General features: G+C 37.5%; 5 protein-coding genes and 1 long non-coding RNA gene across 9 annotated transcripts; 4 read left to right on the top strand and 2 right to left on the bottom strand.

Moving 5' to 3' along the window:
* Positions 1 to 2059: 2059 nt before the first annotated feature.
* On the bottom strand, positions 2060 to 10285 carry LOC110892787. The gene is made up of 17 exons (XM_035981260.1): positions 10229 to 10285; positions 10046 to 10141; positions 9921 to 9977; positions 9629 to 9838; positions 9443 to 9526; positions 8307 to 8379; positions 8178 to 8210; positions 7971 to 8066; positions 7635 to 7838; positions 7383 to 7523; positions 7107 to 7256; positions 6689 to 6936; positions 6537 to 6617; positions 6179 to 6444; positions 5128 to 6068; positions 3843 to 5057; positions 2060 to 3723 (listed from the first exon to the last, which is right to left on the bottom strand). The coding sequence occupies exons 1-17, from the start codon at positions 10283 to 10285 to the stop codon at positions 2060 to 2062; spliced, it is 5616 nt and encodes a 1871-aa protein (XP_035837153.1).
* A 7894-nt stretch (positions 10286 to 18179) lies between these two features.
* On the top strand, positions 18180 to 23688 carry LOC118484884. Of its 3 annotated transcripts, XR_004874839.1 has the most exons (6): positions 18180 to 18551; positions 19542 to 19637; positions 22051 to 22155; positions 22864 to 23031; positions 23112 to 23194; positions 23497 to 23688. It is a non-coding gene; the product is annotated as an uncharacterized LOC118484884 (long non-coding RNA). The 3 variants fall into 3 exon arrangements; XR_004874838.1 differs by lacking the exon at positions 22864 to 23031 and having other exon boundaries at positions 23032 to 23194; XR_004874837.1 differs by having other exon boundaries at positions 22864 to 23194.
* Positions 23689 to 35489: 11801 nt separating this feature from the next.
* On the top strand, positions 35490 to 41981 carry LOC110894786 (alkaline/neutral invertase E, chloroplastic). Of its 2 annotated transcripts, XM_022142015.2 has the most exons (8): positions 35509 to 35579; positions 35681 to 35736; positions 37104 to 37775; positions 38526 to 38691; positions 38903 to 39114; positions 40197 to 40690; positions 40795 to 40843; positions 41321 to 41981. In XM_022142015.2, exons 3-8 carry the CDS (start codon positions 37155 to 37157, stop codon positions 41645 to 41647), a joined length of 1869 nt encoding a protein of 622 aa, XP_021997707.1. In that variant the 5' UTR covers positions 35509 to 35579; positions 35681 to 35736; positions 37104 to 37154; the 3' UTR covers positions 41648 to 41981. The 2 variants fall into 2 exon arrangements, with proteins under 2 accessions (XP_035836849.1, XP_021997707.1); XM_035980956.1 differs by having other exon boundaries at positions 35490 to 35736.
* A 605-nt stretch (positions 41982 to 42586) lies between these two features.
* On the top strand, positions 42587 to 43324 carry LOC110892786. The gene has a single exon (XM_022139934.1). The coding sequence runs from the start codon at positions 42587 to 42589 to the stop codon at positions 43322 to 43324; it is 738 nt and encodes a 245-aa protein (XP_021995626.1).
* An 8-nt stretch (positions 43325 to 43332) lies between these two features.
* On the top strand, positions 43333 to 46226 carry LOC110892785 (uncharacterized mitochondrial protein AtMg00810-like). Its single transcript, XM_022139932.1, has 4 exons — positions 43333 to 43449; positions 45175 to 45357; positions 45423 to 45918; positions 45988 to 46226. Exons 1-4 carry the CDS (start codon positions 43333 to 43335, stop codon positions 46224 to 46226), a joined length of 1035 nt encoding a protein of 344 aa, XP_021995624.1.
* Positions 46227 to 46940: 714 nt separating this feature from the next.
* Positions 46941 to 49235, bottom strand: LOC110894785 (copper transport protein ATX1). The gene is made up of 3 exons (XM_022142014.2): positions 49026 to 49235; positions 48177 to 48252; positions 46941 to 47216 (listed from the first exon to the last, which is right to left on the bottom strand). Exons 1-3 carry the CDS (start codon positions 49032 to 49034, stop codon positions 47071 to 47073), a joined length of 231 nt encoding a protein of 76 aa, XP_021997706.1. The 5' UTR covers positions 49035 to 49235; the 3' UTR covers positions 46941 to 47070.
* Between the last annotated feature and the right edge of the window lie 22854 nt (positions 49236 to 72089).

The following is a 72089-nucleotide window of genomic DNA, read 5'->3' as shown; positions in this document are numbered from 1 at the left end:
TCACATTCAAATCAGGGTCAATCTTGAAATGGTATATATGAAATGCGTTTGCAGAAAGGACCTCAAAAAAAATAAAATCTGTCTTTTCAATTCCAAGATCCGAAAAAACGTTTGACCATCCATCAGTGATAAAGCATCCGTTAGTCGTCGCTTTGATGTAAACATGCCAGAGTTGAGAACCTGTACTCAACCTGACATGCCCAACAGGAAAGCCAAAGTTTCGAACGGCATCATTGTAAAAAGCAGGCAACGGCTGTAATATTTAAGAAAAATAAGTTGTCGGAAAAAAAACAGTAATACGAATAAATTTAAATAAAAATTTTACCAGAGATGACGGTGAAGCATCATAAATAATCTTCACAAACGCTGGAGCCATGACTGTATAAACAATACAATAACAAAGCGAGCAAGTAAAAGCAACTTACATTATAAAAAGCAATTTCAAACATGTTTACATTCATAATTTCAAGCTATTACAATTTCAATCTTTTCATGTAAACTTGACTTCTAGTAAGTGCATATGTATCAAACAGTAATAATTTAAAGCTGTTACAATTTCAAGCTATCATCTAAACTTGAGTCCTAGTAAGTGCATATGTAGCAAACATTAATAATTTCAAGCGATTACAGGTTGAATCCATCATGTAAACTTGAGTTGTAGTAAGTGCATATGGAACAAACAATAATAAAGAACAATTTTAAAGTTGTAGACTACTCAATCAGTATGAAACAGAATCATTAAACATAATCTAACATCTGCAGCTCTAATTTGCATATAATAGTTACATAAAAACAGAATCATCATTAAACATATTAAAAAAATGCCCTACAGTTTTTTACTCACTAATTCGCAGTTCTTAATGAACATAAAGTAAACCTAAAACAAAAAAGAGGATCAGAAAAATAAAAATTGTTACAGATAAGAAACTTAAGAAAACAGAATCATTAAACATAATCTAACATCTGCAGCTCTAATTTGCATATAATAGTTACATAAAAACAGAATCATCATTAAACATATTAAAAAAAAAAGCCCTGCAGTTTTTTACTCACAAATTCGCAGTTCTTAATGAACATAAAGTAAACCTAAAACAAAAAAGAGGATTAGAAAAATAAAAATTGTTACAGATAAGAAACTTAAGAAAACATTCATATGTTTACTAACTATATTCATTGCAAATCGATACAAAATCGGCTATTCAATCAATAACATACTCACAAAAACCCCTAAATTTTGCTACAGATTAAAGAACAGATAAACATGCATACATATTCAACAATCGTACCTTAAAATAAACCTTCACAATTCGATTGACTGCCAATTCGTCGTGAAGAAAAAGATATTGATTGATAAATCGATTAACGACCGAATCGATGTGAAAAAACTTGAAGAACAGGTATGGATTTATACATCTAGGGTTTAAACATCTAGGGTTCATATTTTGGGTGATGATTGTAAAGAGATATGAAAAATCGGATATATGGTAGACAGATTTGATAACCTTTGAGAGAAAGATGGAAACTTCAATTTTCCTTATGACAATGAAAAAGAAAACAGGGACGAAAACAAACGCCGCTGAATGCATCTCGTTGCCTTTCATTGCCGCTCAAAATTGGAAAAACATAAATTAATTAATATATTGAATTATTTTTTAAATGTACTATGTTTTAGTACAAAAATAAAAACAACAACACTTACAATCGTTAATAACGGCATTCATGGAAGGTTATAATGCAACGGAATATTAAACATTTACACATTGACCCCTTAATAAAATCCAATAGTTACACATACATAGTAAGTCTAAGTGGAATATAATACGTAAAATAATAAGATACTTTAAAGTTATAATTTAACATGCGTATATCAATTATATCATTAGTATTTCAAAAATATTTTACAAATGCTTTAAACAAAAAATAATGTACGTTAAATAAAATATGTTGATTTATAATTACAACTTTATAAAAAGGAATGAATATCTATAATAATATAAAGTATTAAAGTTATAATTAAATTACAAAATTTACAACTTGAAAGTATACTTTCAAAATTCAACTATAACTTTCCAAATATTTCTTTGTAAACAACATTTTTAGTTTTATTCGTTGGACTTCCATCTTTGTCAGATATTAAAAGCTTCACGCCATTTCTTGTCTTTACTCTCGACAACGCAACATAAAGCTGACCATGTGAGAAAACGGGGTCTCTTAGGTACAGACCAACTCTGGAAAGAGACTGCCCTTGACTTTTGTTAATAGTCATGGCAAAACAGACGGTTATGGGAAACTGCCTTCGTTGAAATTTGAAAGGTATTTTCTTGTCTGAAGGTATCATGCTAATTCTGGGAATGTAAGTTCTTGAACCAACATTACCTCCAGATAGTATCTCAGCCTCGATAACACGTTTTCCAAGACGCGTGATCTGAAGACGTGTACCATTGCATAACCCATTCTGCTGATCAATGTTCCTCAAAAGCATGACTGGGACACCCAACTTTAACACCAATCTATGATTGGGTAAGCCAGAAACTATCAAACTATTTAACACATCAGGATTATACAGATCTTGGTGTAATGGATCATTAATTTCCTCAGTTGGGCATAGAGTATCTGAGCTAAGATACTCTACTTCTTCACCGGGAAATAATGCAAGCAAACGATCATTGATACCATGTACAACCTCATTTTTTGGAGCAAGTATGGCTCTTTCAGAAAAGTATTCACGATCTTTAAAACGGTTAAGAACTGATGGATACACAAAGTCAATCAAGCTTTGAATTGGATCAGTTGAATCGGTGATTAAAAGATCCTTTGGTATTTCTATAGTTGAATCGCCATCGTTACCATCACCAATATTGCCTTCACCAATTTCAAGAAGCCATTTGGCAAAATCGTTTATCTCATCAATGTTTGAACTACTGCTTCCAACTGATAAACGCATGTTACGGGTCAATTTTAAAACCTTGCAAGTGGACCAAATGTAAGATGAACATAAAGAGGCGTGTACAATGTCTTGCCTTGTGCCGTTTTGTACAACCGGTAAGATTTGCCTAAAGTCACCACCGAAAACAATAGTCTTTCCACCAAAGGGAAGTTCAGAATTACGTGAATCGGAGACACTCAAAACATCTTTCAACGTACGATCAAGAGCTTCAAAAGCATGTTTGTGTACCATCGGTGCTTCGTCCCAAAGAATCAACTTCGCTTCGTCTATAAGATTAGCGATTTCAGAATTAGGTTTGATATGACAAACGGAATCTTCAGTAAGATTAATCGGAATATGAAATCTTGAATGGGCGGTACGACCTCGTGACAACAACAGCGATGCAATCCCGCTTGAAGCAACATTAACAACAATATGCCCATTGCATCTTATGGAAGCAGCTAAAGTTTTCCAAAGAAATGTCTTACCCGTACCACCGTAACCGTACACAAAAAAAACACCACCTTTCCCACGTCCAACAGCACTCATAATCTCGTTATACACTGCTCTTTGGTCATCATTTAAAGAATTATGAAGCTTATTGAATTCAGCGCTAACTTCGTCCTTATCCCAAGAAAGCTCCTCATTTATTAGACGATTAGCCTCATATAATGTAGAATCTTCATCTGGAACAGGCATCGGTGAGAATCTATGCAAGCTGGATCCATTACGGATAAGATAGTTTTGAATTTTAGACAACGTAATATTCTTTAAACGCTCGTCACAGACAGCAAAACCTACAACAAAAACTTAAATTAATATACTTAATAACATACTTTATACAACTAAGGAAAAGTAAATAAAAAAATAAATTTATGTGTTAAAAAAATAGTAGAAACTTATAAAAAAGTTGTACCACTTAACCCAGAATCCTTCCGCATATTGTGTAAAATGTCCTCCGACAAAAACTCCCACGTCTTTTCCCAAACAATTTCTGGTCTTGATAGAGTATTAGACAAAAGGAGTGTACCGAACAATGAACGAAGATAATGACCATTTCCTGTAAAACTGGCCTCTTTAATACACTCAATGTATTCGTTGTCATCGTCTAATAGGCCACGCGCATAACATGCATCCCTAAAAGTAGGATAAACAACACCATCATAGGTTCTAATTTCTTCAAAAGATCGTGGACCCTTGACTTTGGTTAGAAGAATTCTAAGGTAATAAGCTTCACCAAGGGAAGGAGAAACTGAATAAAGTCTTCCAACAACAACATAATTTTTTCGCGGCTGCCAGCAACGATCCTTTAACTTCCAAACATACTTTGATGGAAACTCAACATACGTAAGTTTCGTTGTTTCAGGTTTTTTGTTCATGTTCATCCACTCCAAAAAAATAGATGAATTTACCTGAGGTTTGTTTAGCACATTTTCAATATCATCTTCACCACTGAAAACTACATTCTGCTGGCCTGGAAGATGAAATGGTAACCTCATAACAGATGGATACCGATAGTGAACTTCACATGCAAATATTCTCCAACTTGCTTCACATGCAGAAACATATCTTGCCTCGTAATATTCTTTTATTTCATCTTTCGGTATCTCCTCATCAATCCCTCTGTCTGAATCTATAACAACAACAGTGGCCCTATCTGGTCCTTTATTAATGTATTTAAATAAATACTTAATTGAACCTGCCTGATTGCACCACTCCACATTGATGTGCGCCTGATATCTTCTAAGAAGCCTTTTGTTGTATGGAACGACGCTCCTGTTGTCCAATGTCACACCCTTCTTAACAACCGTGTGACCATCGTCCCTTCGCCTATAAAGCGGAAATCCATCTGAATCAACAGATGTAGCCTCCAAAAACTTCTTTGGAAAATTCTTAGAACAACGGTTTCCTACCATGCATGGACATTTCAAGTTAGCATGTCCACATGGACCATGAATCATGAAATCACAGACCAGAGAATATAATTCAGGGTCTTCATTTTTATCAGGAATCTCAGCTGAGATAAAAGGATCAATATGTTCAACAGTTGGAACCTTATGATCAGCTTTCATAAAAACACATAGATGAGCATGTGGCAGACCACGCTTTTGAAATTCTACGGTGTAAACAACTGTCAAAAATAAATAAAATGTTAACAAATACAAATAACATAGATGAAAAAAATAATTAATTCCACGTACCAGCATTAATATCGCCAAGAAATTTTTTTTCCTTAAGGTCTTTTATCAATGAATCAAGCTTCATCTTAAACAATCTACAAAGAATGTCGGGTCTGTCTTCAGGCTTAACTGATGTGTCACCAATAAACCTTACCATCTCTGGCCATTTCGGATTACAGGTGATAGTTATGAAAAAATCAGGATACCCATACTTCCTACATAAAGCCATAGCATCAAGGTAATTTTGCATCATATATCGAGCTCCACCAGTAAACGAAGACGGTAATATCACAGGTTTTCCAGTATGAGACAGATCAGTCTGGCCACCTTGTTGAACACTTCTTAGGCTGTTAAAGGATTCGCATCGTAATTTGGTTTGCTGAAATCTTATGTAGTTTAGCCGCTCGCTTTCAATCATTGTGTATGCATCGACTATAAACTGCTGATACAACCTCCTCGCATTAAGGATTAGAGAGAATTTGTTGTCCCTATCCTGCATCCTATAAGCAAAGAACTCTCTCATTGTGCAATTTGGACGTGTCTTCTTTGTGTTCGGACCAAAATCTCTATGAGGAATGTTAATCCTATATCCATCATCACCATAAGGAAAAAGAATTGGATATTGTAAAGCAAGGTATGAAGGATGTAACTCGCTAATACGTTTAAGAACTCCTGACTGCTCTTCGACAATAATATCACGTTGTTCCACACTTTGATTTTCATCGCCAACAATTAAAGCAGCAATTTCGGATGATGTAGGTAAATTGTAAGTCCTGCCATCTTTATCTCTTTGATAAATCAACCGAAGCCTAAGAGAAACATTGGGTTTCTCATGAAGATGGTTTCTAACCATGCGATATGTTTTTACCAACATATTTTTTGAATCTAACATGTCAGTTAGATACTTTATGAATTTATCGTCAAGCTCTTTTGATCTGGAAGATGACTGAGTTGTTGAGTCCCTGGTATAAAAATTAAAGATAATTAATAATATGTATAAAATACAATAAAAATAATTAATTATAGAAAAAAATTGGATTAAGAACAAAGGTGGTGATCAAAAGTAACATACCCAAATAAGGTCTTCCTATTGGACAGTTCATTTTCAGTATCGTAAATATAAAGTTGAGAAAACTTTGGTTGGTCACCGGGTTTAGGAAGAAGGCTACCCATACTATGCGCATTCTGACCGCTAATTCTATAAACAAAAGGAGCATTACCTTTGTTTATCTTAGTATCCACTTTTCCTCCCATAGAAGTAAAGGAAAACATTGAATTGTAACGTCGAATATTCTTTAAGAAAAACTTGCTATCTGAATCTAAAGATCGAAAAAGCATCTGGTAATATGGGTCAGATTCTTTATAATCAGGTAAGTCAACTTTACCATAAGCACAACATAAGGCATATGTTCGCTTTTGAAGTGTCATACGACCCTTTCCAGCTTCAGTTTGCCACAACTTTGCATAGCATAACCCACAATAAACAGATTGGTCGCCATGGTCAAGGTAATCTGCACAATTAAATTCCAAATTTAAGGCTTAAGAATGTAAAAATACAATATTAAGATTTAATATTGATTACCTTTAGAGGTGCCTTTCCGGAGGTCTTTATCTCTTGTTGAACAACATTTTCATCATCAGAATCAAGATCAGCCATTCGTATGGGTTCTATTTCGATTGGTGTATGCGTCAACTTACGCCTTCCAGAAGACATCCTTTTAACAGAAGACAAATCCGCCTTCATAGCTGTAGGAGTTCGTTTACTCACAATCCGCGGAGTAATAGAATAACATTCTGTCAGTGGTAAAGTAGATGACGTTGCAACAGTGTCTGTTGTAACAAATAAAACATTATTAAACAAAAGGTATATTTATGTAGACAATAAATGTTTTCTGAAAAATGTATAATTTATAAACATACCGGGAGAAATACGGTTCAAAGAAGACATAGCATTAGTAAACTGTGACGGATTACGATTTCTGAATGTATATTTGTAATACACGAAGATGGTGTTACGTTTTCTTTGTTTGCGGTGTTCGAACTTCGAATAAACTTAGAAGAATTTTGCAATACTACATTGGTCTTTCCATTCAAAGTTAAAACCGACCCAGATGTAGAAGTAACCATTCTTGAACAAATGCTACCAGTTACTAAAAAAAATATAACAAATTTCATATTACAAATAAACATTAAAAAAATAATATTATCATATATCAGAGTTATAAAGATAATAGAAAAACATATATAATTAAAACCCTTCTTTTTTGTTTACAAACCTGGTAGTATGTTAGATATATTTGACAACGGTGTACGATTGGGAGTTGTATAAGGGTGTAACACATCTTTTCCGTTCTTCTTAATAGTAGTAGGTGTTATACTGGAAGTTTGGCCGTTTAGGGAAGTATTTAAACGATTTCCTAAAAAAATAAACACATTAGTGTAAGTAAACTAATAATAAAAACAGTTTCGTAAGATGTAAAACAATATTGATGTACTAATAACATGGTCTTAAGTAAAAGAATAGTTACTTAAAGGAATAACTGGTGAACAATCTGTAGGCAATCTTCTGTTTGAAGAATTAGGTGTTATGTTTTCTTTGTTCTTTAAATTAATCCGTGTTCCTGATGAAGATGTTGAATCCACTTTCGATGGAATAAAATTTGGATTAAACTTTGATCTCTTACTATCAAGATATAGTTTTCTTAACCTACGCCTTCTTTTTGCCTCGGCAACTGCAGTGAGCATAATGGTTAAAGCAATAAAATATGAAATAACATAATCAAATTAGTAAAGCCTATAATAATAGTTATAAAACCATTAAGAAATTTAGCAAAAATAAACAGTAATAATAAAAAATAAGTAACCTTTGAGAAAATAAGGATGAACTTGTGTAGTACATCTTGATCTCTTATTATCAAGATATTGTTTTCTTAATTTTCTTCTATGCCTGGCCTCGTGAGCTACAATTAAAACATAATTAAAGAGGAAAAGAAAGAAGTAATAAAAACAAAATAGAGATTAAGTTTAACAATGTAATAGTAAATTTCGAATTAAATAAAATACTAAATTACCTTTCATAACGTAAGCTAACCAACGTGTATAATCTGAAAGATATTGGAAACATATCAAAATAATTAATATATTGAATTAATTTTAAATGTACTATGTTTTAGTACAAAAATAAAAACAACAACACTTACAATCGTTAATAACGGCATTCATGGAAGGTTCGGAAGAAGATGAATATTGATGTTTAAACCTATTATCCATTTTCTAAACAGCAAAAGAAATGTAAAATGAAACATTATAACTTACTGCTGGAATTTAAGATATCAAAGTTTTATATTTAAAAATATTTACTAATAACAAAAATATATAATATGTAGCAAACATCAAAATAGGTGTAAATGATATATCAACAAATTAGGATACATATGCATAATAGTTGAACATTCACAAACTTACTGGATGTATAAAAGTGTGATGAAAAAAGAAGTAGATGTTGAGATTAATCTGAATGACTGATGAAAGAACGTTGAAGCTGAAATGAAGAAATGACTATTTTTTTTTTTTGGTTTTATAGAGATAATCTATTTTTGGAATTCTATAATAGTAATCAATGTAAATTACATAAAATGGAAATGATTACCTTAAATATAGACATAATCAAAAATATAGAAATTTGTTTAATTACCTTAAATGATTTCCTTAAATGATTAACAAATTTCCGAAATATTTGAATAAAACAATCATATAAAGGTATAAATACTACCAGTTAAAGTAAACACATCTTTGCAATAATGATTTTAATCTACATCATATGAGTAGATTACTAAAATAAGTAATGTAATTAAATAAAAAACATGAACAAACATTATTTAAAACCAAACTAAAAAACAGTCAAATAAATATGTCATATTGCTTAAGCAAACCATATAAAGTTTATAAACCACAACCATAATAACAATTCAAAACGGGTTGCTAACTTTCTTACAAAATAGACTTGTTTTAAGTACTAACTGTCCAAAGGAGAACATATCTAACATCTGACTTCCAAAACATTATGAAGCTACTATTAAGTAATAACCAACATGTTGCCAAAACATCTAAAGTCCAAACTAACGACCACAATTGCAAACAGTCACGCACGGCCTCTTTTCTTTGTAGTCTTGTGAACAACTTTGGTCAACATCAAAAGCTGAGAAGACTTCACATATTTAAAGAAAAGAGTAGCGCCAATGGGTATTTGATTTCATTTCAAGAATCTCGACCACTTGGAAAAACCATACCTGTAAACATCACCATCCTTTTCCGCTAAAGTCTTGATGTTTGTTACCTCACATCTAAGGTTTTTTACAGAAACTTCATGCAGGTTGTCAACAGAAAGACACAAATGATCCGAAACAGCACACGGTAAACGCTGAATACATAATAAAAAAGAAAAATTTTAAATTAATCTGTAACATATAATTATTAGCAATATATGAAATAACAAAAAATTTAATAACTTTCAAACACATACCAATCGATTTTCTGCTACTTTCGTGAATTCAATGAATGAAACTGTTTGCATCGTTTTCAAATTAGAACGTTTACGGCAAACAGGTACGCTTTTAGCAGCCGTGACCTTATCAACAACAGCTTCTTTTTTGTTTCCAAACTTTGAACGGGTACGATGAGCAATTACAGACTCATGTGACTGAATGATAACTGCCTTACATTTCTTAGGGGCCTAATAAGTCAAAAAAAAATAAAATTAGTTTGTCTTTTAAGATAACATTTTCAAAGAAAAAAATGCATATATGATACTATACCTTCATCTTTCGCGGCAAAACAGATTGACGAACATCAACTGTATTGTTCGTAATGGCCTATACAGGTAAATAAATACATAAGTGACTAACTATTTGGAATAAATAAGACTTTCAGCAGAACTCACATCAGAAACAACTGTGGAGCACAGACGCGGTTCATAAACCATAACATTTTTTGGTATCAAAAAGCTGTCGAGATCCATGTCACTCATGCTTTTGTCCTGAAAAAAGCAAAACATAAATTTCAAAATAATATAAACAAATTCAGTCAAATTAACAAATAATAGTTTAAGTAAGACAAGTACAACCTTTAAAGATATATCTTCATTAACATTAACAACAGTTTTCGCCTTCGGGTCACTCATGCTTTTGTCCTGAAAAAAGCAAAACATAAATTTCAAAATAATATAAACAAATTCAGTCAAATTAACAAATAATAGTTTAAGTAAGACAAATACAACCTTTAAAGATATATCTTCATTAACAACAGTTTTCGCCTTCGGGTCATCCTACAAAAGATATAACATTAACATTCGTAAACGAATAAATAAAGGGAAAATAATTATAAAAATTTAAAAAAAATTACAATTTGTTAAATTAACACAAACCTTCATAGTTGAATCTACATCACAAACAACACTTGATTTGCCTTTGCCTTCAGTTTTTGAATCCCAATTCTCTTTGAACTACATATCAAAATAATTTTTTGTTTAACAAAATAGTAACAATTATTATTTAAAAAATAAATGAAACATGTAACCAAAAGTACCTTCTTCTTAAGGTCTTCCATTTCAAGTAGAGATGAGAAAAAGGTATCAAACTTGGCATCGTCTTGATCCTATATAATTAAGAATGAAGAAAATAAGTGTGAAAATACGTCATAAAAATATTTATAAAATCAGTTAATTAATTTCCTTATAATATACAGAATTACATTGAACATATCTTCAAAACTTGCCAAATGAGCTTTTACATCTTCACTTTCCACAACAACACCTTCTTCAATGTAAGTTCCAGCATCAATACACTCCTCCTTATGTGCGGACTAAATATAAAATTAACAAATAACAATGTGTTAAATGAATTATGTAATTCTAAGATCTACTTCATAAGTAAACAATACTGTACTTTTATAATTCTAACCTCGAAAGCAAATTCATCACAATCGTCAACATAGATTGGGTCGTCCAAAACTACTAACTCAACCCTGTTGTTCTGAATTTGAGTACCGGTTTGATGATTAAATACTGAAAGCTCGAAGATTTTATTTCCATGCAGTGAGAAAACAAAGGTAGATCTCCTGTCTAAGGCAAGTTCGTTTATCATCTCCGAACATCCATGAGTAAAAACACAGCTGTCAGTTAATCCGTCCATGTTAACGTTCCAAAACCTATCTCCTAAATACAGAGTTGATTGACCACCTTTGAACGTCTTTCCATAAAATTGCCTCCAAAACTCATCTGCCATTACCTGCATATGATGTGATAATTAGTATTAAAAATTACATTAAATACCAGTATACAGACATAACAAATTATTCAACATACAAATATTATAAGATACTACTTACAATAACATCTTCGTGAGGGTTGATCTTGGATATGAACATGTTTTTATGAACACATGATTTAAAGACCATTAAAAAAATGAGGTTGGTCCATAAGTCTGAAACATAAGATAGTCATCTTTTCTAACAGAAGTATCCCTAACCAATTTGGTGAATCCATCAGCAAGAACAGGGCCAACATCAGTTTTTTTTACTCTTACAAACCATATATTGTCACCATCAACAATCTTAACTAAATCTTTGTAAGGTGGGTGGTCTCCCCAAACCATTGATGCAAAGTCATTAGGTATTTCCTATGAGTTTAAAAAAGCGAATAAATTATCAGTTTACATAATATATATAATTATAAAACATTAGAATAACAATAAACGTACCAAAAAAATCGGGAAATCTTCATCTATTAACTTTAGAAATGAAGGAGTGTTATGCAAGGGGTCGATACCTGAATTAATATATTAACGTTTATTAAAAACTAAAAAAGGCAATGTATTTATAAGAAAACAATGAATATTACCAACAATAATAAGTAGACGTTTTGAAAAAATTTAAAAACAATTTATTTTTAGAAACACATTCAATAATAAGTAGACTTTTTAAAATATAAAAAAATAAAGACAACATCTTTTCAAAAACATTGGATTAGTATTAACACAAACAAATATACAACAGCAAAAAAGTTCCAAAAAATAAAGAAAAATAAACAAAAAAAACTGTATTTTTTACAAAAAGAATTATCATCAACATTAAAAAGTAAGATCTGCCGAAAGGGTTATCACCAAAAAGAAACATAAGATCTAAAAGACAATAAACAGTAAATTTACCTACTATTGTTGACAGATTCATCATCTAAAAGGATCACCGGCTATAGGATTATCTGCAATTATGTATAAAAAAGTAACAACAATAAACATTAGCGTCTGGCAAATGGGTTTTGCATAATTCAAAATTGATATAAACTATAAACATATAAAGAATACATTTAACTTCGATTGTTGAAATATTGGTCAGTTTTAAGTATTATCGTCTTCAGTATTTTGATAATGGGATTTAGGGTTTCTAAGCATCAAGAAGGAACATAAAAAATACAAAAAAAAAACGAAAATAAATCAAAAAAATCCGAATACACATAAAACAATAAGCAAGTATCAAAGTTTCATTACATACCTGATGATTGTGTAGAACAATCTACAAAAAAAATTATAAAACATAAATGATTAACATCTGCCGGTTTAGATTTAAAGATAAAAAAACTGGATATATGATCTTATAACATAAATAAAGAGTATTAAGATTAATCAAGTAGATTTACCGATGAATTTTGAACAGATTCGACACCAAAGATGTAAATCGGATATGGATTTAGAAGAGAGGAGCACCGTTCGCAAACAAAGTGAAGAAAGAAAAATTAGGGTTCAATAATTGATAAGAAGTTTATATAAGATCCATATTGTATGTCGGTTTGTTCGGGAAAGAATGAATCCGACCCAACTATTAATCGGATCCCGCGTGTAATGAATGGTTTATGAAGAAGTATAGATTTTCCCACCCAAAATGAAGGTTCACTAAACAAATGGTTGCCACGTCATCAAAATGGCTTCACCATTCAAGGACAAATAGCCCAAATCATCTCCTTTATTAATATATATAGATAGATATAGATAGATGTATAGGAGAAAAAAAGACTTCGGTATCCTTTCAAAGTGATTATTATAATAATTATTATTATTATTATTTATTTTGCTATTTAGAAAAATAAAAATAACTATTTAAGTATTTAACCATACCAAATGATTAAATTGATAAATAATTTTATAATGTTATACACATTTTTATTTATTTATTTTTAATGATGAAGGATCATATCCATCTTATTATTAACACCATAATAATATTTTTCCATAACCTCGTAATGGAGTAGGATCAAATACAAACTACATTTCGCATACAAATCGTAAGAACCATTTAAAAAGTGTCACGTGACATCAAACCCATTATAGAGAAATGATAAAATAATATCCTAAATAATATCAATTATATTGAATTCCCTATAAATATTCTAACACGCAATTAATTCTTTATTTAGATCTTCTTTTTGTTTTCAATGTGCTGATTAAGAAAAGTGCTGATATCATCCAAATGTGTGCTAAAATCAGTTATCTTGATTAATTTTTATGTGCTAATATAATTCAAAAGTGCTACTTTTATGTATGTATTGTTTGGTATGTGCTAATTTAACTTTTTTTAAGTGCTAGGATCTGTTCTTACGGTTTGTAGGATAAATATGGTTTGTACCGGAACCAACCCCACCTCGTAATAACTAGACGTGCAATGTTAAAATTTTAGATCTTTTTAAAAAAAAAAAAAAAAAAACAAACACGTTACCTAAAGTGTTTCGTGCCCTTTGTTCACGTGGAATAACTGTCACTTTCGTATCCTAACGAAAGTTACCTATGCCAAAATACCACCTTATCTAATGGATCATGCTATTTACACACGGAGAAAATTATTTTCACACCCCAAAGCGCCGCGCTATGGCCAAAGCTGGGCGCTTTGGTGTAAAGTCAACCGACAAGGACTGACCGCGTCAGACCTTGTCTGTTGCTTTACATCAAAGCGCCCCGCTATGGCTAAAGAGGGGCGCTTTGAGGTTTTTTTTTTTTTTTTTTTTTTTTTTACATTTTTAAATTTTCGGGCAAAACGCCCCTCTTAGGTCAAAGCGCAGCGCTATGGGTCTTTTTTAAATTTTTTAAAATTGTTTTTAATTCACAAACGCGTCGATAATAGTCTAAATTTTACGCTTTTTCCATTATACATTATTTTTTAATATATATGGACTATACTGCAAGTTCCGGATCAAATCGGTTACGTGTGATGTCGTATTCCATTATATCGTATCATTTCGTTTTGAAAGCACAAGTACTCCTATGAGTAGTGTTATGTGTATTAGCCGCCTACCGTACATGTACATGACGTATTTTTTCATTAATTGTAGTATTATGATGTATATTGTCATTTGGGTCATACAAGTGCGTATTGAATCTGATTGGGTCGTGTCAGTGACATTCGGCTTTTAACGTGATGTGACGCATATATTGAACAAACACAAACGTACTCTTGGATTGTAAAAGAATTAACGTGATTATTATTAAACACATTTAACATACATCTTGAACAATATTTAATCCGTCTAACTAGCGCATCATAATGTCCTATGTTTTCCAGTGAAGTCCCATCTCAATATTTAATTTGTTGAGGCATCTCACTGTAAAACGTCAAAGAAGTGATCTCTTACATTTCAATGAACAGTAATTTATTGAAATTTGTTATAGACTCTTTAACACTCAACAAAAAGTGACTGACTTGACATGGTGAAAGAGACTATACAAAAATCTAAAATAAGACATCTCCTTTCACGAATTCCAACTATAATAAGCTCATCCAATTATTTTTAACCTTGGTTTTTTAAAACTTATTTTAACTTTTCCTGAAATATTATCTTTTCCCACATTATAAGCTCATCCAATTATTTTTTAAAACAATTTAATGACTTTTCCGACCTAATAAGCTCATCCAAACACATTTTTAGAATTGCTTTTGGATAAGTTATAACTAAATAAGTTGTTTTGCCAAAAAGTATTTTTTAAGTTAAATAAGTAATCACAAACACCCTCTATGAAAAAAAAATAAAATAAAATAAAAAGTGAGACTATAATACACAAACAAACAATTTTGTTTGGGCGGGAATTAATTGAACAGTGGAAAGGTACTCTAGTCTTTCCCTGCAACACTGCAAGGCTGTACCGTGTTGTCCTATTTACACTCAATACATGAATTGTTAATAAGAAAAGTAAAAAAAGGACAGTAAATGATGTTGATCTAACATACACATTTACATTAACTTGTATCTTATGCGTTGAGAGTTGTACAATGCTTTGGCTTTAGATATTTTAGTTTTGTACAAACAAGCCCTCCACACATAAACCAAGACTTCATCTATTAAATTAAAATACGCCCAAAATGTAAAAAAAAAAAAAAAAAAAAAAAACCCAAAGCGCCGAGCTTAGGCCAAAGCGGGGCGCTTTGATGTAAAAAAAAAAAAAAAAAAAACCAAAGCGCCCCGCTATGGCCAAAACGGGGCGCTTTGGTGTAAAGTTAACAGACAAGGACTGAACCTGTCAGACCTTGTCTGTTGACTTTACACCAAAGCGCCCAGCTTTGGCCATAGCGGGACGCTTTGGAGTGTTTAAATAGACTAAGAGCGTGTGTGAATAGACCCCACCTATCTAATATCTATATTGGCTTATTAATTTTAAACTTTACACGTAACTTTTTATGAGATTTTAATCATCAATCTTATCCATATGTTTATCATCATTGGAGTTTTAGCCTATCGTCAATTCATTTAAAACAAATATTTTGTTATATGTTTATACTAGGTTAAAACTCTGTGTATTACACGGGTTAAATAATGTAACTTTATATGATAAATAATAATAAAACAATTTATCTTTAAAAATCTTGTGTTATTACACGGATTGAATAAATGATTTTGTATATTAAATAATAAAAAATTGTATCTTTAAGAACCCTGTGTATTGTACCGGTAAAATCTATACTATATAATAAAAGAAACCACTTTCAAGACACTTGTCATTCATAGAGGGCATCAATAATTTTATTTTCCCACCTAATACACATTAATTAATATTAAACAAATATGATTTGATGGATAAATAACTAAGAAACGATTTAAATATCCTAACCTATAATTTACGAATTTAACTTTGATTTATGGATAAGTATTATATTGGATTTTTATATTGTAAATCGAAAGTCATTTTAAATTTCGTAAGTTTTACTTTTTGTTTTGGTATCAAATTATATTTTTGTGATAATTAAAGTTTTGTGAAGAATATCACAAATTATTATTTAATATTCAATATTTAGAATTCTTCCTCACTTCATTCTACATACTAGGTATGATATTTTGCTCTTCATATGTTATGTATATTATCTATACATATTACATAGAAAACATCTATGTTTTTAGACAAATTTACCATATCAAATAAGTAATAATTTATTCCCCTTTGATCAAATGAGTAAACTCTTAACACACATAATTTTTTCATCTCCACTTCATTCTACATACTAGGTAGTAGGTATGATATTTTGCTCTTCATGTGCTATGCGTGTTATCTATACATATTACATAGAAAACATCCTTTCTTTTTAGACAAGTTTACTATGTCATATAAGTAATAATTTATTCTCCTTTAATCAAATGAGAAAACTCTTAACATAATTATTATTACTCTATATTACATATACATAGAACATATTATGAACATATTTTTTTCTTATTTCACATTGTGATTGTGATTCAGCCCGTGTATTACACGGGACAATAACCTAGTAATTTTATATACCAAATAATATAAAAAATTTAACTTTAAAAACCGTATTATACGGATTGAATAAATGTAACTTTATATACCAAATAATAAAAAAAGTTACATCTTTTAAAAAACTCAGTGTATTGCACGGATTGAATAAATGTAATTTATATAGTAAATAATAAATAAAGTTATATCTTTAAAAACTTTGTGTATTACCTGAGTTGAATAAATTTAATTTTATATAGCAAAGAACAAAAAAGTTATGACCAAAAAAACATTGTTTTATATATTTATAAATGTATATTTACATCGTTTATGTTTTTTACGTTTTGCTTTGCTTATCTAAGTATTCATTTATAAATGTACTAATCTATTTTTCTATGTTATTATATATTCTTCACCTAGTATATATTTAAAGATCTATCCTTCTATTCTTATATATATTTAGAGACTACTATTAAGCCCCTGCGTTGCAGCGGTTGTTGTAAACTATGTCAAGCAGTATAAATGTTATACCACTGTCAGCGACCATCAACACCGGAAAAGCTAGTAAAAACAAATTAAATAAAAACGAAAAATTAACGCCGAGCGAAAAAACAGACGTAAAATCTTTGAATCACAAACGCTCGTTGTAGATAAATTAAACCGAAACGTAAAACATAGAAAAAAATAACTAAGTCAATCCAGGACCCGCGTGTTGATCGAACTTGTTAAACGGAGAAAAATAGATGTGATGCGACGGGTCAGTCAAACAGGAAAAAATATACGAAAAAAATGTTGAATCCCACACGCACGTTGCGGTGCATTAACTCACAAAACTTAGAACGAAACGAAAAACTTGGGAAAGATGATAAGTATGGTGGACCAAAATTGAAAATAAAAAAGAGTTGGAATTAAATTGCAAAAGATGAAAAACTTTGGGTTAAAAATAAAAAAAAGGTCTAAATTACAAAATTGAAGTTATTTATTAATCTTAGATAAAAATAAGGATAAAAATAAATGATTTATCTATATATTAGTTTTTAATATTAATATTAAAAGAAATTTGCTAAATAATTAAAAATAAAATATATAAGATTGAAGGAGAGAATGTCATGTGGCATTATTTGGAGTCATCTATTATATATAGTAAACGAATATAATTTGGGACACATGGCACAATATTAGGGCTTCTTAGATGTGGTTTTGACGAGAAACTGGATGGGTTGACACGGGATCCGTAAGGGGATCCGTATTGTGTTTTTATGACCCGCATATAAGTATCTTTTCGTAAAACCCTAGATTTGTATCTCTACTCTTATCTTCACAACCCACGCATATTTCATAAACCCTAGCTATCACAATCATCTTCCTTCTTCTTCTTCATCAACGGTTCATGGTCGCGCTACATTGTTGGTTTGGTGAGCCGAGGAGGAAGAAGCGAATTGAAATGGTTGGAAATGGTGGAAGCTTTCAAGTGGCACTGGTTTGGAAGGCGGTGGTGGTGTTAGGGTGAAGGAAAGATGAGGAGAAAGATACTTTTCAATCTGGATGAATTTTTGTGTTTTGATTTTATTTTCTTAAATTTCATGTCATCTTTTTTAAAATCCTCCTTTCCCCTTCCATTTTCACAGCAAAAGAAAACCCTAAACGCTCGAATCTCTGTCTATCTCGATGGTGGCGCAGGTATGCATTATTTTCTGATCTTATTACAATTTGTTGTCTTCCAGATCCAATGGATTTCATTCTGTTTATGCTTCTTGGTAAATCGATCGATTGATCAATTGGTTGAGTTTTTTTTTGAAGTTTATTTGTAGGTGAAATGGATTTCATCAGTTAGCTTTCCACCTCCTAAGGCTATAATTAATCTCTTCGTTTCAGTTTAAATGAAAAATTGATAATATTGATTCAGAAACTCGGATTTAGTGGAGAGGTGTAGTTAAAGGGACTAGACCTCTGGTATTAAGGGCATGTTTGGCTAAGCTTATTAGAGGTAAAAAGGACTTTTGGGAAAAGGACTTTTGGGAAAAGGACTTTTTGAAAAGGAGTTTTAAAAAAAAGTGTTTGGATTAGCTTATTGATGTAAAATGACTAAAATGGGCATTCTTTTAGATATAAGGGGGTAAAGAAGGGTTATATTGGTAATTTCATTTTTGAAAAGTCACTTTTGGATCCAAAAGTCAGGAATTCTTGGCTTTTCAAAACCTTCAATTTCCTTCTTTGCTTTAAGCTATTTCAAAAAGGACTTATCCATTATCCAAACATAAAAATAGCTTATTGACTTATCAATAAGCTAATAAGCTAATAAGTCATTTTGAGAAGCCCATCCAAACATGCCCTAAGAATCTTTTTTTCCAGTTCTTTTCTTTTTATCATCGGGTTAGGATTCCTTAGAGAGTTGGTTGGATTCTCATTTCAGAATTTTAAGGGTGTGATTATTGTGGTGAGATTTGGGGTTGATGGGTTAAAATTCTCATCCTAATTCATTTGTTGAGGGCTGGGAATGGATGTGAGGTAGGATGAGTTTTTCGGCATAACGGGTTGGGCTGGAGTCATAAATGGAATGGGTAGATTATCTACTTACTCATCATTCGAATTTCAACATATGTTGCCATTTTCTGATGTTTGGAACTTTTATACATTTCCTATTTGAATTTCTTTGTTACAATTGTGCAGATGTTGTTGGATGATATGGTAGCAAGTTTTTGGTTATATTTTCTTGCAGCGTACATAACTTTTGTAGAACCCTTGGGCAGATAAGGATGGATTTAGGTAAAGCAACACTTATGATTTTGTATTATATCTCTTATACAAAAAGCAACATGTACCCTTTTATTTGGCACACATGTCTCTTTGATTAACACATACCTCTTTAATTAACACACATACCACTTTGATATTTATAGTTTACTTTGCATCCATTCGAACCGCTATAACTTTTGCAAAAAGTCACGACCCTTCAATTTATATAAACTTTTTAACCGTCATACAAATCATTCCATCGGTCATACGGTATGTGGCATTTTGAATGTAAGGGAACATGAAAAGCCATGTCAGTTATAAATGGAAAAGCATCAACATTCGAATGAAGATATGTTGAATATGAAAAGCCATGTATGTAATAAATGAAAAGGCATAAACATTCGAACGGAATACCAACATGCTTTACATTAAAAAATGGATTGAAACCAAACCGATGCCCCGAGTAATGTAAATCCAAATGAAATATTATATTATATCATGGTATTAAACTACAGAAAGTTGCCAAAATGCTTTATACTATTTTAACAAATCATATACATATCCAACCAACTGATAATCAGAAAGACACACCGATTAAAACATTCAACCAAAAGTTGCCAAGTGTCTCGACTTTGCACTTTGATGACCAAACGCACCGTTCGAAATGAAAAACAACCAAACCGATGTGTCTCTTTAAATTTGAACCACCGTGTCCTCCGTCGTGTTCCACTGTTGAATTTGAACCACCGTGTCCTCCGTCGTGTTCCACTGTTTCACAACCCACGTAACCCCCAACGCCACCATAAATATCCAGTCATTGTTGTCTGGTATAGAGAGTAAACACTATGATCTGGGGTTTGAATTGTATTGAACAAAAAACTAGGGTTATATAATAAGGTGTTTATATAGATCACCATTTTATACATTTAGCCCCTACACTATGACATATGGTTTACTTTCCGACACTCCCCCTCAAGTTGAGTAGTGGGATCACCAATACTTAACTTGCTCAAACAGCTACTAAAGGCGTTTCCGTTGACGGCTTTTGTGAGTATATCTGCGAGTTGATCTTTTGACGAAACGTAAGGGAGTTCTATGATTCTTGCTTCCAACTTTTCTTTGATGAAATGTCGATCTACCTCCACGTGTTTTGTTCGATCATGTTGAACTGGGTTTTCTGAGATTTGTATTGCAGCTGTATTGTCACACATAACTTTACTAGGGGCGTTTTGGGGAAAACCAATGTCTTCTAGCAGCTTCCTGATCCACGGAACTTCGCTTAACCCTCGAGCTATAACTCTAAATTCCGCTTCTGCACTCGACAGAGCGACTACTTTCTGTTTCTTACTCCTCCAGGTAACGAGGTTTCCACCAACCAAGGAAAAATATCCTGACGTTGACCTTCGGTTTCCCTTATCCCCTGCCCAGTCTGCGTCAGTATAGAGCTCAACATTTAAATGTCCATTTGTTTTGAACAATACTCCATGGCCTGTAGTTCCCTTGAGATATCTTAAAATTCTCTGAGCAGCTTCCATGTGGGCAACTTGAGGTTGATGCATGAACTGACTCACCACTCCAACAGCATAAGCTATATCAGGGCGAGTGTGAGAGAGATAAATTAACTTGCCCACAAGCCGTTGATACCTTTCTTTGTCTGCAAGTTCTCCATTGAGTTCCATGTGAAGATTATGATTCACCACCATTGGAGTATCTGCTGGTTTACAATCAATCAACCCAGTTTCTGCTAGGAGATCAAGGACATACTTCTTTTGTCAGATGAAAATCCCCCGCTTAGACCTGGGAACTTCTATCCCGAGGAAATACTTAAGATTCCCAAGGTCTTTCATTTCAAACTTTGAAAACAGATTCCTTTTCAGCCGTGCTATTTCTTCTACATCATCTCCGGTAATAATCATGTCGTCTACATATATGATCAAGCAAGTAACAAGGTCGTTTCTTCTCTTTTAGTCATTCGTAATCACACATTTGCTTATTTGAAATCACTATAAATATATATTGTACACAAATTTTCTTAGCTTTGTTTTAATAAGGGCTATTTCATGTAATATAAAATAGGGATGAGATCCGTATCGGTACCAAATTACCCGGTACCGAAAATTGCCATATATGGGTAGCGGTACCGAAAATGTTCGACTCGGTACCGGTACAATATGGTACCAGTATTTAAAGGTAAAGTACTGGTTTCGTACCGTACTGTTACTGAAAACGTCAAAAAGTGGGTACGGCACCGAAAAAAATCGGTACTGTAAATTTGGTACCAGTTTAGTACCAACTACCATATGCTCATCCCCAATATCAAATGGGTAAACAAGGTAGTGATGTTATTTATGGTTCTAGATTTTATGGTGTTAATAATTTTAATTAAATAATTTATACCTTCTTTTTATTTTTCACATAATCAATGTGTGTAATTTTTTTGCAGCCTACTTAAAAAGCCAACAGAAAAAAGAAGCCAATGGAAAAACAGGATGCTGGGACATGGTAGAGAATAGAGATGAGGCAAAATTTTGTAGACAACTTTAATATGGTAGGTGGCTTCAAGTACTTGTCATTTATATCTTGCTTGGAATCATTATGTTAAATAAAATTTAGTTAAGGGTAAATTCTCTTCCAATGATAACATAGTCTAACTCTTTGGACAAAGGGAGGGAGATCTTGAAGCTCTCATGATTAATGGTTATCACCATTGGCTGTAGGGCTATGATTTTGTCAATATAAAACTTTATATAACAATAATCACTTTGAAAATATGTTTTCAAACATAGTGTTGTTTAACTTCTTAAATTATGTTGATTATCAGACCTAAAACTTCTATTTTTCCCATTTTGTTATCAGCCGGTAGCTAAAAGTAAGTTGAAAATAGTACGGTATTTGATTATTTTTTGTCAGGGCCGGCTCTGGGAATTCGTGTACCCTATTCAAGCTCGAAAAAATGTGTCCTTAGCCTTAACAAAATTGGGTATTTGGCTCACTAAAGGTTTAAAGCTAATGCCAAAGGGGTTAATAACTAATCTAAGCCATAAGAATAGTTTTGTAAGAGAGCCTATGTTGGTGTTTGTATGAGTATACCCTATTAAAAAAAATATTTTACATATACGTGTTGCTCCTTGGAACAATTAAAGTGTTGCTCATTAGAATCAATTAACTTACCCTGTAAAATAGTTGTCTAATTGCAAGTTAAACATTTTAGTTTGATGCTGACATGGAGTCATGGACTTACATTTTAATTGTATAGAATTTAGATATGGGCCTTTTAGCCGCTATCAAAAGCAATCTTAGCGTGAACCTGGCTCATGTTTGTAAGAGTAATCGGTTATCACCGGTGTGTGTGTGCATATTTGGTGGATCGGCGTTTGTTCTCGTGGCGGTTATGGTTCAATCGACTTTCTCGAAACTCTCTCAGGTAACAAACAAACATCCATTGAGTTCTGATTATTGTTGTGGTTCTTGGCTGCATTTGGGCATCATTGTACGGTTCCGTAGGGCATCATCATTGTTGATCTTCAAGTCAGTTAGTTCGGTGGTAGCAACGTCGGTTTATCATAGTTGAACCACGCATATAGCAGGTTAGTCCATTTAGCTTATTTATGGTGTTATTTAGGGTTTGATGGGGTGTGTTTGGCTAAACGATGAAGGTTATGCTGAAACTGTGATGTCACGCATGAGCGTAACAAACATATCAATTATAATTCCTGATCAATTTTGCGGTTTGATTTTAAATAAACCGGGAAATAAGTGTTTGCTTGATGGAATTTGTAACTAGAAAAAAAAAAAGCATATAAAAATAGTCCATGTGGAACATTATGATCTGTGTCAACAAGTTTTTTGGTTTGACCCGCACTATCTATCGTATGTTCATGTTTCGCAGGAAGCTCAAGGGCCTTGTGTAGGGTTGAGCAAACCTTAACCTTTGACCAAAGTTGGCCGCTATCCGGACCGCCACCAAACCGAACTAGAAGTTATGGTATTTTTAATTGTATTTTCACTCTCTTTAATTTATGTAATATGTCAATTTGTTTATGATTTATGAAGTGACTTTTAAGAATATTAAATTTTAGGTGTTTGTGTTGGAAAATAAGTGAAAATAGCATTTTTCACAAATATAGGAAAATGATTTTTTCCTATTTTGGACTAGAAATAAATATAATAAAATGAGCGGGTTTTATGTATTTATTTGTGGGTTTGTGTTCTATGTTGGAAGAGCTTCGCAACGAACTAAACGACGTCCAAAACCGAGCTAAGATGAATGAGATATCGATGCTCAAAGTTGGGTGTTTGGAACATTCAATGTTGAAACTAAAGGGAAAGTAGCACCTTGTCCCACATAGGAGGAGAGATGGAACTTAAATGGGTATTTAAGGTGGAACTCTCCATCCTTATTGTTTCATGGAAGCACACACTAGTGTCCTCGCGAAGGGTGCGGAGCACCCTAACTCGCACTCGCACTCGCACTCGCACACGCTCGCGCGCGCGCGCGTGGCGTGGGCGATGAGGCGCAATGTGGCGCTTTGATGGCGCACTTTGCACTTCGCACTTCGCACTTCGCATCGCCGCTTGAGAGCCGCCTTTGTCTTTTTGACCGCGCGCGCGTGGTGAAGCACGAGGGTTGCAAGGACCAAGTGGTAGGTGATGCGGCGCATGACGTGGCAGTCATGCGCATGGTGCATGGGTTCTGCTGCGCGGCGCACCAGAGTGACCCAATACGGCGCGACTGTGTGGCGCGCACGTATAGACTCACAGGTGACGTGGCGCACGCCGCACCGCCGCACGCCGCACGCCGCACGGCAGTGAGCCAAGAGGCCGCATGCCGCACCGCGCATGGGCGCGCGCGCAGAAGCTTCCAGCATTGAATGACAAGGCAGTTTCAGTCCAGCTTCGTAACTGACGAGTTAATAGGCTTTGACTGAGAATTAAATGACGTATTAAATTGCATTGAAGACGTTTAATGCAATTTAAACCTCTCATTTAATTCATTTTGACTGTTTCAACCTAGGAGCTGTATAAATACAGCTCCATACCCACTTCAGAAGTACACCAGCAACACAACAGCAATCTAAACTTTCTCTCTAGAATTTTTCCTGCAGCTTTCAAGGTAACCTTCGGGTTGTAGGCGAACTCCGGCAGTACTACTGCTCCGGCTGTTGTACCCTGGGAAACAAAACGAGTACTCTTGGGAGACTCGGAATTTGTTTTAAGGGAAGCGTGTTGAACACGTGCCTCAGTCAATTCTGTTTCTACCCCTTCTTGTATTGTCGTTTATTTCAGTTGTAATTGAATTGTATTTTTGCTTTCTTCATTTTGTATTGTAATCAGTTATAATAAAATTTGTTTTATTTTATTCAATTACGCGAACGGTTCCTACAATCTTAAAACAAATTTTTAAAACCGTTCGTGTAATCAAAACCATTCTGTTTGTGATTCAAACCAGTTTTGATTTCACTCAGTTTGTGTTTTAAAAACAGATTTTTTTTTAGTTTTCATCTTCAAAGGAGCGACTTTGGTTGAAAACTATTTTTGGTTACATCAGAATTTGTCCTAAAATTTGCTAAACTTTCTGATTTGGTCTTCAAAGTTGGACTTAGAAGCCGATTAGTAAGTTTTAAATATTATAAATTTTCTGTCTTTGGTCTTCAAAGTTGGACTTAGAAGCCAAAACAGTAAATTGTGGTAAAATTAAAATTTAGTAGTTTCCTTCTGGTTTGTGCGTAAATCAGAATTTATTGACTAAAAATTTTAATTTTAATTTTTTCAGAATGTCGACCTCAAACAACAACAATACGAATGTTGTAGTTGGAACCCCTGCCAACACTGTGGGAGCGTCCACAGTGGCAAATCATGCTGAAAGACCTGAAAAGTTCTCGGGTCTACACTTCAAGCGGTGGCAACAGAAGATGTTCTTCTACTTGACCACCATGAACCTTGCGAGGTTCTTGACGGAAACCGCTCCCCAACCTGCGGAAGGGGAGACCGACGCTCAGGCTCTGAGCGCGGTAGATGCGTGGAAGCATTCGGATTTCATATGTCGAGGCTATGTACTCAACGGTCTCTCGGATGCACTGTATAATGTGTACTACAATATCAAGACTTCCAAAGAGTTGTGGGAGTCTTTGGAGAAAAAGTACAAAACGGAGGATGCGGGAACAAAGAAATTTGTTGTCGCCCGTTTCTTGGACTTCAAAATGGTTGATAACAAGCCGGTTATGAACCAAGTCCAAGAGTTGCAAATTATACTAAATGACATCCATGCCGAGGGAATGGTACTTAGCGAGACATTTCAAGTGGCAGCCATGATTGAGAAATTACCTCCTGCTTGGTTGGATTTCAAGAATTATCTTAAACACAAGCGGAAGGAAATGTCGGTGGAGGACCTTGTTCTTCGTCTTCGTATAGAAGAGGAGAATAGGATCGCCCTAAAAAACAGCCTTGTGCAGCCTAGTGCTAGTGCAAACGTGGTTGAGCATGGGCAATCCTCTAAAGGCACAAAGGGCAAGGGGAAAAAGGACAAAGGGAAAGGGAAAGCAAAGGCTAGCAACCTTGGACCGAAGAAGGGGGTTGTGAAAAAGAAACCTCAAACGTTCCAAGGGACTTGTTACAACTGTGACGAGCCGGGGCATCGGGCTAACCAATGCAAGAAACCTAAGCGTGAGCGTGCGCACATGGTGGATGAAGACGGAATGCCTTTGGTGGCAATGATTTCCGACAAAAGCGCAATGATGGATGAGGTCAATACTGTGACCAACACTCCAAAAGGATGGTGGGTTGATACGGGCGCGACCCGTCACGTTTGCGCAGACAAAAGCCTCTTTACCACCTTCAAGGCGCTTTCTGGAGAAGAGAAGCTGTATATGGGAAATGCAGCCACCGCTGACATCATGGGTGAAGGAACGGTGATCTTGAAGTGGACTTCGGGGAAGGAGCTCACTCTAAGCAACGTGTTGTATGCCCAGACTTGCGCAAGAATCTAGTCTCGGGATGGTTGCTTAACAAGTTTGGTTTTCGTTTAGTTTTTGAGAGCGATCAATTTGTACTAACTAAACGAGGAACGTATGTAGGCAAGGGCTATGCCCAAAATGGAATGTTTAAGTTGAATGTAATGGCAGTCAAGAAAAACATGAATAAAATTGCTACTACTTCTACTTATATGCTTGAGTTTTCTGAATCGAATAAATGGCATGGTAGATTAGGTCACGTTAATTTTAATTCAATACGCCGTTTAATCAATTTAAATTGTATACCAACATTCCATATTGATTCACACTATAAATGTGAAACATGCGTTGAATCCAAACTTACAAGAACATCATCAAAATCGGTTGAACGAATAACCGAACCCCTTGATTTAATTCACACTGATATTTGTGATTTAAAAGCGGTACCCACAAGAGGTGGAAATAAGTACTTCATCACGTTTATTGACGATAGTACTAAATATTGCTATGTATATTTACTAAAAAGTAAAGATGAAGCAATAAGTAAATTTATCTTGTATAAAAATGAAGTTGAGAATCAACTTCAAAAGAAGATAAAAGCTTTGCGAAGCGATCGAGGAGGCGAATATGTTGCACCTTTTGCCGAGTTATGCGCAAAAAGTGGCATTGTACATGAGTGTACACCTCCTTACTCTCCACAATCAAATGGCGTGGCGGAACGAAAGAACCGCACGTTGAAAGAAATGATGAACGCCATGTTGATAAGTTCTGGGGTGAGCCACGAACTGTGGGGGGAAGCCATTCTCTCGGCTAATTATCTTTTGAACAGGATACCACTAAAAAAGAGAGACGAAACTCCATATGAGTTATGGAAAAGGAAGAAACCTTCATACAAATACTTGAAAGTGTGGGGGTGCCTAGCAAAGGTGACTGTACCACCTCCTAAGGCTCTTAGGATAGGACCCAAAACTGTTGATTGCATATTTATTGGGTATGCACATCAAAGTAGTGCACATCGCTTTCTTGTACATGAGTCCAAGAATCCTGATGTACACGTAAACACTATTATGAAGGTGAATTCTAACGTTGTGTCTTACTTTGAAAATGTGTTTCCTTTGAGAAGACAAACACATGCAACGTCATCAACACCCAATTTTGAAGTAGGTGAAAGTTCATCTACACCAGTTGATGAGGTGGTTCATGATAAGACACATGAACAACCTGAGGTTGAAGAAACCGATCGTAGGCGAAGTAAAAGGCCAAGGGTTGAAAAATCCTTCGGTCCAGACTTCGTTAGCTATATGGTTGAGGGCGAGCCCAATACATATCGCGAAGCGGTCTCCTCTTCAGAAGGACCTCAATGGAAAGAAGCAATAAGAAATGAAATAGATTCTATATTGCAAAATCATACTTGGGAGTTAGTAGATCTTCCACCTGGTTGCAAACCACTTGGATATCGTTGGATATTCAAAAGGAAGATGAAAACTGATGGAAGTATTGATAAGTACAAGGCTAGGTTGGTGATTAAAGGATTTAGACAAAAGGAAGGTCTAGATTACTTTGATACCTACTCGCCTGTGACGCGCATAACCTCGATTAGATTGGTTCTTGCTATAGCGGCTTTAAGAAATTTGGAAGTTCACCAAATGGACGTTAAAACCGCATTTCTAAATGGCGATTTAGAAGAAGAAATTTACATGGAGCAACCTGAAGGTTTCTCCGCCCCAGGTCAAGAGGGTAAAGTATGTAAACTCGTCAAGTCTTTGTATGGCTTGAAGCAAGCACCAAAACAATGGCACCAAAAGTTTGATCATGTCATGATTGACAATGGTTTCAAAATAAATGAGTGCGACAAATGTGTTTATTTCAAAGACACAAATGAAGGTTATGTCATCTTATGCCTTTATGTAGACGATATGCTTATCATTGGGAGTAATGATAAAATTATCAAAGCTACTAAAAGCATGTTGAAAGCGAGATTTGACATGAAAGACATGGGTTTAGCGGATGTGATTCTTGGAGTAAAGATCATAAGAACCCAAGAAGGTCTTGTGTTAAGTCAATCTCACTATGTGGATAAAATTCTTGAAAAATTCAACTCGGGAGATACGAGTGTCGCTCGAACTCCAGTTGATACCTCCCAACATCTCAAGAAGAATAAAGGAGATGGAGTTGCTCAGTTAGAGTATTCAAGAATTATAGGCAGTCTAATGTATCTAATGACATGTACTAGACCCGACTTGGCTTACGCGGTGAGTAGGCTAAGTAGATACACCAGCAATCCGTGCGTGGATCATTGGAAGGCTATCACGAGGGTGCTTAGATACATACGATACACAAGAGACTATGGACTGCATTATACCCGACAACCAGCAGTGATCGAAGGATACACTGATGCAAACTGGATATCGGATAATAAAGATTCCAAATCAACAAGTGGTTACGTGTTTACACTTGGAGGAGCTGCTATTGCTTGGAAGTCTTCTAAGCAAACGGTCATAGCGAGATCCACAATGGAATCTGAATTTATCGCCTTGGATAAGTCAGGCGAGGAGGCGGAATGGCTACGTCAATTCGTGGAAGATATTCCAAGATGGCCAAAGCCTTTGCCAGCCATATGTGTACATTGTGATAGCCAATCAGCGATTGGTAGAGCTCAAAGCTTGATGTACAATGGCAGATCAAGGCATATGCGACGTAGACATAACACGATACGACAACTACTCTCAACGGGTGTTATCACAATTGATTATGTGAGATCAGCGGATAACATTGCGGACCCGTTTACAAAAGGCTTAAGCAGAGAGTTAGTAGAAACGTCGTCAAGAGGAATGGGACTAAAGCCCGTGGTAAATGGGAATATGAGGGAAACCTAACTTAGTTGACTGGAGATCCCAAGATCTAAGTTCAATAGGACAACTTAATCATATTACCAAAACGGAGTCACTGTGGGGGAGTACCCCAAACTAAATAAAAGGGAGTTACATATACTTCCTAGTCCATTCCAATCAGTGACATGAAGTGAGGTTAAGCATATTAAGGTTAATGATTTCGGGAAATCAAATAACCATGATGCTTTTAATGATTCAAGGGAATCACCTATGTTAGAGAGAAGTGGGGTCGCTTCAAATGGATTTGTGGGGTGCGCAAATCCTAGAGCTCTCGCAGAACCAGGCCAGTGTTCCAGGACCATAATAGGACACGACAATGAGGAGTTGGCGAAACCAGGGAGAGTATTGTGTGAAGTGTATTGTCGTTTACACAAATGGGGGTATGTTCAAGGACATCGCGTCTACACACCGCTAGTAAGCTAAGTGCGCTTCACAAAAGAAGGTTCAAAGGCTTCAACCTACCTATCTTGCAATACTCAACTGTCGAAGTTTATCGTTGAAAAGTGTAAGGAAAAGATCCATTTCCATACATGTGGGGGATATTGTTGGAAATTTGATGAAAATAGCATTTTTCATGTGGGGGATTGTTGGAAAATAAGTGAAAATAGCATTTTTCACAAATATAGGAAAATGATTTTTTCCTATTTTGGACTAGAAATAAATATAATAAAATGAGCGGGTTTTATGTATTTATTTGTGGGTTTGTGTTCTATGTTGGAAGAGCTTCGCAACGAACTAAACGACGTCCAAAACCGAGCTAAGATGAATGAGATATCGATGCTCAAAGTTGGGTGTTTGGAACATTCAATGTTGAAACTAAAGGGAAAGTAGCACCTTGTCCCACATAGGAGGAGAGATGGAACTTAAATGGGTATTTAAGGTGGAACTCTCCATCCTTATTGTTTCATGGAAGCACACACTAGTGTCCTCGCGAAGGGTGCGGAGCACCCTAACTCGCACTCGCACTCGCACTCGCACACGCTCGCGCGCGCGCGCGTGGCGTGGGCGATGAGGCGCAATGTGGCGCTTTGATGGCGCACTTTGCACTTCGCACGCTCGCATCGCCGCGAGCCGCTTGAGAGCCGCCTTTGTATTTTTGACCGCGCGCGCGTGGTGAAGCACAAGGGTTGCAAGGACCAAGTGGTAGGTGATGCGGCGCATGACGTGGCAGTCATGCGCATGCGCGCGCGGGTACACGAGGCGCGCGGTTGGGCGCATGGTGCATGGGTTCTGCTGCGCCGTGCGCGGCGCACTAGAGTGAGCCAATACGGCGCGACTGTGTGGCGCGCACGTATAGACTCACAGGTGACGTGGCGCACGCCGCACCGCCGCACGCCGCATGGCAGTGAGCCAAGAGGCCGCACCGCCGCACGCCGCATGGCAGTGAGCCAAGAGGCCGCACCGCCGCACGCCGCATGGCAGTGAGCCAAGAGGCCGCACGCCGCACCGCTCACGGCAGTGAGCCAAGAGGCCGCACGCCGCACGCCGCACGGCAGTGAGCCAAGAGGCCGCATGCCGCACCGCGCATGGGCGCGCGCGCGCGCAGAAGCTTCCAGCATTGAATGACAAGGCAGTTTCAGTCCAGCTTCATAACTGACGAGTTAATAGGCTTTGACTGAGAATTAAATGACGTATTAAATTGCATTGAAGACGTTTAATGCAATTTAAACCTCTCATTTAATTCATTTTGACTGTTTCAACCTAGGAGCTGTATAAATACAGCTCCATACCCACTTCAGAAGTACACCAGCAACACAACAGCAATCTAAACTTTCTCTCTAGAATTTTTCCTGCAGCTTTCAAGGTAACCTTCGGGTTGTAGGCGAACTCCGGCAGTACTACTGCTCCGGCTGTTGTACCCTGGGAAACAAAACGAGTACTCTTGGGAGACTCGGAATTTGTTTTAAGGGAAGCGTGTTGAACACGTGCCTCAGTCAATTCTGTTTCTACCCCTTCTTGTATTGTCGTTTATTTCAGTTGTAATTGAATTGTATTTTTGCTTTCTTCATTTTGTATTGTAATCAGTTATAATAAAATTTGTTTTATTTTATTCAATTACGCGAACGGTTAAATCAAAGAGGAGTTGTATCTACAATGTTGGATGTGACGGGGCGTGCTACACCAACCAGTCCGAGCTCATGTTACTTTTAGTAAATTGTAAATGTAATCATTATTTCTCTAATTTTCTGATTAAACTGGGCCGTGTATGCATTTATGAATGACATTATTTACTGAAGTTGTTAGTGTTAACATATATGAAGACATTTTTTAATTTATTATTGTATTAACAATTAATCAATGCCCGTGTAGAAGTTTACTGAAATAATATGTTACATTTTAATTAAAACCCATCAATATTAACTATTAAAAATAAAAATAAACAACCCGGGAAGCAGTCCCGGGTGATAACCTAGTTTATTATAAGTTAGATATAATATAATTCTATAACCATGACATTTACGGTACCTAGGCCCGTAAACGAACCGAACGAACACGAACATAGGCATGTTCGTGTTCGTTCATTTAACTTTAACTGAACACGAACACGAACATATAATCGAACACATTTTTTTGTTTGTGTTCGTTCATTAAGAAATCGGGCATGTTCGTGTTCGTTTATGTTCACTCGTTTAAAGCCTAAACGAACAGTTCACGAACATAAACGAACACAAACGAACATAAAAAAATTAACTGAACATATTTGAATAAACATAAATTAACATGATTGAAGAAACAAGTCTAACATATTAAATTTCATCCGAAAACGCATCTAAATAAGGGTTCATAATTATACTAATTAGTTATATTTATATCACTAGTTAGAAAACCTAATATTTATATAAATATAACTATTTATGTATTTATTAAAATTTAAACGAACATAAACGAACGTTCACGAACATAAATGAACGAACATAAAAGGATGTTCACGAACATAAATGAACGAACACAAGGTGTGTTCATGTTCGTTCATTTAATTAAACGAACAATTTTTTTTTGTTCGTGTTCGTTCGTTTATTAAATAAATGAACATGAACGAACTTCCCGCCGAACAAGTTCATGAACAGTTCATGAACGTTCGGTTCGTTTACAGGCCTAACGGTACCCGTAAACACAAATTTGTGGTGCTCAAAACTACACACACGCCATTTTTTTTGAATTTTTTTTTACAAATGTGTTTATAATACACGCAACTACGTTTATGAAAAAAAAATTGGTCACCCTCGCCCCGTACGGTGTAGTTCTCACGGTTCTTACAACTCGAGGTGGTTCTCATTTTAGCGGTCCCATATATATATATATATATATATATATATATATATATATTTAAAGTTAGATAGTAATAAATTATGAAAATAATATGTTGAGTAAAGTATATGGATGATCCCTGTGATTTATCAAAATTTTGAATTTAATCTTTAATTTTTCAAAAAATAAACGAACACTATAGGTGGTTAGTAATAACAATCAAGTTATATATTTAGTTATAATAATATGACAAACGATTAAGGACCTAAATACGAACAATCAAGTTATATATTTAATTTAATAATAATAACATGACAAAACAAATATTGAACCTAACTATGTATAAATTTTTTAAAATAAACTAATAGACAATAATTAAAATCCCCATAATATATAAATAAGATATTTGAGTGTGTTCCCTTTTCATCAAACGAATTTTAAAATCTATGGTTAGATAATTTATTAAAAAAAATATGTTTCGTTAATAAATAATTATGAATTTTTTTCTAGAAGAGATTAAATTAAAATTAAACTAAATAATATTTAATAGGAGGATTATCTATAATTAATTAGAAGAGATTAGTTAAATTAAATAATAATTATCCATAAGATACATGGCCTAATATAATGACAAGTGTCCCAAAATTGGTTTATTTTATTATTTAGTATAGATATAGATATAGATTATTCAATTATTCAACCATGATGATTCTATGAATCATTTCTTTGATTATAAATTACGACATTTAAAGATTATAATGCAAAACATTTACTAGTCAATCTCAATGTAAAATAAATCTTTTACATCTATACTCATTAAATAAAATATATATATATATATAGGGTAGGGATATGGTAAAAAGTGTCCAAAGTGTAAGAAGTGTAAGAAGTGTTTTAAACCATTGGATCTTTGATCTAATGGTTGAGATCAAAAGGGTATTAAAATGTAAATTGTGTTTTAATTAGAAGGGGCTTTTGTAAAATTGAAGGGCAATAGTGTCTTTTCCATTCTTTCAAATATGGTAACCGTTTCAAACACAACCATCAAACTCCTAAAAATCAGCGAATTATATGTAACCGCCATCAATCTCCAAAAAAAAATCAGCGAATTTCTTCATACTTTAAAACATTCCCAGATTTTTAAAACGTAATCGCAGATTCAAGTCATGGTGTTTTATCTGGAGACATTGTTGATGGCGTGGTGTTTTATCTGGAGACATTGTTCGTGGCGTAGTGTTTTATAAATACAAAACATTCCCAGATTTTAAAACACCAAGACTAGGATTCAAGTCATGGTGTTTTATCTGGAGACCTTGTTCATAGTGTGGTGTTTTAAAACATCTATGATTCAAGTCATGGTGTTTTATCATGAGACATTATTCATGGCGTGGTGTTTTATCTGGAGACATTGTTCATATCGTGGTGTTTTATCTGGAGACATTGTTCATGGTGTGGTGTTTTATCTGGGGACATTATTCATGCCGTGGTGTTTTATCTGGAGACATTGTTCATGGCGTGGTGTTTTGTCTCCAGATGTTTAAAACACTATGCCATGAACAATGTCACCAGATAAAACACCACGCCATGATTCAAGTCATGGTGTTTTATCTGGAATCCCCAGCAACCTTCTATATAAAACACCATGACCAACATCATAGTCAATTTATCCAGTTGTTTTAAAACACCACGCCATGAATCTGATTATAGATCTATTTATGATAAAGTATGAAGAAATTCGTTGATTTTTTGGAGATTGATGACGGTTACCATATAATTCGCTGGTTACCATATAATTCGCTGATATTTGAATTAAATGACAAAATGTACAATTACAAAACTACCCTTTTGAATTAATTAAGAGGATGGACACTTGTCATTCCAGGAATATTTCTTACACTTCTTACAAATTAAGCACTTTGTACAGGATCCTAAACCTATATATATATATATATATATATTTGTCACATATGAGTATATGACTATTGTGAAACTAGCTTAACTTTTTTGGGATTGTTTTCTTGATTTTTTTGTAAAATAGTCTTAGGTTTGACATGTATAATGATACATAAATACGTAAACATATGATCGATACGTAAATTTATTTCTAGACACACGTGTCTATAGACATAAAGTTTTCTGCTAGACTAAAGAGGAACTAAAGGGGGTCATGAATCATCGGTCACAAAATTTTATTGGTTTTATTATATATAAAATCTTAGATCTTAGAGGTTTTTTTTTTTTTTAAACTTGGTTTAACCCATCTAGTTGTTGTTGATAGAGAAGTTCTGGATATTTTCTCGAGACTCAAGATTGATTATCCTCTGAGCAGTGTTGTAAGAATCGTTAGGCGATAACCGGCCGATGAGGTATGCACCGGATTAGGATTTTTATATGTAATCTTCAGTTTCTTTCTTATCTATATGCACACATTTTTATGTGTAATTTTTTAGTAAGACAATTTTCACCTCTTATCAGCTCATTTTTCTGAGTAAACAAGATTAATCACCGAAATTTACAAGGTTTGATCGGAATTTTGACCGGTAATTAACCTGAATTTGTTCGAAACCGCTTATTTTTGGCCGATTAAGACTAGCTAGAGCCGTCGTTAACCGTCTAGCGATCAATTGGCTTATTAAAGAAAAATTACTTAATAAAATTTCGACTAACAATTAATCAGGAACTAATCAAATAACAGTCACCATGCATGCCTCAAACTCCCTAGATATTCAAACATTTATAAACACAAAATACACATGTTATTTTCCACAAAAATATCTTCAACTTTTCAAAAAAAAAAAAAAAGAAAGAAAGAAATCAACGCAGACATGTATGGCCAGAAACGAAACAGTCAGATTACTTCTTTCCATTCTTCACGCGTTCAGGTTTCCACTTCCATATTTTTCCTTCACGTTTCATCATCATTCTTTACTAATTCACGCAATTTACTCACATAATTCGCCCATATTTCAACTAATTCCCACAGTTCTTGATCTTCCATCGATTCAACTCCGGTTTGTGCACCCAAATTTCTCTTAAAAGGTAATTTTTTGGTGGGTTTTTTCAAGATTATCTTTACTTTAAGTGAAAGTTACATTTTCTTGTTTAAAAGATAAAACCCATGTTTCAAAATGCTGTTTTTTTTAGTTTGTTTGAAATGGGGTTTAAAGATTTAGGGGAAAAATCTGAAATTGGATATGATATATTGTAGAGGATGCTTCATGTCTACCAAGGTTTAAAGGGGTTTTTTTTTTTGTGATTTGAGTAGGTGGATGTTGTGCTAATTAGGTTTAATTATGTTTGTTTGTCTATTTGTGTCATTCTGCTTTCTTTGATGTATATTGATCTTGTTATAAACTGGTTTAGACATAGCTTTTGGTAGAGGTGATTTTGACTTTTATTAAAGGTCAAACATGCTGGAAAGAGTGCAGACAGTTATATTGATTTTGGTTTAGGAAAAAAAGAATGATATTCAAATTGCTACAAGAACAAAGTGTAAATCTTGAAAATGAAGAAGAAATTTTAGTTAATTATGATGTCTTGCTTGATATATTATAACTTTATAAGAACCAGTTTTAGGTTTTTTTTTTTTTTTTTCTGTGTTTTTAGCCCCTAAATCTTGATGTTTGATAAACCAAGATTTCAAACAATAGAAATTGGTGGTAAAGTTTTGAACTTTTTTATGATTTTATTCTTTTTAAACAGATTTTATTCTAAAACTTATTCTCAATTTTTTTTTATCTTCCATTGATTCAACTCTGATTTTTGTATCCAATTGCTTTTTAATCAGGTAAAATTTTTGTGCTTTAATTTACCGCACATTCGGTAATCGTGTTTGTTTGTTGATTTGCTTCATTCTGTTTTCTTTGATGTATTGATCTTGTTTGTTATAAACTGGTTGAAACAAAGAATTACCTTGCTTTTGGTAGAGCTGATTTTGACTTTTATGGTCAAACATGCTGTAAAGCGTGCCGACACTCATAGGGTGACGCTACACAAACACCACCACCGATAGTGTACACCAGTTTGTCTATCACATCATACTGGAGGTATGATGTCATACGGGCCATATGACTTTGTCATGCTCACATCAATCATTTATTTCTCAGTCAAACACATCATAATGGTCATTTGATTTGGCCTTTATACGACCCAAATGACCATTTTTGCCCTATCATACGGCCCGTATGACACATCAGTGGTGTGTGGATAGTGTGTCAGTGGTGTTTGTTTAGCACTGACTCATTTATAATTTTATATTGATTTGGGTCTGAGAGAACTTTGAGGTTACCATGCGAATGATATTCAAATTTTAAATCCTGAAAATGAAAATGAAATTCTAGTTGATTCTATAAACCAAGATTCGGAACCACCGTAGTAACATTTTTTGTTCTTATTTTTGTAAACAGAAGTAGAACTCAATACTGTTATTTTATTATTGTGCGCACCTTTGAACCGTAATGGTTGTCATGGGTTCTTCCGAAGCGATTCTGCAAGTGTTTCGTGCGCCTTTTGTTAAGCCTGACTCAACGTATTCTCTTGGATCGTTCATAAAGTACAAAAAGAAAAGCGGCTCAAATGTCGTTCGGTTGTTCAAGTGCTCAAGTATATATCACCAGTTTCCCGCCATTCCCACCACCCGATTTGATAATTTAAAAGACAAACGATTTGAAAGTTCCAGTTGTAAATGCCAAAACACCGAAAGTGTTAGTGGATTTACTACCGAAAACGAAAACAGTACATGGTTTGTGGATAATGCTAAAGAGTTCAATACGATTCAAGAAACGGGTCGCTCGCCAAATCTATTGGGTTCGGAGGACGTTCAGAAGATCGAGAAAGAAAATGAGAGTTCTTTATCTGATGTTATTGAGCAAGAAGCGTGGGACCTACTGCGTGAGTCCATCGTGCACTACTGCAGTAGTCCTATTGGAACAATAGCGGCAAACGACCCCACAAGCTCAAGTGTTTTGAACTATGATCAAGTTTTTATTCGTGACTTTATACCGTCTGGTATAGCTTTCTTGTTAAACGAAGAGTATGATATTGTCCGAAATTTCATCCTTCACACACTTCAATTGCAGGTACTTAATAGTTCATCTTCCGTTTTCAACCATCTTTTCTTCGGTTTTCTGATTAGATTCACAAAGTCATATGATCTTATTATGTGCATTTTAAACCCATTTACTTATAAATGGGTTGGTTTGTGTCAGAAGTCAAACGGGTCAGATCAGAATAGTTGGCTAAAAAACGGGTATCCGGTCAAATGGGTTGAAAGCTTGGTATTAACTATTAAGTTGCGTGATGCGCTCTGATGCGTTTAGTCCAAAAATCTGAAGCGTGATTCGTGATGCGAGCGCATCACGAATGCAATGCGCTCTTTATAAAAAAAATACTAAAAATTTATTATACATAACAACTTATAAATACATACGTAATCACGTAAATGCAACGCAACAGCTGTGGCTATGCGCTCTCATCAGCGCAACGGGTGCATTACGCATTATGCGCATTTTAAAACCGAGGTTAAAAGGGTTGAAAGCTATCCAAAATCTGTTTTTATTTCATACAACCTTCTAAATCTTATGTGCAATGTTTTAGGTTAGTATTGTAACAATGTTCGGTTTATGATCATACCTAACACATTAATTATCTACAAAAATAAAAATAAAAATTTGGCCAATTTTGAGGGTCAACCCAATTGACCTGGTCCATTTTAGTCTGCACTAAAAAGTTACATGCTTTGAGTGATTGTTCCTCACGTCCTTGAATTGATGGAAAAACCGAGATTTTAGTTTTTTTTTTTTTTTTTTTTTTTTTGTATTTTTTTATAGAGCTGGGAGAAAACAATGGATTGTCATAGTCCTGGTCAAGGATTAATGCCTGCAAGTTTCAAGGTCCGTACGGTACCCCTCGAGGGTGATGACACTGCAACCGAAGAGGTATTAGACCCTGATTTCGGAGAGGCTGCGATTGGTCGTGTTGCCCCTGTTGATTCTGGTAATAATTAGGGTGTGTTTGGGTTTACTTTCTTAAAGCGATTATACGATTATGAATAATCAAAATTAGATAATCAACTGTAATAAAATTGGATGTTGTATAAAGACATAATATCAAATATCAAATAATCAATTGGTTCGGTGTTTGACATATTTTGATTAAGAAAGTAATCAAATAATATGACCAATTTATTACTATTTTTTTTAATTAGGATTATGGTGGATTATATTGTTACGTGCATACGGAAAGAGTTCTGGAGATACGTCACTGGTGGAGAGAATCGACGTTCAAACCGGAATCAAAATGATTTTAAAGTTATGTCTTGCTGACGGTTTTGATATGTTTCCTACTTTGCTAGTCGCTGATGGACCGTGCATGATTGACCGGCGCATGGGAATTCATGGACACCCTCTAGAAATTCAGGTAACGAAGATTGTCTTGTTTAACGAAGCTGCTAGCTTGTTTCATTTATATCTATACTATATTATAATGCATTAGAAAAGAACATTTTAAGATACCCAAAAGTTGAACTTTTTTTAGGTTAATTCATAAGGTACAACCCTAAAACGAGGGTAAATTTGTCTTTCAAACACTAATTACACTTTAATCCCCTCATCTTAATTACGCTTTAGTTCTCTCATCTTTAACCAAATTATGGATGATTTAAAAGTAGTTACACTTTATCCCCCTTATAAAAAACTAACTACCCCCACGCTTTTTAAACGACCATAACTTTTACGTACGTTAATATTTAAAAAAAAATTACACCATAAAAACGAAAAACGAGCATTGATTCTCTTTAATTTTAGTATTGCTATAATCATTTTAATTAAAAAATTGATATATTACGTGATTAACAGTGTCTACGGGTGAGCAATAATTGAATCGTTAACCAAAACCAAACCGGAAACAGAGGAAATCGAACCGAAATCAACCAACAGCTGAATTAACTGAAAATCAATAAATGAAAAACCGAATTAACCAAAAAACAATTATCGTTTATTTTTGTACCCCGTTTAACCAAAATTAATTGAATCGAACCGAACAATTCATATTTCTATATATTTCTAGCTTTATATCTCCAATTCATGTATTTCATATTTTATACCTGCATTTCGTATATTTATACTTCCATTTCATTTATTTATTTATACATCCATTTCATGTATTTATACTCCAATTTCATGCATTTATACCTCAATTTCATTTATTTCTAAACAAAAGTTTTAGCCCAAGTTTGGTTTTGGCTATTAACTGAAATAAAGGAACCGAACCAAAAACTGCTTAACTGAAAACAGAACGGTTAGTAAAATAGACTAACCGGTTACTTCGGTTTCGGTTCGTTGAGGAACCGGACCAATTGAACCATGCACATCCTTGCAGCATCTTTGTTTTCCGCCGCATCGCGCTGGCACCTTTCTAGTATTATTATGTGTCATTTCATATACTGGCAGGCTCTCTATATATAAGTGACTTCATTGTCAACAAATGACCCATGATTTCAGGCGCTTTTTTATTCTGCATTAATGTGTGCACGTGAAATGCTCGCACCGGAGGATGGATCAGCCGACTTAATTAGAGCGTTAAACAACCGTCTTGTTGCATTATCATTCCACATAAGAGAATACTACTGGGTAGACCTGAAAAAGCTTAACGAAATATACCGTTACAAGACCGAAGAGTACTCTTACGATGCCGTCAACAAATTCAACATTTACCCTGATCAAATTCCTCCATGGCTAGTAGAATGGATGCCGAATAAAGGAGGTTACCTTATCGGAAACCTACAACCGGCACATATGGACTTCCGGTTTTTCTCGTTGGGAAACTTTTGGTCTGTGGTCAGCAGTTTAGTCACCGTTGACCAGTCAAATGCGATATTGGATCTGATCGATGCGAAATGGGCCGATTTAGTGGCTGATATGCCTTTTAAGATTTGTTATCCTGCTCTTGAAGGTCAAGAATGGCAGATTATTACCGGCTGTGATCCTAAAAACACGTGATATTTCTAATTTTCTATCTTAATATTATTATTATTATTATTTTTCTGCTTTTCTGTTAATCAGAACCGTTGGTTTATTGGCTTTTGTGGACATTTTGCAGGCCTTGGTCATACCACAACGGAGGCTCGTGGCCGACTTTGCTTTGGCAGGTTGGTATCTAGTATTTCAAGTTCATGTTAATTATTATATCTGAACCTAGCATGATTGTAAAAATTCCGACTAGCTTTCGATTAGTCGCCGATTAAATCGGATGCTCACCGAGTAATTTTTATCTAATCGGTCAACAGTGGTCAAATCCAGTCCTAATTAGCTAAAATCGGCAGCAGTCTAGTGATTCCGACCAGATTCTTGACCAAAACCTTTAAATTCCGGCAGTTAATCCTATAACTTGGGTCAAACCTGTAAATTCTGGCAGTTAATCCTATAACTTGAAAATATGGGTTGAAGAATCTACTTAAAAAAACACATATAAAAACACGTAGATATAAAACTGAAAATTACATATAAAATCCCAAATTCATTAATCCCTATTAATCTCGATTAATCGCTAGTTGGTACCCCACTGGCCGACTAGCGCCTAGCGATTCTTACAATACCGGAACTTAGTATGCAATTTTTGTTTACAGCTTACAGTGGCGTGCATTAAGATGGACAGACCGGAAATCGCGGCAAGAGCGGTTAAGATAGCCGAGGGGCGTTTGGCTCAAGATAAGTGGCCCGAATACTACGACACTAAAAGGGGGCGGTTTATAGGGAAACAATCACGCTTATTTCAAACGTGGACAATTGCAGGGTACCTTGTATCGAAACTACTGCTTGCGAACCCTATCAAAGCGAAGATTCTGATGACGGATGAGGATTCTGATCTTGTTAACGCGTTTTCTTGCATGATCACTTCTAACCCGCGAAAGAAACGGGGTCCTAAGAATTCCCAGAAGACCTACATTGTATGAAAATGAAAAGGTTTATCGGTTCTTGAACCAACATTCTATAAACCTTATTTTTTATAATCTTGTTCTTGAAGATTTATAGCATGGATCCACCAGTAGTTTTTTTTTTTATGGTGGACTAGTTGATTTGGTATTTATATATCGATAGATTATTATACAGTAAGGAGTGAGCCTTTGTACCACATGATTAGTTGATTTCGTTCATTTTCAACTGTTTAAAGAATTCTATTTATGTTTCTACATCATGAAAGAGGTGAAACAATCCAATTCTTGTACAGTTATGGGCATGAGGTATATGTTTTTCCTTTAGCATGACATGTAATTTTAATGATCAAAACTTGTGTTTTGAAAACATATAAGCAGTTATTCTTAGCCAGCCGAGTATAATTGTATTTTAGGAATAGATTTTAGTTAGTTATTTTTAGAGATAATCTTTGTATTATCTGTGCATATCTTTTTCCTATTTTCATGGCCGTATTTCACCCTATTTAAAGGGTCTTGATATTAAATAATAATCATCGAAATACATTCAACAATAATAACCTTTATGGTATCAGAGCCATAACCAGTTCTGATATCCTTCCTCTTCTTTCTTCTTTTTTTTTTCCGATCCCAAAACCTAACTGGATACGTCCGGCCTCGTCACCATGATGAAAGGAAGTGAACCTGAATCATCGACCAAACCTGTTTCTCTTCATCCTACTTATTCTGTAACGAATATTCAATCCAAGATTCGGACTTTGGACGGGTCAAAGGTCACATATTCAGCATGGGTCACACTTTTTCGCCTTCATGCTGTTGCATATAAGGTATCTAATCACATCGATGATTCAGCACCACCAGACAAAAACTTCACCTGAATAAGAACAATGGAAAGAACTCGATGCATTGGTCCTTCAATGGATCTATAGCACCGTTTCGGATGATCTTCTGAAGCGCCTTATGGATACCACGGTTGCTCGAGCGGCTTGGATAAAGCTCGAAAAGATTTTCTTGAGCAATAAAAAGGCTCGTGCTGGGGCGCTTGAGACAAAGTTTTGCAATCTTACGTTGACCGCTTGCTCTTCGGTTGATGATTACTGCCAACAACTATCCGATTTAGCAAGTCAATTGGCTGATGTTGATCAGACCGTTTCTGAATCAAGACTTGTTCTTCAGCTTGTTCCGGGTTTTCCGGCAGAATACAACACCACTGCATCTGTAATTAACCAGCAGGGTGTCGATTGGGACCAGGCGATAGCAATGCTTAATGATGAAGTCATACGGATGGAGGCTCAAAAGGGCTCCCACAACACTGTACTTGCGGCTGCTGCAGCGCCGCCACCGTCTCGAGCCGCTTCTGCAAATTCGAACCACCAATCAGAGGGTTCTTATTCCTCCACAAATAGACGGGGCAGCAGGGGACGCAGTGACGCTTCCAATCGTCGTGGCAGAGGCAGAGGACGGTCTCAGCAGCAGTCCCCATGGACCGCATATCAGGGACAACCGAATTGCTTCCCAAATTGGGCCTGGTGGACACCTCCTCCATGCCCGTACCCGACTCAGCAGCAATGGAACCCTAATAAACAATCTGATCAGCAGTCCACTCCTCAAGTGCAGTACACCGGCTTCTCTCTGCCTCAATACGCTCCACCCGGTTTCACCCAGCAACGTATAATCCTCTTTGTCCATCTGATTTGAGTGCTGCCATGGCAAACATGCAGGTTAATTCTAACACTGCGTGGACTTCAGATGTTTTTGATACAGGAGCCGAGTCTCACGTCACAAAGGAACCAGGTAAAATCGTAATCCCTGACTCTAATACTGTTTGTCGTAATATTTTGGTGGGTAATGGCATGTCTTTACCGATTAAAGGATCAGGAACGGGTTTTCACCCTTTACCAAACCGCACCTATATCCTCCCACATGTCCTTTACAGCCCACAAATAATTAAAAACCTTATTTCCGTTAGACGTTTTACTCGTGATAATCAAGTTTCTGTCGAATTTGACCAGTTTGGTTTTCTTTTTAAGGACCTCAAAACTAAGAAGACACTATCTCGTCACAACAGTACCGGGACTCTTTACACGTTCACGCCACCTCAACTGCCGCCTCAAGCCACTTTTATTGCTTCCCATCACCTTCCTTGGCATGATCGTTTAGGACATCCCGGGGCTCAAGTTCTAGATATTTTAAGTCGCGATTTTCATTTTCAATGTAATAAGGACAAAAGTCACAACCTTTGCAATTCTTGTCAAATTTCAAATAGTAAAAGATTGCCATTTTATTCGTCCAATACGTTTACTTTTGCTCCTTTTGATATCATTCATTGTGACTTATGGACTTCGCCAGTCAAGAGTAAAACCGGGTATAAGTATTATATGGTGCTAATTGATAATTTCTCACACTTCGTGTGGGTTTACCCCCTAAAATATAAGTCCGAAACCTTTCCAACTTTTGCCAAATTTCATCAGTTAATAATGACCCAATTTCACCGCAAAATAAAAACCTTTCAATGGGACTTAGGGGGTGAATTCGACAACTTAGCTTTTAAAACTTTTGCCCAACAACATGGCTTGCTGTTTCGTTTCTCTTGCCCACAAACCTCATCCCAAAATGGAAGGGCTGAACGGATGATTCGCCGACTGAATGACATTATTCGGGCCCTCTTAATTCATGTAAATCTTCCGCCTTCCTTTTGGGTTGAAGCCCTACACACTGCCACTTATCTTCACAATATCTTACCAACCAAACGACTAAACTTTTACACACCTACCTTTGCCCTTTACCTTCGTCATCCTGATTACGAACATTTACGTGTGTTCGGTTGTGCCTGTTACCCGAATACCTCCGCAACACAGCCTCATAAACTTCACCATCGGTCCATGCGGTGCATTTTTCTCGGGTATCCACCTGATTTTCGCGGATATCGGTGCTTGGACCCTACCACCGGCAGAGTGCACATCTCTCGTCACGTGACTTTTGATGAGCATGTGTTCCCATATACACTTCCACATCATCCCACTTCTTATAATTTTTTGGACGAGTCCATCACACCACCCGGCTTTACTTTCCACAGGCCCATTAATACTCCTGCACCCAGGCCCATTAATAATCCGGCCCCATACCGGTTCACTTATTCGCGTCGTCCTCGTCCAAACTCAACCAACCCATCTACCGACCCAGTAAACACTCCTGCTCCTACACCGCCGGCCCAAGCCCAGACCTTACAACCTCCACATACGGCCGCAACCCAGCCCACTCAACCTCCCACTACTGTCCCTAACCGACATCCTATGACAACCCGATCCAGATCTCGGACCAACTCTTCGACCATCCATAACACTATCTCTCTCTCACCGGTCCCTACTTCGTATGCCAAAGCCCTAACTGATCCAAATTGGTTACATGCAATGCAAACCGAGTATACGGCACTACAGGATAATGACACATGGGAACTTGTTCCTCGACCACATGACCGTCCCGTGATCCGTTGTATGTGGTTATTTCGACATAAATTTAAATCGGACGGTTCTTTGGAACGCTATAAGGCTAGGTTGGTGGTTAATGGTAATGCTCAAACGGTTGGTGTGGATTGTGATGAAACGTTTAGTCCTGTGGTCAAACCGGCCACTATTCGCACAGTTTTGTCTCTTGTTGTGTCTCGCGGTTGGCACATTCATCAACTGGATGTCAAGAATGCTTTTCTTCATGGGGATCTACATGGAGACTGTGTTTATGCATCAACGGCTTCCAAAACGTTTGTTGTTTGAAGAAATCATTATATGGGCTTAAACAGGCTCCGAGAGCTTGGTACACTCGTTTTGCTAACTTTATTACCTCCAAAGGGTTTCGTAGCAGTGCTTGCAGTGCTTGTGACCAGTCGTTATTTGTTTATCATCAGGACTCGTCTAACATTGCATATTTATTGCTGTATGTGGATGATATTGTTCTAACTGCTTCTAATGATCGTCTCTTAAACGACATTATTAGCACGCTTTCCAGGGAATTTGCCATGACTGACTTAGGCCATTTGCATCATTTTTTGGGAATAAACGTCACTCAGCAGAAGAACGGTATTTTCTTGTCTCAAGTCCAATACGCCAAAGACATAATTGCCCGTGCATTAATGCCAGCTTGCAAACCATGCTCGACGCCGGTTGATCTGTCTTACAAATTGAGTGCTACCGATGGCTCTTTGTTCTCGGATCCGACTTTATACCGAAGTTTGGCTGGTGCTCTACAATATTTGACTTTTACTCGTCCAGATTTGTCTTATGCGGTTCAACAGGTGTGTCTCTTCATGCATGAGCCTCGGGATCCTCACTTTACATTTATGAAGCGCATAATACGCTATTTATAAGGTACGATTGATTATGGTATACGGCTTGTGCGTTCGGCTTCTCATGACTTGGTTGCTTATTCTGACGCTGATTGGGGTGGTTGCCCGGATTCGAGACGCTCCGTATCCGGTTATTGTGTTTTTCTCGGTGATAATCTTATATCATGGTCTGCTAAACGTCAGCCTACGGTCTCGAGGTCTAGTGCAGAGGCCGAGTATAGGGGTGTTGCAAATGCAGTTGCCGAAACAACTTGGATATGAAACCTACTCCTTGAACTTCTCACACCATTGACTCGAGCATCTGTTGTTTTTTGTGACAACGTTTCTGCGGTGTATTTGTCCAATAATCCGGTTCAACATCAACGGACAAAGCACATCGAGATTGACAGACACTTTGTCCGGGAGAAGGTTCGTCTTGGGCACATTAAAGTTCTTCATGTCCCCTCATCTATGCAATATGCAGATATATTTACAAAGGGATTATCTCGTGAACTATTCCAATCATTTCGGTCCAGCTTGAGCGTCTGTCCTCCGCCCGCTCAAACTGAGGGGGTGTCTTAGCCAGCCGAGTATAATTGTATTTTAGGAATAGATTTTAGTTAGTTATTTTTAGGGATAATCTTTGTATTCTCTGTGTATATCTTTTTCCTATTTTCATGGTTGTATTTCATCCTATTTAAAGGGTCTTGATATTCAATAATAATCACCGAAATACATTCAACAGTAATAACCTTTAGTTATGTGTTCATTTCCGAAAACCGAGTTATATTAAGAGTAGGTCTCTTTTGAAAAACCAATTAGTTAAGAGACTGTTGTATAAGCATCTTTATATCAAGAATAACATTGTCCGGTTCATCTTACAAACCTTTATAACGCTCGGTCATATAACCGATTCATATAATCAAAGACGGCCCAACGATTCGTATGCTGCATGCCCACTTGACATAATAAAGATCAAATCCATCAGTATCCAAGAAATCACAACACAACAATTATGTTTTGCATTTATTCAAGTGCAAAATACCAAATGTTACAGTCATCTGATAGTTCTAGATTTACAATTACAATACCAAGTTCAAAAACCATTTAAAACACATATAATATATTAAGCAGTAGCCGATGCACCTTCGGCTGGCCAGAACTCGGTTTTCTTCCCGGTTTTGGAAACCGTCTGCAGAACCGCATCTGGCTGTACATTACCCTTCACAGTCACCTTTTGTTGTTCCAGATCAATGTCAAAAGTTTCCACCCCTGCAGAAAAAAACCGCTTTTAGAAATACAAATGAAGGAACTTGTATTAACTTTTAAGTTGGAAAATCTTGAAGATTGTTGTCCAAAAAGAACATTTTTTTCTTTATATCATGACCTTGGGTTAAAAAAGTGTACATCATGTACGCGAATGTTTTACATATCAACCTTTTTATCAAGTAAACCTTTCATGATTTCTTCATTTCTTTGGTTGTGTTTACATATCAGCCTCCTACAGGCCCTAATTTTGACCAAAATTGACCCGGAAGTACATGAGGCTCCGTCTCATGCTCCCTGATGTGTTTTCCTAAGCGCATCGTGCCTAGGGCGGTCCAAAAAGCTCGTGGCTCGGAGCTGGATCGGATTTAGCTCGGAAAAAACTCGGTTGATTAGGCTCGGTTTGAAACTGAGCTGACCCGGCTCGGCTCGGTTAGAAAGTGAGCCCAGCTCGGCTCTTAGCTCTGCTCAACTTAGCTCGAATTATTTTACTTATAATATATTTTATTTTTATATACATTATAATATATTACAATCACTGATTTTTATTTACATGTATTTAGGAGTGTAATTTGAGATCTATGGCATATTTGAAGGTTGATTACCATGCTAATGAACTAATATTGTATTTTGTTAAAATTTAAAACTTATTTTGTGTTGTTGAACTTGATTTTGGCTTGTAATGTATTAGGTTTAACTTATTTTTGATATGTTCTTTTGAAGTATTGAATGATATTTTAGACATTAGTTTTTCTTCTTAAAATCGAGCCAAACAAAGCCGAGCCCGAGCTTAGATTTTCAGCTCGGTTAAAAATCCGAGCCGAGCCAACTTGGTTTATAATCAAGTCGAGCCAGAGCTTGCCCTGGCTCGGCTCGGCTCATGAACAACCCTAATCGTGCCTCATGCACGCCTTTTAAAATCAAGCTTATGACCATTTTATTGGATATAAAAGATGAGTAACAAACCTTCCATTTTGCCAAGAACCCTCTTCACGGCCCCAACACAGCCGCCACACGACATACCAACCTTAAGAACAACAGTCTGCATTGCCATAATAATATATTAGTAAGTTCTTTGTCACACAAATAGTCTCTTACAAAACAGCTAAACTCTCACATAATACTCTAAAAGAACAACTTTAGAAACTTACAACCTGAAAATCTTCATCCAACTAGCTAAAAGATGATTCCTTTCAAGTGAAACATGAACCTATGTGAAGAAAATGAACCCTATTGGATGATTAATCTCTACCTAATAAATAACTAACTCGTCGTGCGACGATTAACAATTCTGTAAGCCCAAGATTCTTTTTACCACTTCTTTTATTTCTTAATTTAAAAAGGTTAACTAAAGCACTTACTTACACGTATTCTCAATCATAATTTATCTCAAAATATCGTTTCGTAATTCCTAAATCTTTATCACTAACTATTTAATATAACCTTTATTCAACCCGTCTAATACCCAAATCACTAATATCATATAAAATTATAAATCATCATCACAACTTAAAAGAATCCAGCAGCAACATAAATCAAGATCCAGAAAAAAAAAACACATAATCATTGACTAGTCAAACACTAAAACAAAATATCATTTCAGCCACATAACTTTGAGCAACACACACACAGATGTAAAAAATAAAAGATGAACTCGAGATCGATCGATCGAAACAAGAAACACATAATAAAGATGAAAATCATCCGATCCAAACAATTGGATTTGGTAAAATAATAACATATACGGATTAAATAGGGATGAATTAGCAGGTAACCCTAATTTAATTGAGAAGATGAAATGATTGATGGATATACCTGAGACATGGGTGAAGACTTTGGGATTAGGTTAATGAAATTGAAAGGATAAATGGATTGATTGATTGGTTCAGTGGAGGTTGATGATATGATTGTTTATATAGGGGTATGCTTTAACGGAAGAGAAAAGGGGGAAAATCGTTTTTGTGACGGTTGGTTGGTCGCTAGCTAGAACGACATTTTCAAGCAACCAGAAATGTTTCAGGTTCGGTTCCTTTTTCTACACCCTGGTCCGGAATTGGTATGTACCCTCGGGTCGGGTAGGGTAGGAACTACACCCAGATTGGGTCCGGAACCGAGTTTTTTGTGCATCCCTACGTACAGGGCCGGCCCTTAGAACTCGTGTACCTTGTTCGAGCTCAAAAACACGTGCCCTTAAGCCTTAACGAATTTGGGTATTAGACTCACTAAAGGTCTAAAACTAATGTCAATGGGCTAATAACTAATCTAAACCATAAAAATAGTTTTGTAAGTGGGCCTATGTTAGTGTTTGTATGGGTATACCCTATTAATTTATTTTTTTACATATACATTTCTTTTACATATACATATCGGACTTTTTTTAAATAACGTGTTTGAAATATCGGACCTTGGCCGATGGTCCTCCCCACCCACCCTCAGGGCAGGCCATGCCTACGTACCATCATACCATGTCCCTTGAGGTAGGGGTACGCAATAACCTAACCATTAATCGAAACCGAACTGAAAACCAAGAAACCAAACCAAAATTAAACGAAAACTGAATTAACCAAGACCCGGGGTATGTTAAGACAATGTGTAATGGTTAATGCTTTTAATTGGTATTTTTGTCACATCAGCCTCGCAACATCCTTTCAAACATTATGTAATAGTTAAGAGAAAAATGCAATTTGCGTCCCTGTGGTTTGTGTGAAACATCAACCTGAGCCTCTAAATTCGTTTTTTCGTTTTTTGAGCCCCTGAGCTTATAAATTCATAACACTTTGAGTCCCTCCGTCAGTGTGCCGTCTGTTTGACTGTTAGTGCCAGGGGTAAGACCGTCTTTTGGCATATATTAATAACACTTTGCGTCCCTATGGTAAGAGTGAAATATCAACCTGAGCCCCTAAATTCTTTTCTTGTTTTTTTGTTAAGAAATCATTGATTTAATAATTAAAATTAATTCTTTTTAAATAAATGCAATCTAATAATTAACTCTTTTTAATTAAATGCAATCTAATAATTAAATGTATACTATATATAATAAATTATTAAAGCCTAAATTGTATATTAAATGTAAACTTTTAATACATACAATACAGAGACAAAACGTCATACCAACTTCGTAGACTTGACGGAACTTACAGACTCGATAACAAAAGACCGTAACATACAATACAGAGACAAAATGTCGTACCACCACAAGCAATTGTGGACCTTTACTGACGGGTGCACTTCGGAATGTAGCAGATATGAAAGAATATAACCCCAGTGTAGCTCTTCGATTTTCCTTGAAATTCCAAAGCTCGCTAATTACATATCTGCCACTGGGGTTATATTCATTCATATGCAATTGATTGTTTTGATCAATCAGTTCCTTATGTGCACCGCACCATCTTCTAGGAGGTTGTCAAGTGTTCTCACCTTCGTAGTAGGTGTTTTGCGTATCTTTACATCCGCAGCCATTCTGTACAATATTTTCACAAAAAACATCACAAACAAACCCGAACAAAGCAAAACAAATCAACCCTCTATTTTTTCAAAGCAAAACAAACAAAACAAACAAACATAACAAAGTAGAACAAAAACAAAACAAACAAACAGAACAAAACAGAACAAAACAGAACAAAAACAGAACAAAAACATCACAAACAAACCTGAAAAAATGAAACCAAATCAACCCATTCATAAATAACTGATTATCATCATCATGCGGCATTCAGATTATCAAAGAACTGATTATCAAAGACTGATTATCAAAGAACTGATTATCAAAAATTGATTATCAAAAACTGATTCACAAATAACTGATTATCATCATCATCATCATCATGCGGCATTCAGATTATCATTATCAAAAACTGAAACCAAAATACCCAAATCAACCCTCTGTTTTTTTCACAAAAAACTGATTATCAACATCATCATGCGGCATTCAGATATCATTATCAAAAACTGAAACCAAAATACCCAAATGAACCCTCTGTTTTTCACAAAAAACTGATTATCAACATCATCATGCGGCATTCAGATATCATTATCAAAAACTGAAACCAAAATACCCAAATCAACCCTCTGTTTTTTCACAAAAAACTGATTATCAACATCATCATGCGGCATTCGGATTATCATTATCAAAAACTGAAACCAAAATACCCAAATCAACCTTCTCGTTTTTTCACAAAAAACCGATTATCATCATCATCAACCCTCTGTTTTTTCACAAAAACATTCACAAAAAACTGATTATCATCATCATCATCATGCGGTATTCAGATTATCATTATCAAAAACTGAAACCAAAATAACCAAATCAACCCTCTGTTTTTCACAAAAACATTCACAAAAAACTGATTATCATCATCATGCGGCATTCAGATTATCATTATCAAAAACTGAAACCAAAATACCCAAATCAACCCTCTGTTTTTTTCACAAAAACATTCACAAAAAACTGATTATCATCATCATCATCATCATCATGCGGCATTCAGATTATCATTATCAAAAACTGAAACCAAATACCCAAATCAACCCTCTGTTTTTTACGAAAACATCACAAATATCAAAAACATATATAGATAAGATGATGATCTAAACCTCTGTTTTGAAGATGAAGATGGATGAAGATTGTCACACCCCAACCGATGGCGGAATCATCGGGGCATGGCACTGAGCGAAACAGATTGTCCAGAAGTTTCCACAACAACTATTATTACTATTTAGTTAAATGATACGTCCCATACCGTATCCCAAATAAATAAACAAGTTATTACATATAACAACCAGTCAAGTATTCTGTTCCGACAACTCAGATTTCAAATATAAAAATAAATATTGTTTATCTGCTTCTAAAGACCCCTAGTTTGACCTCTACAGACAACTATTTGTTGGGGGGCTCTAGAGCTTTATTCTAGCCTCGCTTCTCTAGCAAGAATGCATCTTAAACACCTGTCACATACGTTAAAATAAAGTCAATACATATGATGTAAAGGTGAGCTTACAAGTTTGATAATAGCATATAGAGTTTGAAATAGTTTACGCATAACCAACACGTACACAGAGAAAAACGAAGCATGTTAATTATCGACATGGATCTATCGATACCAATGACTGCGGGTTGACTGTCCGAGACAGTTCGCAATACAGGACTACCACCGTAATCCATGCAAGTAATTGTCCTTAACAACCCCCGTGTGAACGGGTGCTGAGTCCAAACTATAGTACTACGTCGTTAAGGCAGGTGGACAGCATTCCACGTGTAAACATAACAACAAGCATTCATTTAGTCACGTAATACATTCAGAATGGTTAGCGCATAAAGTAATTGAGTAGTGTGTTCGATTGTGATTTAGATAAGTAACGTATGTAACACCCAAAAGTGTTAAAGCAAAAAGGGTTCGAGTATACTCACAACGGTTGATTGATGGATTGAGGGGAACGCTTAAGAGTAGAGTTAGCCTGAATAGTTCGATAGCATAACGATGAGTAACACGAAAAATGAAAACAAGTGTTGATGGGTCGAACAGCCTGGTCGATCGGACAGTAGGTTCGATCGGATGGCTTATTCGTTCGGTTGGACAATCCGCTCGGATAGCCTGTTCGATCGGCCGGTAGGCTCGATCGGCTGGGCTGTTCAAGTGGATTGTTTCTTCTTTTATGTAGGATGTGTTTGTGTATGATGGTTTGAACTTCTGAGGTTTTTGTTGCAGTATTTTAAATCATTGAAGTATTCTTACCTTTCTGGTCGATCGATCGAACGGATCGTTCGATCGGCCGGCTTAACCGATCTGTCAGGTACTTTAGTAATAAGTTCTCAGCAGGATGTCACCTGATCGGACAACATGTTCGATCGGGTGGCACTCCATTACGTCGGACGAGCTGAAAATCGATTACGTGTTGAAGCATAGTATCTCATGATCCGAAGAGTAATGTAATCAAACAGTCATTCGATCGAACATCACTTCGTTCAATACTAGACTTCATCAAATTATTAAAATGTGGGGACCATATGTTAGCCGATCGGCTGGCCCGGTCGATCGGCTGGCATGTCCGATCGGCTGGCCTGTCCGTTCTGACAGCCTGTTCGGTCGGTCAGCTTCCTGACCTGGTCGGCCTGTTCGTCTAACACTTGGCTGTTTCGTTTGTTTGTCGTTATATCGAGGTATTTTGACAACATTTTGAACTATAGGGCCCTCGTTCCTACTTATTTCTCCTGCTCGGATAGGAATCACCCAAATCCGGCCGGTGAACGGTTCGGAACGGAGTTTAGAGTTTAACCCGGAATCGATGAACCTCGTAGATAGAATCCGAATCTTGAACCAGACACCTATTAGAATGATTAGTGGGTTGGCTCAAGCTCCGTTTCTACCGGTTTGAAAGCGTTGAGTGTAAAAGAGTTGAAAGAAAGTTGGAGAATCCATCTTTCAATCCTTTACACCATGTAAATGTTTAGATCCATGATAGATCTCTGTTTGTTTATGTGGAAATCGGCTAGATCCAAGTGATTCTTGGTGGGTTAAGGCCAAAACATGAAGTTCCTCAAGAACACCATGATGACATCATCCTAAAATACTTAGATCTTGATGATTTCACGGTTAGAAATCAAGATTTGAAAGATAGAAAGGTGTAGGAGTGTGCATTGATCCAGAACGTACAAGATTTAGGATGAAATCTTACCGAGATTGAGAGAAGTCTGAGAAATAGTGAAGAACACGAGCTGGTCGGTCAGAGAGTTTCCAAAAGTGGAAAGAATGACAATGACAGGGCTATTTATAGGCTTCCCAAAGGGGAAAGGGCTGGCCGATAAGGGGCTTTGGCATTTCGGATGGCGCGAGTAATTCCTGGAGTTGGTTCGAGAGTTCCCGCATTTCGGATGGCGCGAGTCGATAAGGGGCTTTGGCAACAGGGTTAGCTCCAGGAATGAGGTCAATACGAAAGTCGATATCACGACTTGGCGGCAATCCAGGAAGATCATCAGGGAACACCTGAGGAAATTCTCGGACCACTGGAACGTCTTTGACGTCAGCCTTCTTTTTCTTTTCGTTCTCCGCTACTACAATGTTGGCCAAGAAAGCTCTGTATTCCTTGCGGAGATACTTACTAGCTTGGACACATGACATGAGCTTGAGGCCCTTCGAAGCTGTTTCACCGTACACCCATAGAAGATCACCATTCGCGAGCGAAAATCGAATCATCTTATCAAAGCACACAACTTCAGCATGGTTCTCGCGAAGAAAGTCCATGCCTACTATGACGTCTAAGCTTCCGAGTTGCATCGGAATAAGGTCGATTGGGAAGATGTGATTGTTGAGCTCGAGAGTACAATCACGGAGAACGGAGTTAACGGCGATAGTTCTTCCAGTAGCGACTTTGACTTCGAATGACGAGGGGAGATAAGAGCGCTTACGACTAAGGAGCCTCTCGAATTCAAACGACACAAAGCAGTTATCGGCTCCAGTATCAAACAAACACGAAGCATAAATACCATTCACGAGGAACGTACCACTAACCACATTGTTGTCAGCCTGGGCCTGACGGGCATTGATGTTGAAGGTTCTGGCACGGGCTGCTTGTTGCAGCTGCTGAGGCTGCTGCTGCTGCTGCTGCTGGGGATCTTGCTTCACAACCCTGTTTGGGCACATGTTGGCGAAGTGATTAGGATCACCACATGCAAAGCAGACTCGAGCATTGACCGCGGGTGCTTGAGCTGCTTGTTGGCCTTGAGGGGCTGGGAGTAGAGCTTGATGAGCGGCGGCAGGAGTTGCGGCGGTACGGGGACCATAGCGACAATTCACAGTGAAGTGACCGTAGAGGTTGCAATGAGCGCAAAAACGACATGAGAGACCCACCGGATGATGATACGAGCATGTCGGGCAGAGCAGGTGGGGACCTGTGTAAGCACGCTTTGCTGGCGGTGCTTGAGTAGGAGGTGCTGGTCGGTGGTGCAACTGCTGCTGAGCCGGTACGGCTTGCAGAGGGGCAGCAGTGGTAGTGACAGCACAGTTCTTGTTGCTGGAGCTGCTGTTGTTGTGCTTCTTCTTTTGGCGTGATGACTTGGAGGGTTGAGCAGTGGTGGTGTCGGCAGTCGGTGCAGTAGTAGCTTGATGCAGAGACTTGGAGGGCTTATCCCAGACTCCAGCTTTTACCCGCTTGTCATTGATCTCGGCGGCAAGCAAGTAAGTCTCCTCGATTGATGACGGCTTGGCGGCATGAACAAAGTCGGAAACACAGTCAGGTAGAGCTCGAATATACTTCTTGATGGCCATATCTGGCGTCTTGACTTGGTCAGGACAGATAATGCTAAGCTGTTTGAAGCGAGCAGTCAAGGCAGCGTTGTCTCCGTCCTTCTGCTTGATGTTCCAAAACTCGTCCTCCAAGTTTTGGCGTTCATGGGGAGGGCAGAATTCGTCCATCATAATGGCCTTTAGCTCTTCCCAAGTCAGCTCATAAGCTGCATCATTTCCGCGTTTGTTTCGTTCGGCCGTCCACCAGTCTAGAGCTCGGGACTGGAAGACGCCGGTCACATTTAGGGTACGGAGATTTTCCGGACAGCCGCTTTGGCGCAGAGTGACTTCAACCGAATCAAACCATTGGAACATAGCGGTAGGGCCATCTTCCCCGGTAAACTCTTTTGGTCCGCATGCCTTAAACTGTTTGAAGCTGAAGGCAGTCTTGTTAGCATCTTTAGGAGCATCGGTTCGCGACTCTTCAGATGATTTGCTGACGTTCTCATACACCTCGCTCACAGCTTTTGCCACTTGCTTGGCGATGATAGCAGTGAGACGCTTGTCTCTCTTTTCTTGGCGGGTAAGAGGGGTTCGGTGTCCAGATGACGACATGGCCTGCAATAGACATCGTCGCATGGCTCAGACACAACAATTCGAATCTCACCTCACACGTCTACTACTTACTAAAGCTCAGGAACTCAATAAAGCATGAATCATATAACACATAGGCATGGAAACACAGATTCACTTAATCACAGAAGCACATAAGCACGTAGAGCACATAATCACAGAAGTACTTAATCACATACGCATTCAATCACAGAAGCAGTCAAAATACATAAACCTATTATTCAAAGCATGCGTGTCGTCCGTATATGGCGGTCGCGAATAGCATATCGAGTAATGTAGTATAATCGTTTAGCACGTCGGGTATAGCATACGCTTACATCATAGCATAATATTGTCTAGATTTCAGCAATGTAACACCTCGAAATTTTTGCTTCCAATAATGTATTGACACGTGTCTTGAGTTTACACGTGGTGTTAAATACTGAATAAAGGACTAAAGTTGACAAACATTGAAAGTATGTAAATTCGAGGGTTAAAAATGTCAACAAGGGATAAATGTACTGTATAGTAACCCTAAATGATGCTCGTACCTTCAAACGAATAAATCATGGATCGTACGGAAAGAAATGCGGAAGAAAGTGAGAGATTACAAACTACGGGGATTGAATGTGTCAACATGTTTAATTTATACCTCTGAGTGACCCTTTGACAAACCCGAGGCTTTGTAACAGTAAATTACGCTCACTGGAATATACGATATAAATTTCGCGAAGTTCCGTTTTAAAACGGGAAAGTTATGATCAATTTCGTATGCGAGGGGTTAGAAGCGTCAACAATGAAAGATAAGGCTTTTCGGATAGTAATTAAACTAACCGGGGACTTAACGGCGCGGGTAAAAGCCACGAGGCCCTTATTCGTAAATAATCGAGGCCCAAATCGCAAAGTTACCCCTTCGAAACCGAAAGGTCAGGCTAATCATGGCAAAAGATTTGAAAATCTTGATTTACAGGCCTCAGGCGGGCCGCGTTAGAGAAACAAGCAAGCTAATGCGGGCCGCGAGCCATGTGAAGATCCGTTTACTGACATGAGGATTCAGGCGGCCCGCGTGAGCCTAGCCTAATCCTTAAGGCGGGCCGCGTTAGACCGCCAGATGCAGTAAACATGAACAGATTCACTGTTTGAGCTTGTAACCGACCTTGGATGCATTAATTGAAGCATGGGCGCCCCCTACATGTCACCTAGCACTCAGGGACACCTGCTGATCATCCATGAGCAATTATAGGTTGAGTTGTAGTGATCTTGTGCCCAAAATTTCACTATAAAAGGCAATGTAGTGCACCTTTGTTCATCACACCTTCAAACAACTCATCTGCTCATTTCTGGAGCTCAAAAGCATTCTTCTATCATCTCTAGTCGTGCACCAAGCTTCTGTAAGTATGCCTAACCCTTTGTGGCTTAGTTTTCCATAGTTTTAGCTTAAAAGTCAATCCGTCGTAATTAACGATTGACTTTACGATAAATCACAAATGGTCCAGTTGTTTGTCGAATCAAAAGTAGTTATATGTTGGTAATCATGTGGGCATTAAACCCCTAAAAGGGCACCCTCTGATTCCCACTCTAACTAGTCCGAATGTCGAGTCAAACTTGCTTAGAAAAAGTCAACATAATGCTATTTTGCGATTTTAAGCATAATCAGTAATGTAGATGGCGTGTAACCTATTTTAACACTCATATGACATGATAATAAGTATATTAACTAGTCTAAGCTTGTTTGATCCGACCATTTACTGTTTTGACCCGGTTCGGAGCCGAAAGTCGCAAAACTTTGACTTTTGCTTTGACTTCAGTTCTGACCCGTTATAGTATGATTTAGATATGCCTTAGGACTCTCTTAGGACCAGGTTACATGATGGTATAACCCTCTGTGACCGGTTCGTTGTTTGTCCGAGTCTTTAGCACATTTCCGTTAAATGCTTAAAAGTTGACCGTAACGCCCTTTTCAATTTAAAACGAGAATTTTGGACATGTGAAAGGACAATAACCTTAGTCCCTGATTTATAAGCATGTCCCTAAAATTTCACGTCAATCCGAGGTCCAGAATAGGAGTTATGCTAAATAGCGCAATTACGAAAACTTTAGTAATTAAATGGCGCAATTAGCATAACGCCTATCTAGACCCAGATTTCGACACCAAACCTTTTACACACTGATGTAAAATAATATTTTGGAATTTTTAAAGATTTTTAATTATTTTTAACCTGCTCATAACCTGCGGTTATGGCATCGGTTCGGTAAATACCGAATATACCCTTTTCGAGCATAACTTGAGTTCTACAAGGTCTTTTGACCCGATTCCAGTTGCTACTGATTTTAAATAATAAATAGAGTATTTTGGGATTTATAAACTGTTCGGAAAACTCAGATTTCCTGTAGAACTCAGAAACCTCTTTTATAATCTTTAAAATGACCGAAATACCCCTACGGGGCATATAATGGATTTAAACTCGTTACGGGCATTACAGAAGGTATCCTACTGATACCACAACCTCTTTAAAGCATATTGAATTAGGAAACTTGTGTAGGACTCTTGCGGTTACCCGTTACGCCTTTTGCGCGCACGGTTCGGCTTTTGTAACTAGTTTACATAAACTAGCCGAAACGGGTCAAACCTTATTGTTTTGACCTCAAAATCCAGAGTGTGATTATATTACCCATATAAAACAAGTCTTCAAACTTGTCGGGTCTGAATCATATTCCATTCCCGGTTTTCGCCTTTCACGCGATTAAACCGTAAATATCCTTTGAAACTGACCGGTCTAAGCTAAGGCTAAATTAAAGACCCGTTAGGATTCTAATAGGTTGATTTAAACCTTCGTTCCAGAATAAGAGACCAGTAAAAGAAACTTGCATTGTTTATTAAGGATTAAATTGCTCAGGTAAATACTTTTAACTTATTTTCCGTTATACGGGCTTGGGATACGGTATTTAAAATACCGCTTGGTCGGGCAGTTGACCCCAACTCATTAGTAGTTGGGTATTATCAATGTGACCCGTTTAAAAACTTGTTTTGTTGGCTTTACGCCTTTGGGAGCTTAATGACCATGTCCCGGATATCCTTGGCATCATTTTACGAAATGGCCACGACCCCGACACACGGGTGTAGGCGTACACCCGTAATGTGTCTATATTATTAAAGGTATAACCGTTGGTTTTCCCGCCACGGCTTTATGCTTTGTGGCGTGTCTATTAACCTTTAACCCGGCACGACCCGGGCGACTGAACGCATAGTAAACATGTAATTCTTTTACAAGATTTAATTATAAATTCTCCCAAGTTATAAAGAGTTTGTGCCCTGTGCATTCAAATCAATTTTATGAAACATTTTACAAAAGTGTCGGTTGAATGTATTTACCAGTGTAAACTGATGTATTTTCCCTAAAAAGATTAAATGCAGGTTCTAAGCGTAATTGGCTGGATATTTCTCCTTAGCATCAATAAAGAGTCTCGCAAGCTTAAGATGCCTACGTCTGTTGAACAATACTTATATTTTATTTTGATCCTCTGTGGATTATATTTCGACAATTGTGATACTTCGATATTACATTCAAAGGTTGGAATATATTTTATCTTTATGCTTCCGCTGTGCATTTATATATTGTGTGGTTTGACTATATTGTTGCCAACTACGTCACGGTAATCCCCCACCGGGCCCACCGGTGAAACACGTGGAAATCGGGGTGTGACAGGTTGGTATCAGAGCCAACGTTGTGTAAATTAAACACTATCTTTATGTGTTTAATCTCAAATGACACAATTGCACATACTTGAGTCTAGACAAGAACATAGGACAAATTCGAAATTTTATTCCAGTTTGTCTTTTATTGTTTATTGTGATTTAAAAGTTTGTTGAGCAGGAAATATGCCACCAGCAATTAGAAGAGGAGGAAGAGGCAAAGGGCCGATCATTACTCATAATGATCACGAGGCCGGACCTTCGAACATGCGAGCTCCTTCCAGTACAAGGAGTGAAGAACCTCAGAGACGTAGAAGAAACCTCTTTGAGCCTGCAAGACATTCTACCTCGCACAGTTCGACACCTTCATACCGTCACTCTTTTGGACCAAATTCGGAGAACAATCCCGATAACCCTCAACCTTCGTTTATACCTCTCCAACGATCTGCATCGCACCGTTCCTATGGCGATCCTACTCCTTTCTTTCAAGGCCGATTTAACCCGGCTGATTATGTACAAGAACCAATAGGTTATAACCCATTAGGACCTGAAGACCATTTCTCCGAAGATAATGCGGTGGATATGGATGAAGACACGGATCCCATAGAACCTGCAAGAGGTACTCCCAACCACCCTATCGAGATCTCTGATGGGTCGTCCTTCCATGGAACGCCCTATCAAGGTCCCGACAGTTACCAGGCGAGGTTTAACCAGTGTGATTGGTACTTCACACCTTCTCATCACTTCTCACCTCATGAGCAGCAACAGCAACAGGATCCTTCCGAGGATTCGCGTTTCGTGGCAGTTACGCCACCGCCTCCTCCGCCACCAGTTCAACCAGTACTTCCAGATCCGCCAAGGCGTAGGAGATCAGGCGCACGGATGACCACCCGAGGAGGGGAATTCCATTTTAGCACCCCTCGCCACTCGAGTGCAAGTCACTTTCCGCCAGTGCCTGAAGAACCACAGTTAGGGGAACCTTCTGGTCACCCTGCAGAGGTGAATTCTGCACCATTTGCACCACCTCCACCACCATTCGGCTATGACAATCCAATACCAGCATACGGCGGTTCCACCGCGTACAACCCGTTTGAGCAGCCAACTCACACGCACTACAACTATAATTATGATGCCGACCCATACGTGGTAGCGGCTAATTACAATGCCCTCCATCCAGACAGAGCTTATGGGAACCTTTGGGGAACAGATTACTCAGCTCATGGGTATCCAATACCTCCTAGACCTCCGGTTCAACAACCGTCGCAGCAGCCACGTTTTTCTCCACCGGAGCAAGAAGAAATCCTCCACCGTCTAAACCGAGTGGAACGAGACTTTGAGCAAGAACGTAAAATTAATCGTGGATTCCTTAAAAGGCTAGCAAACCTACTAAAAGGGAGGAAGAAACGAGATCATTAGTCTCTTTATGTACTATAGTATTTACTATTACAATTAAGTCCCTGCGTGGACATGTATCGTGTTTAGTCCCTGCGTGGACAATTGCATTTCAGTCCCTGTGTGGACTTATCTTTTAGTCCCTGCGTGGACAATTGCATTTCAGTCCCTGTGTGGACTTATCTTTTAGTCCCTGTGCGGACATCCAACTATGTATTTGGTTCCTGCGTGGACTTATTTTCTGTAAACCTCTGCGTAGGCAATTATATATTTAAAAGTCCCGTCTAGGGCAATGTGTAACCATTATTGTGATTAATGGAATATATGTTATAAATTTCATTTTTGTTATTATACACAATGAAACAAGGACCATTCCTTTTAAATTAATCTGCCTAACTAAAGAATCTTAATAGTGAAACCTAGCTTGGTGTCATTATAAGACCCGGCCAAGATGGTAAGACTTAATTAAAAGATTCAGATTTCTAGTTAACCTCTGTAAACATGTTAACATCCTTGGCAGATGTGATTCGTTAAAATCACACGCGTCATTCTTATATACGAATCCATTAAGGGATTCCAAAACCCAAATTAATGATTTGTAAATCATGGGTTAAAATCGTCAATAAAGATCATCATTTATTTAAAACATCCATTAGTAATATAGTGCCCACGGGCCATACTTATTGTCATATAAGACAAAAGACAGTTGTAGTCTATGACTCCCTGTCAGAAAAGGGGTAAAAGAACTATGGTTCAAACCTCCATGCCTCGATTCTCTGTAATCCCGGCTTATATTATAAAAAGGTCCTTGTGACTAGGCTTTGTGCCACTAGCAATATTATTTGTAAATAGGATAAGTTATATTCAAATCCTAAATAAACTGTGAGTAACAAATTAACCAAATATGGTCTCTGTTTACCATGGTTAATGAATTGCCATAAAAGACAATTCCATAATAAACTCCTAAATAAAACATTGTCATTATCTTCTGTAGCAGATTCGAGTTACAATGGCGGAACCAAGTGGAGATAATAGTCATTCAAAAGAGGATGGCAATGATAACGCCCAGATACATATAACGGGCGCGGAATTGAAAGCTCTAGTAGACAACGCTGTTAAGGCAGCCTTGGATCGGCAGTATGAAGAATACAACGAGTCTCGAAGCAGAACCCTAACTACACCACACTCAAAGCCAAAAACCCACTCTAAATCTCTCAGCAAACCACCTTCAACTCCGTCTAAGCCTAAAAAGGACGACGACAGGCACTCGTCCAATGAGAATAGTGTCCACCCTGAGAAGAAAGTGGTCAATGATGCACCTCGCGCCAGGGGTTGCACGTATAAGTATTTCGTATCTTGCAAACCCCGAGATTTCACTGGGGAAAAGGGCGCTGTAGATTGTATGACCTGGTTAGACGAGATGGACACTGTGGTGGACATCAGTGGTTGTGCAGAGAGAGACTTGGTGAAGTTTGTTTCACAGTCATTCAAGGGTGAAGCCCTAGCGTGGTGGAGATCTCTGGTTCAAGCCTCTGGGAAGGCTGTTTTGTACAGCATGACATGGGAGGAATTCATGGCTCTCATCAAGGAAAATTACTGCCCTCAGCACGAGGTTGAAAAGATCGAATCTGACTTCCTATCATTAGTCATGAAGAACCTGGATTGCCAGGCATACCTCACGACCTTCAACACTCTGTCAAGGTTGGTTCCGTATCTTGTAACACCGGAACCCAAACAGATTGCGCGCTTCATTGGGGGTTTGGCCCCAGAAATAAAAGCTAGCGTAAAGGCTTCTAGGTCTGCTACCTTCAGATCTGTGGCAAATATATCTCTGTCTCTCACGCTTGATGCAGTGAGGCAGAGGTCGTTGAGGAATGCTGATAGTGAGAAGAGGAAACGTGAGGATGATGATTCACGTAGATCCAGCAAGAAGCATCGGGGAAATCGTGACAACAAGAGGGGGTCGGAGAACAAGAAAAATGACCGACAGTCAGGCGACAAACCCTTGTGCAAGGTTTGTCAAAAGCACCACTTCGGAAGGTGCAGGTTTGAAAAGAAATCCCCACCGAAGCCGTGTGGGATATGCAAGTCCTCGGAGCATAGGACTCTTGAGTGCAAGAAACTCAAGGATGAAACTTGTTACAGTTGTAATGAGAAGGGGCATATCAAGACGAACTGCCCGAAGAATGTAAAAAGGGCTGAAGATGGGAAGAAGACCAATGCGAGGGTCTTTAAGATGGATGTTAAAGAGGCTATCCAAGACGACAATGTCATAACCGGTACGTTCCTTATCAATGATGTTTTCGCAAGAGTCTTATTTGATTCTGGAGCAGATAAATCCTTTGTGGATGATAAGTTCTGCGAGTTGTTAAAATTGCTTGTTAAAACACTGAATGTAAAATACGAAGTAGAACTAGCTGATGGGACTATGGGGATAGTTTCAACTGTGTTAGAAGGATGTGTTATGTCCATTAGGAACCACTCATTTCCTCTGTCCCTGTTACCCTTTAAACTCGCTGGTTTCGACGTAGTATTGGGTATGGATTGGTTATCGCATAACCAAGCCCAAATCGTGTGCAACCAGAAACAAGTGGTAATCAAGACTCTGTCTGGAGAACCACTTATCATCCAAGGAGATACTCGACATGGATTGCCTGCACAAGTATCTATGCTAAAGGCGTCCAGCTGTTTGAAGAAAGGATGTGTCATTTATATGGCACAGGTAATCATCGGTGAGGAGAAACCCATAATTGAAGACATCCCAGTCATATCCGACTATCCTGAAGTTTTCCTGGAAGAACTGCCTGGTTTGCCACCAAATAGGCAAGTGGAATTCAGTATAGACATCATTCCAGGAGCCACGCCGATTGCGAGAGCACCTTGTAGATTGGCACCCACGGAAATGAAAGAATTGAGGATGCAGTTAGATGATCTGCTAGCCAAGGGTTTTATTAGGCCGAGTTCATCTCCTTGGGGAGCGCCAATCCTCTTCGTCAAAAAGAAAGACGGTTCGATGCGTCTATGCATCGATTACCGTGAGCTGAATAAAGTTACAATCAAGAATAGGTATCCTCTGCCCAGGATCGACGACCTGTTCGATCAGTTGCAAGGGGAGAGTTACTTCTCCAAGATTGACCTAAGGTCAGGGTACCATCAATTGAAGGTCAAGGACGAAGACGTGCACAAAACTGCATTTAGGACTCGATATGGTCATTTCGAGTTCCTAGTGATGCCTTTTGGGATCACTAATGCACCTGCCGCATTCATGGATCTCATGAATCGCGTTTGCAAACCTTATTTGGATAAATTTGTCATTGTCTTCATCGACGACATCCTTATCTACTCGAAGAGTCAAGCTGACCACGAAAAGCATCTTCGATGTATCCTTAAACTGCTTCATCAAGAAAAGCTTTATGCCAAGTTTTCTAAATGTGACTTTTGGCTACGAGAAGTCCAGTTCCTTGGACATGTAGTCAGCGAGCGTGGTATCCAGGTGGATCCCGCTAAAGTTGAAGCCGTCATGAACTGGCAGGAGCCAAAGACACCTACGGAAATTTGCAGTTTCCTAGGTCTAGCAGGGTACTACAGACGCTTCATCGAAGAGTTCTCGAGAATTACTGCACCCCTAACTTCTTTAACTAAGAAGAGTATAAAATTTAATTGGGGCCCTAAGCAGCAAGAAGCTTTTGATATCCTCAAGCAAAAGCTGAGCAATGCTCCAATGTTGACATTGCCAGACGGAATGGAAGAATTCGTCGTATATTGCGATGCATCGCACACCGGAATGGGTTGTGTGCTTATGCAGAGGGGCAAGGTGATTGCCTATGCTTCGCGACAATTAAAGGTGCATGAAAAGAACTACACCACCCACGACTTGGAGTTGGGTGCCGTTGTATTTGCACTAAAACTATGGAGGCATTACCTTTATGGCATTAAATTTGTGATCTATTCTGATCACAAAAGCCTTCAGCATCTGTTCAATCAGAAGGCCCTGAATATGAGGCAGCGACATTGGATGGAAACTCTGAACGACTATGACTGTGAAATAAGATACCATCCAGGCAAGGCCAATGTAGTCGCAGATGCCTTGAGCAGGAAGGAGAGAGTGAAGCCAATAAGGATCAATGCCAAGAGCATTGAAATAAAGAACAGTCTGAATGAACGATTGTTAGCTGCACAGAAAGAAGCTGTGTCAGAAGCTAACTATCCAAACGAAAAGCTAGGGGTAACTGAGGAGCAGTTATCCCATGGCAAGGACGGAATTCTGAGATTGAATGGAAGGATATGGGTTCCTATTTATGGAGGTCTTCGTGACGTTATCCTTCGGGAAGCCCATAGTTCCCGATATTCCGTTCATCCTGGTGCTGATAAGATGTACCAGGACTTAGAGGCAAATTTCTGGTGGATAGGCTTGAAAAAGTCTATAGCCACCTATGTAGCAAAGTGCTTGACTTGTGCGCAAGTGAAAGCTGAGCATCAAAAGCCGTCAGGCTTGCTACAACAGCCTAAACTTCCCGAATGGAAGTGGGAGATGGTAACGATGGATTTCATCACCAAGTTACCAAAGACAAAGAAGGGAAACGATACAATATGGGTGATAGTTGATAGACTGACCAAGTCAGCACATTTCCTACCCATAAAGGAGACTCATAGCTCCGATATATTAGCCCATTGTTTGTAGACAAGATTGTAGCCCTTCATGGCGTGCCTGTGTCTATCATCTCTGATAGAGATACCAGGTACATGTCACACTTTTGGAAAAGCTTCCAGCAATCCTTGGGCACGCAGCTAAACTTCAGTACGGCTTACCACCCTCAGACAGATGGACAGAGTGAGCGTACAATCCAAACACTAGAAGACATGCTCCGTGCATGTGCAATCGACTTAGGTGGCAGTTAGGATAACCACCTACCATTAGTCGAATTCTCCTATAACAATAGCTACCACACAAGCATTAAGGCTGCACCTTTTGAAGCTTTATATGGTAGAAAATGTAGAACGCCCGTTTGTTGGGCAGAAGTTGGAGATGTCCAAATGACAGGACCTGATATAATATTCGAAACAACGGACAAGATTGTCCAAATTCGCGATCGATTGAAAGCTGCCCGAGACAGGCAGAAGAGCTACGCAGATTTAAAGCGTAAACCTTTCAATTTCGAAGTAGACGACAAGGTATTACTTAAGGTATCACCCTGGAAAGGGGTGATGCGATTCGGTAAGAAAGGCAAACTAAGCCCGAGATATATTGGACCTTTCGAGGTAATCGAACGTGTCGGATCGGTTGCCTACAAATTAAACTTATCGGAAGAGCTTAGTGGAATCCACAATGTGTTCCACATCTGTAACCTGAAAAAGTGTTTCGCTGACGAATCACTAGTTATACCGCATACAAATGTACACATCGACGAGAGCTTAAAATTCGTTGAGAAACCTGTGTCGATCGAGGATCGACAGGTCAAGAAACTTCGCAGGAAATACATACCAATTGTTAAGGTGAAATGGGATGCCCGTAGAGGTCCCGAGTATACGTGGGAGGTAGAGTCCACGATGAAGGAGAAGTACCCTCACCTATTCCAATACATCTCGAGGTCGAGATTTCTTTTAAGGGGTGAGGATGTAACACCTCGAAATTTTTGCGTCCAATAATGTATTGACACGTGTCTTGAGTTTACACGTGGTGTTAAATACTGAATAAAGGACTAAAGTTGACAAATATTGAAAGTATGTAAATTCGAGGGTTAAAAATGTCAACAAGGGATAAATGTACTGTATAGTAACCCTAAATGATGCTCGTACCTTCAAACGAATAAATCATGGATCGTACAGAAAGAAATGCGGAAGAAAGTGAGAGATTACAAACTACGGGGATTGAATGTGTCAACATGTTTAATTTATACCTCTGAGTGACCCTTTGACAAACCCGAGGCTTTGTAACAGTAAATTACGCTCACTGGAATATACGATATAAATTTCGCGAAGTTCCGTTTTAAAACGGGAAAGTTATGATCAATTTCGTATGCGAGGGGTTAGAAGCGTCAACAATGAAAGATAAGGCTTTTCGGATAGTAATTAAACTAACCGGGGACTTAACGGCGCGGGTAAAAGCCACGAGGCCCTTATTCGTAAATAATCGAGGCCCAAATCGCAAAGTTACCCCTTCGAAACCGAAAGGTCAGGCTAATCATGGCAAAAGATTTGAAAATCTTGATTTACAGGCCTCAGGCGGGCCGCGTTAGAGAAACAAGCAAGCTAATGCAGGCCGCGAGCCATGTGAATATCCGTTTACTGACATGAGGATTCAGGCGGCCCGTGTGAGCCTAGCCTAATCCTTAAGGCGGGCCGCGTTAGACCGCCAGATGCAGTAAACATGAACAGATTCACTGTTTGAGCTTGTAACCGACCTTGGATGCATTAATTGAAGCATGGGTGCCCCCTAGCACTCAGGGACACCTGCTGATCATCCATGAGCAATTATAGGTTGAGTTGTAATGATCTTGTGCCCAAAATTTCACTATAAAAGGCAATGTAGTGCACCTTTGTTCATCACACCTTCAAACAACTCATCTGCTCATTTCTGGAGCTCAAAAGCATTCTTCTATCATCTCTAGTCGTGCACCAAGCTTCTGTAAGTATGCCTAACCCTTTGTGGCTTAGTTTACCATAGTTTTAGCTTAAAAGTCAATCCGTCGTAATTAACGATTGACTTTACGATAAATCACAAATGGTCCTGTGGTTTGTCGAATCAAAAGTATTTATATGTTGGTAATCATGTGGGAATTAAACCCCAAAAAGGGCACCCTCTGATTCCCACTCTAACTAGTCCGAATGTCGAGTCAAACTTGCTTAGAAAAAGTCAACAGAATGCTATTTTGCGATTTTAAGCATAATCAGTAATGTAGATGGCGTGTAACCTGTTTTAACACTCATATAACATGATAATAAGTATATTAACTAGTCTAAGCTTGTTTGATCCGACCATTTACTGTTTTGACCCGGTTCGGAGCCGAAAGTCGCAAAACTTTGACTTTTGCTTTGACTTCAGTTCTGACCCGTTATGGTATGATTTAGATATGCCTTAGGACTCTCTTAGGACCAGGTTACATGATGGTATAACCCTCTGTGACTGGTTCATTGTTTGTCCGAGTCTTTAGCACATTTCCGTTAAATGCTTAAAAGTTGACCGTAACGCCCTTTTCAATTTAAAACGAGAATTTTGGACATGTGAAAGGACAATAACCTTAGTCCCTGATTTCTAAGCATGTCCCTAAAATTTCACGTCAATCCGAGGTCCAGAATAGGAGTTATGCTAAATAGCGCAATTACGGAAACTTTAGTAATTAAATGGCGCAATTAGCATAACGCCTATCTAGACCCAGATTTCGACACCAAACCTTTTACACACTGATGTAAAATAATATTTTGGAATTTTTAAAGATTTTTAATTATTTTTAACCTGCTCATAACCTGCGGTTATGGCATCGGTTCGGTAAATACCGAATATACCCTTTTCGAGCATAACTTAAGTTCTACAAGGTCTTTTGACCCGATTCCAGTTGCTACTGATTTTAAATAATAAATAGAGTATTTTGGGATTTATAAACTGTTCGGGAAACTCAGATTTCCTGTAGAACTCAGAAACCTCTTTTATAATCTTTAAAATGACCGAAATACCCCTACGGGGCATATAATGGATTTAAACTCGTTACGGGCATTACGGAAGGTATCCTACTTATACCACAACCTTTTTAAAGCATATTGACTTAGGAAACTTGTGTAGGACTCTTGCGGTTACCCGTTACGCCTTTTTGCGTGCACGGTTCGGCTTATGTAACTAGTTTACATAAACTAGCCGAAACGGGTCAAACCTTATTGTTTTGACCTCAAAATCCAGAGTGTGATTATATTACCCATATAAAACAAGTCTTCAAACTTGTCGGGTCTGAATCACATTCCATTCCCGGTTTTCGCCTTTCACGCGATTAAACCGTAAATATCCTTTGAAACTGACCGGTCTAAGCTAAGGCTAAATTAAAGACCCGTTAGGATTCTAATAGGTTGATTTAAACCTTCGTTCCAGAATAGGAGACCAGTAAAAGAAACTTACATTGTTTATTAAGGATTAATACTTGCTCAGGTAAATACTTTTAACTTATTTTCCGTTATACGGGCTTGGGATACGGTATTTAAAATACCGCTTGGTCGGGCAGTTGACCCCAACTCATTAGTAGTTGGGTATTATCAATGTGACCCGTTTAAAAACTTGTTTTGTTGGCTTTACGCCTTTGGGATCTTAATGACCATGTCCCGGATATCCTTGGCATCATTTTATGAAATGGCCACGACCCCGACACACGGGTGTAGGCGTACACCCGTAATGTGTCTATATTATTAAAGGTATAACCGTTGGTTTTCCCGCCACGGCTTTATGCTTTGTGGCGTGTCTATTAACCTTTAACCCGGCACGACCAGGGCGACCGAACGCATAGTAAACATGTAATTCTTTTACAAGATTTAATTATAAATTCTCCCAAGTTATAAATAGTTTGTACCCTGTGCATTCAAATCAGTTTTATGAAACATTTTACAAAAGTGTCGGTTGAATGTATTTACCAGTGTAAACTGACGTATTTTCCCTAAAAAGATTAAATGCAGGTTCTAAGTGTAATTTGCTGGATATTTCTCCTTAGCATCAATAAAGAGTCTCGCAAGCTTAAGATGCTTACATTTGTTGAACAATACTTATATTTTATTTTGATCCTCTGTGGATTATATTTCGACAATTGTGATACTTCGATATTACATTCAAGGGTTGGAATATATTTTATCTTTATGCTTCCGCTGTGCATTTATATATTGTGTGGTTTGACTATATTGTTGCCAACTACGTCACGGTAATCCCCCACCGGGCCCACCGGTGAAACACGTGGAAATCGGGGTGTGACAAGCGACTTGTTATCGTCTTGAGATGGAATAGCAAATGCGAGTCGTGTGTGTCGATCGAAGCGATAGCAAAAATCGAGTAATCCTCCAAAATTCAAGCACATAAACAGGTAATTGCACATAAAGCACATAAAATCGACGAATCATCAGAGTCGGCAGTTGCGGGCTCAGAATCGAAACACATAAAATCGAAAATTAGATTGTCTGCGGCTATTAGACATCGACTACCCAAAGCGATTCGACTATTCGCAGTAGACTTGTCGTCACGTTTTGACTTTCGGGATTGTGTTTCTGCCTCGATTCTTGGTCGTTCAGCACGTTTTCCCTAGGTCGTACTCATGAGTTCAGGTCGTTGGAGTCCGTCGAGGCTTTGGTGAGATAAAATGAAAATCAGAACAAGTTGTCAAGGTTAGGGTTTCACCCCTAGCTTAGCAACTTCTTCCTTGTTTTAGCAAAATTGAGGAGATTATTCATCAAAATATGGATTTCACTCCTGATTTGGTATAATTCTCCTCATTCGTTATTGAAAATAATGAGGAAATCATTGATAAATTGATAAAATCAGCATTTGACCAAGCAATTTGATCGAGGGTTTGCGGTTTTCACACCTAATCCTAACTAAATCGCTTGACTCTATTTGAAAATTCGAGTGTAGTGATAGTGTAGAGTAGGCGAGTTATGGCAGGATATATCACATAAACTCGGTCTGTTGGTTCCTAACTATAGTCTAGGTCTCTAAGACAACGACCCGGACTAGGTCGTGTCTAGCCTAATTCCCTATAGTTATGGCTCTGATACCAATCTGTCACACCCCAACCGATGGCGGAATCATCGGGGCATGGCACTGAGTGAAACAGATTGTCCAGAAGTTTCCACAACAACTATTATTACTATTTAGTTAAATGATACGTCCCATACCGTATCCCAAATAAATAAACAACTTATTACAGATAACAACCAGTCAAGTGTTCTGTTCCGACAACTCAGATTTCAAATGTAAAAATAAATATTGTTTATCTGCTTCTAAAGACCCCTAGTTTGACCTCTACAGACAACTATTTGTTGGGGGGCTCTAGAGCTTTATTCTAGCCTCGCTTCCCTAGCAAGAATGCATCTTAAACACCTGTCGCATACGTTAAAATAAAGTCAATACATATGATGTAAAGGTGAGCTTACAAGTTTGATAATAGCATATAGAGTTCGAAATAGTTTACGCATAACCAGCACGTACACAGAGGAAAACGAAGCATGTTAATTATCGACATGGATCTATCGATACCAATGACTGCGGGTTGACTGTCCGAGACAGTTCGCAATACAGGACTACCACCGTAATCCATGCAAGTAATTGTCCTTAACAACCCCCGTGTGAACGGGTGCTGAGTCCAAACTATAGTACTACGTCGTTAAGGCAGGTATACAGCATTCCACGTGTAAACATAACAACAAGCATTCATTTAGTCACGTAATACATTCAGAACGGTTAGCGCATAAAGTAATTGAGTAGTGTGTTCGATTGTGATTTAGATAAGTAACGTATGTAACACCCAAAAGAGTTAAAGCAAAAAGGGTTCGAGTATACTCACAGCGGTTGATTGATGGATTGAGGGGAGCGCTTGAGAGTAGGGTTAGCCTGAATAGTTCGATAGCAGAATGATGAGTAACGCAAAAAATGGAAACAAGTGTTGATGGGTCGAACAGCCTGGTCGATCGGACAGTAGGTTCGATCGGACGACTTATTCGTTCGGTTGGACAATCCGCTCCGATAGCCTGTTCGATCGGCCGGTAGGCTCGATCGGCTGGGCTGTTCAAGTGGATTGTTTCTTCCTTTGTGTAGGATGTGTTTGTGTATGATGGTTTGAACTTTTGAGGTTTTTGTTGCAGTATTTTAAATCATTGAAGTATTCTTACCTTTCTGGTCGATCGATCAACGGATCGTTCGATCGGCCGGCTTAACCGATCGGTCAGGTACTTCAGTAATAAGTTCTCAGCAGGATGTCACCTGATCGGACAACATGTTCG

This window comes from Helianthus annuus, chromosome 12 (genome assembly GCF_002127325.2).
Source record: "Helianthus annuus cultivar XRQ/B chromosome 12, HanXRQr2.0-SUNRISE, whole genome shotgun sequence".
Classification (NCBI taxonomy): Eukaryota; Viridiplantae; Streptophyta; class Magnoliopsida; order Asterales; family Asteraceae; genus Helianthus; species Helianthus annuus.
The sequence above is the reverse complement of the archived record's forward strand: the minus strand, read 5'-3'. Positions and strand labels throughout refer to the sequence as shown.

Bases quoted from the DNA above. Each gene is read 5' to 3' on its own strand.
- LOC110894786 (XM_035980956.1), top strand. From the start codon at position 37,155: ATGGTTGTCATGGGTTCTTCCGAAGCGATTCTGCAAGTGTTTCGTGCG. The intron at 38,692-38,902 runs GTAATAATTAGG...TTTTTTAATTAG, and splicing joins TGTTGCCCCTGTTGATTCTG to GATTATGGTGGATTATATTG. The intron at 40,844-41,320 runs GTTGGTATCTAG...TTTTGTTTACAG, and splicing joins GGCCGACTTTGCTTTGGCAG to CTTACAGTGGCGTGCATTAA.
- LOC110892785 (XM_022139932.1), top strand. From the start codon at position 43,333: ATGGCAAACATGCAGGTTAATTCTAACACTGCGTGGACTTCAGATGTT. The intron at 43,450-45,174 runs GTTTGTCGTAAT...GAACGCTATAAG, and splicing joins TAATCCCTGACTCTAATACT to GCTAGGTTGGTGGTTAATGG. The intron at 45,358-45,422 runs GTTTATGCATCA...GGGCTTAAACAG, and splicing joins GGGATCTACATGGAGACTGT to GCTCCGAGAGCTTGGTACAC.
- LOC110892786 (XM_022139934.1), top strand. From the start codon at position 42,587: ATGGATACCACGGTTGCTCGAGCGGCTTGGATAAAGCTCGAAAAGATT.
- LOC110892787 (XM_035981260.1), bottom strand. From the start codon at position 10,285: ATGAGTGACCCGAAGGCGAAAACTGTTGTTAATGTTAATGAAGATATA. The intron at 8,067-8,177 runs GTAATTTAGTAT...TTTTAATTGTAG, and splicing joins GTTAGCTTACGTTATGAAAG to CTCACGAGGCCAGGCATAGA. The intron at 6,445-6,536 runs GTATGACACTTC...CCATATTACCAG, and splicing joins AACTGAAGCTGGAAAGGGTC to ATGCTTTTTCGATCTTTAGA.
- LOC110894785 (XM_022142014.2), bottom strand. The intron at 47,217-48,176 runs GTTTGTTACTCA...TTTTTTCTGCAG, and splicing joins GGTTCTTGGCAAAATGGAAG to GGGTGGAAACTTTTGACATT.